This window comes from Callorhinchus milii, unplaced genomic scaffold, assembly GCF_018977255.1.
Source record: "Callorhinchus milii isolate IMCB2004 unplaced genomic scaffold, IMCB_Cmil_1.0 Scaffold3, whole genome shotgun sequence".
Lineage (NCBI taxonomy): Eukaryota > Metazoa > Chordata > Chondrichthyes > Chimaeriformes > Callorhinchidae > Callorhinchus > Callorhinchus milii.
Genome location: NW_024704744.1, coordinates 16,859,483 through 16,931,571, shown reverse-complemented (window position 1 = coordinate 16,931,571; position 72,089 = coordinate 16,859,483).

Genomic DNA, 72,089 nt, shown 5'->3' with positions numbered 1-72,089 from the left:
AATGCAGTTAAAGAGGTAGGTCCCGAGATGGATCTTGAGAGAAGTGAGGGAACAATTTTGAACAGGTCAGCATCTTGGGATGTACTTCTGACATGAAAGGCAATACAATTGTAATTTGTTGTTATTATTTGTTGATGAAAGCCATGTGGGCAGGTAAATAATATGAGAAAAATGGCATTCAAGAAAAGAGAAGAGCTGAAGAGGGTTGAGGAGTAAGGTGCATGTGCAGGATAACTGAAAGCTCTTCCGCTAATGGTGGTGGGGGAAATAAAGCAGGGCCAGTGTCTGCTAAGCCAAGGAGTAGAGTTGCAGGAGATAGCAGGGTAGGGTGGAGGGATTTTATTCCAATAGCATTAAAATGTTTGCACCACAAAATGTCCTACAGAATTTGATATGCATTTCAATTAAACATGTTTGACATTTTTCCTCCAACTCTTCTCCAACATTACATTATTTTCTAATTATTTTGTGACAGAGAATACCAAGGAGTTTCTAGCCATTATGCTTTAGACAGCAAACTTGATACATATAGCTTTTTGCCTTTTGAACCAAAGGTCTTGCTTTGAATACAGTCCTACTTTATATTGAAAGTTATTTTAAAAGAATGTAAATAGAAAAGCAGGGAAATGTAAAAATCAGTTAATCCATTACCAATTTTGATGGCAGTTCTCATTCAGCATAAGCATAGGTTTGACACAAGGTGACTACATGAAATTATAACCATCAACGTCAAACATTTATTGTTTATACAGTCAATTTGCCTTACAAGCCTTATATAGATATTAATTACAATTGCCCATGTTTAAACTGCAAACTACAACTTCTATTATGTAAGAGTATCAATGTAATCTCCTTTTCTGTATCTCATCTGTCCTGTAGTAATTTCAACTACATCACATGAGCAATTGTCGATGTCATGGGGTATTAAGCATACAACACGGCTGGTATTAGTTCTCCTTCTGCACAAAAGGATCCCTCCAAGGACGTAATGTCATCGCATGCAAAGCTAATGCCTACAAGTGGTGCTACAGATATGATCTTAAAAATGCATGTGAGAGGAAATCCATTGGGTTGTACCCATGTACTAGGAACATGGTTTGCATTACTTGCAAATATGGAATTGGTTAAACAGGTTTAGGGATTATTGACAATGTAAGAATGAATAATTGCAATAAGATAACAGTGACACCCATAATGGCCCATTGATGCACAGTGCTACAGAGGAGTGGAATTAAGTTGCTGCTCCCAGAGGATGCCTACTGCTGAGTGTAAGTTGTATAGGGATGTGCTGAGCAGAAGACAGGTGTTAATCCACAAGAAAGAAATGAAAATTAGAATGTCAAAGGATACTCAACACTAGCCCTTTGCTGGAGCTGGTTCAGAGTCACAATAACAGAAACCTAGCAAGTGTGCGATCTTCTTCTCTGAAGTGTGTCTGTGTTATCCGGAGACTAGAGAAGGGTTCAAAGAAACTTTGAAAAGAAAGATTTGTAGTATCACAAAAGAAATCAGCAGCAATATAATGGGAGGGATGGAAAAAGACAGTGCCAAAGAGACTGGGTTGGAATCTGTCATCCAATGTTTTCATCCACAGGCTGAACCTGTAGCCTCTTGTCCCGCTGCTTTGGCATATCTCTGGTTCACGTTCTCCATCTTTTAATAATAATAATAATAATAATCCTTGCATTTGATATAGCGCTTTTCACGTCGGGAGGACGTCCCAAAGCGCTTCACAGAACACACTGTAAAGTGAATTGCTGTATATTTGTGGGCGAACGCAGCAGCCAATTGCGCACAGCAATGTCCCACAAACAGTCATGGATTGAAAATGACCAATTTATTATTGTTTTGTTTTTTTGGAGGGATTATTATTAGGCGTGTGGAGTAAGGAAACTTGCCCAAGGTTTCGCCCTGCCTGGAATTGAACTCAGGTCTCTCGCTTGCAAAGCGAGTGCTCTAACCACTGAGCTACAGGACTCCGTTTTTGATGAAACGACACCCCCCCTCACTCCGTCACAATAATCTTGAGTCCTCTGAATTGTTTTACCTTTGGCCTTCTCTCGTCATGACCAGGGCCAATAGAAAATTGCAGATATTTTTGCCAAAAATTGCTGGGATATTTGAGAAGTTTTGTGGAACATTGTGGGTGGTCAATGGGTGCTATTGAGAGGTACATTTTGGAGTCTTGTAGCTCAGTGGTTAGAGCACTCACCTTGCAAGCGAGACACCTGGGTTCAATTCCAGGCAGGGCGAAACCTTGGGCAAGTTTCCTTACGCCACACGACTAATGATAATCCCTCCAAAACAAAACAATAATAAATTGGTCATTTTCAATCCACGACTGTTTGTGGGACACTGCTGTGCGCAATTGGCTGCCGCGTTTTGTCCACAAATATACAGTCAATTAATTTTACAGCATATTCTGTGAAGAGCTTTGAGACATCTAGAAGACATGAAAAGCGCTATATCAAATGCAAGGATTATTATTACTATTTTACTGCCAATCTGCATTGTGTCACTTTATTGATAAAAGCTAAACATGAAGAAATAATCCATAAAATATTAGATGCAGAAACATTTATTATTTATTAATGCTCTCTTTAACAAACCTGGGTAGCCCATGGGGTGGTGGTGGAGGGGGGATTAGTCCTGACTGAAGGGCTCTCCTGCACACAGTCACACACACACACTCACAAATACAGAGAGAGAGAGAGAGAGAGACACACACACACACACACATACAGATACACTCACAGACAGACACTGACACCCTAACAGAAAGAGAGAGAGAGACACACACACACACATACACTCACAGACAGAGAGAGAGGGACACACTCAGGGACGCTCTCACAAACGCAGAGAGAGACAGACACACACTCACAAACACACACAGACACATCCACACGGAGGAGAGAGAGACACACAGACACAACAACAAGATTCCATTTATAGAGCGCATTTCACGTCGGGAGGACGTCCCAAGGCGCTGTACAGTTGGGTCAGGATCTGAGCAGGGGGTAAATGGTCAGGGTGAGGGGAGGGAAGGGAGGGAGTGAGGAGGGGGTAGAGAGTTGAGAGGGGAGCTGAAGGCTCGGTCAAAGAGAAAGGTCTTGAGACCGGCCTTGAAGGAGGAAAGGGAGGAGGCGGCGAAGGCACTGGGGGATAGAGTTCCAGAGCCTCGGGGCTGAGAGGCTGAAAGCCCGGCCACCGATCGTAGGGCGGTTGGGGCGGGGGATGTGGAGCAGACCAGAGCCAGAGGAACGGAGGGTACGGGCGGGTAGGTAGGGGGATAGTAGGTCGGAGAGGTAGGAGGGAGCAAGGCCGTGAATGGCCTTGTAGGTGAGGATGAGGATCTTGAATTCGATCCTCTGGGGGATGGGGAGCCAGTGGAGGCGAGCGAGGGTGGGAGTGATGTGGTCGCGAAGCCTGGTGCGGGACAGTACACGAGCTGCAGAGTTCTGAATGACCTGCAGCTGTGGAGGGAGGTGCCGGGAAGGCCGGCGAGGAGAGAGTTCCCATAGTCCAGCCTTGAGGTGATAAAGGCATGGACCAGAGTTTCAGCAGCGTGAGGGGTGAGGTAGTGAGAGACACACAGACAATCACAACAGCGAAGACTCGGGGTGAGCGAAGCCCATTTCCTGCTCTCGCCACACTGTGCATGCTCGTCCAGAACTGCTCCACCCACAGTTACGGTGTCGAGTAAACAGCCGGCCCCAAGCACACTGTGTTATTACATGCTTGTAGTGGAGGGGGAGTGTTTGTAGTGGAGGGGAAGTGTGTGTATTGGGGGTGGTGGAGGGGACAGGGTGTAGTTCGCTCGGCGGTCACTTCCCCTCCAACATCCACCCACCCTCCACCCCCTCCCTCCCACATTCCGACTCCTACCCATCCTCCCCTACACACTTTTGTACCTGTTTCCCCACTCTCTGTCACCAAACTCATCCTATCCCTGAAACCCACCACCTGCTCCCTTGACCCCAACCCCACTCCACTCCTTATCTCCCAGTTCCACCTCCTTGCCCCACATATCACAGGCATCGTCAACCTGTCCCTCTCCTCTGGCTCTGTTCCCATTCCCTTAAAAACTGCCACCATCACTCCCACCTTGAAAAAACCCTCCCTTGATGCGTCGCAGCTATCAAGCTACCGGCCCATCTCCAACCTCCCGTTCCTGTCCAAGGACCTGGAACGAGTTGTTGCCTCCCATCTGTGACCAGGGCTCCCTCTGCCTCCTCGTCTTCCTTGACCTATCGGCGGCATTCGATACGGTTGACCATGCTATCCTCCTCCACCGCTTGTCCTCCCACCTCAACCTTCAAGGCCCTGTCCTTGAGTGGTTTAGGTCGTACCTCTCCCACTGTCTTCACTTTGTTTCCACGAATGGCTTTTCTTCCACCCCCCGCACTGTTTCGTGCGGTGTCCCTCAGGGCTCTATCCTCAGTCCCCTCCTCTTCACCCTCTATATGCTCCCCCTTGGTGACATCATCCGCAGACATGGGGTTAACTTCCACATGTATGCGGATGACACCCAACTCTACCTTTCCTCCTCTACCCTCAACTCCACGACCACCGATGTCCTGACAGCTGCCTGTCCGACATCGAGTCCTGGACGAGAGACAACTTTCTTCAGCTCAACGTGCGTAAAACTGAGGCCCTCCTGATTGGCTCACGTCAGCGCCTCCGCACCTCAGGCGCTGACAGCATCAGCATCCAAGGCTGCACTCTCCACCTCTCAAAGCCAGTCAGGACCCTCGGTGTTCTGTTCGACCCTGAGCTGTCCTTTCTCCCTCGTATCCGCGCCACAACTGGCACCGCCTTCCATCACCTCCGGAATATCGCCAGACTATGGTACTACCTCACCCCTCACGCTGCTGAAACTCTGGTCCACGCCTTTATCACCTCAAGGCTGGACTATGGGAACTCTCTCCTCGCCGGCCTTCCCGGCACCTCCCTCCACAAGCTGCAGGTCATTCAGAACTCTGCAGCTCGTGTACTGTCCCGCACCAGGCTTCGGGACCACATCACTCCCACCCTCGCTCGCCTCCACTGGCTCCCCATCCCCCAGAGGATCGAATTCAAGATCCTCATCCTCACCTACAAGGCCATTCACGCCCTTGCTCCCTCCTACCTCTCTGACCTACTATCCCCCTACCTACCTGCCCGTACCCTCCGTTCCTCTGGCTCCGGTCTGCTCCACATCCCCCGCCCCAACCGCCCTACCATCGGTGGTCGGGCTTTCAGCCTCTCAGCCCCCGAGGCTCTGGAACTCTATCCCCCAGTGCCTTCGCCGCCTCCTCCCTTTCCTCCTTCAAGGTCGGTCTCAAGACCTTTGTCTTTGACCGTGCCTTCAGCTCCCCTCTCGACTCTCTACCCCCTCCTCGCTCCCTCCCTTCCCTCCCCTCACCCTGACCATTTCCCCCCTGCTCGGGTCCTGACCCAACTGTACAGCGCCTTGGGACGTCCTCCCGACGTGAAAGGCGCTCTATAAATGGAATCTTGTTGTTATTTGTAGCAGGTGGGGGGGTTGGGGATGTAGTGGAGGGTGAATACTTGTAGCGGAGGGTTTGTTTGTAGCGGAGGGGGAATGTTTGTAGCGGAGGGGGTATTTGTAGCAGACAGGGGGTGTTTTTGTAGCAGATTCCGTGGAAAAACTTACATTAGGTTGCCTTACCTAATGTAAGTATGGTCACATACCATGTTCCTCAGCCTTCTATCCTCAGTCTTTCCTTTTCCTCATCTACATGCTCAGTGGTATTATTCACAGGTGTAGGACCCATTTCCATAGTTTGTCGATGATATCCAATTCTATCTTTCAGAGGCCCTACCCTCGATGCCAGGATCACTGTTGTCTGTAGGACATCATATCCTAGTTGAGACTTAATTTTCTCCAACTTAACATTGACAAAACGGAGGCTATCCTGCTCAGCTCCTGTGGGCACCACCTCACCTCCAGTGCTGACACTATCAAATTCCCTGGTTCCTCTCTCATTCCAATTTTTGGAGTCTTAGCATTTTGTTTGAGCCTCAGCTCTTCAACTCTTCCATAAATATTTCATTCTGTTTTCCTGCATCACCACAACATTGCCCATTTCTGCCACAACCTCAACACAAATGCAGCCGATAGTTTGTCAACCTCCAGTCTCAACTTTTCCAAAGGCTTTGCAGGTTCTTTGCAGAACTTGCATAAAGAACCTGTGGAGTCCTGTAGCTCAGTGGTTAGAGCACTCGCCTTGCAAGTGAGAAACCTGGGTTCTATCCTTGGCAGGGTGAAACATTGGGCAGGTTTCCTACCTCCACGTGCTTCTGTTTACCTAGCAGTGAGTAGGAACCCGGTTGTTAGTCGATTGGCAGATCACGTTTCTGGGGATAATAATCCCTCAAAAAAAAACAAGAATAATTTGGTCGCTCAATCAATGACTGTTTGTGGGACACTGCTGTGCGCAATTTGCCTCCGCCTTTTGCCCACAAATACACAGTCAATTCACTTTATAGTATATTCTGTGAAGTGCTTTGAGACGTCTAGAAGATGTGAAAAGCACTATATCAAATGCAAGAATTATTATTTATTGTTATAAAACAAAACTTGTCCTGGTTCGGGAAAGGAGAAAGAAGAAACTTATTAAATAAATCACCCTTTGGTCTCTGAAACAGTATGAAATTGTTGGAGCAAAACAACCATTTATGTTCAAATGAGAACAGCTATTTTACAACTGACTGATTTGAGAAGGTTAATAGTTATTTGATGATCTGAGACATAGGCAACTGGGAGAAGTTCAGATATCAAATTTGCAAAACGATTCAAAACTTGGGTGATTTTTGGCTTATCTGATATATTTTAAAAATAAATAACGTATAAGTCAAGTCTTGGCTCAGTGAGTGCCATTTTAAATTCAAACTATTCATCCAGAGTGATCTACATGAAGCATGATAGAGCCATTGAATGAAAGATTAACTTAATAGTCACCAAACATTCAGATTTCTCTGAGCACATTTCGAACAGAATTAATGGGTGTTACACAAAGAAATCTACATTGAGTCGATGAATAAAGGTCCAGATTTCAATCTTTTACACAACTCATTTATCTTGTTTGAAGCACTTCAGAATACAAAGCTAGTTGAGAATGTCTGGTTAATATAGTTATTCATTAATATTGCTGTCACTGGAAGGCTAAGGTATCTTCAAAGAAGAGCTGTATTTATTTGATGTGTCATATCCTGGAGATAAATCCCTTGCATTGTCCGTAGATTATCAAAAGGGTATCAAAACTTGGGAAGAGCTACATAGCTGACAGAACCTCTGGTCATTTGAAGCAAGGAATGGGATTAGAAGATCGATTAAGTGAAATAAGTTACCAAGAGAATGAGATAAAAGTGACATCTATGGATGGTAATAATGAAGAACCTAATAAGTTTTACACTATGAATCATGTGAAGCACAAAGCAGCTCAGTGTTGTTTACTATCTCAGTAAAGCTTGCTGAAACATTCGTCATTTCAATACAGAGAATCTGCATTAGGGATTGTTCTATGGTGAATAATAAAATAATATCAACTTCAAATGGGAATGGTTTGTCTGAACTATCGGAAGATTGTGGTACAGTCTTCTGGTGGAATGCCAGACATTTATGATTCTCTTTTTATTCCATTTCTTTGTTTTCTTTCTTTACATTTCCTCTCCGTAAGATAGAGATTTCTGTTGTGGTACAGTTCCATGAGTACTGGCAACCTTCCAGTAGCTAACTCGTATAACAATATATATCTAAAAAGGAATCATTTGCAGTGTTGTTGGGAAAAAAGCAGGTGCATGGGACTGAATAGATTGCTCTTTCAAAGAGACAGCATGCATACAATGAAACTGAATGCCTTGTGTGCTGCAATCACTACAATTTCTATTCTAGAGAATGAGCTAATTATTTGGCCAATGTGGGTATTGCAGCTAGCCAGATCCTGGCCTCTCCCAACTGTACTGGGGAGTGCTGCATTGTCAGAGCTTTGGATGAAATGTTAAACCAAGGCACAAGTTGGCAAGAGTCAAGGCTTAGGAACCCCAGAGTGTGCATTGGGAATTGAGTTGGAAACACAGAGCAATATCTGGCAAGCTTTCTACTGCTTGTCCAGCTAAAATCTTCCTTCCCATTAGGACTTTGACTTGCAGGGTTAACAAGAGCTGAGGGCGAAGAAGCCTTGCTCTCAGTGACTGGTCTGCACCCCTCATGTGATACCAACAAGCTATATGGCTGGGCTGTCACGAATGGTCCCCTGGCTTACTGCGAACCTACCTGGCTCAGGAACTGGACAACTGAGACCACAGAAGATTAACTTGATTCTGTTGCAAGGCACGGAATCAGCTCAGCTCCAAGGAAACCCTGGTTACTTCCCCCAAAGGACAATATACCAGTGGTGGCCAACCCATGGCCCGCTGGTCAGAAGTGATCCGTGGACTGTCAAGAAGTGGCAGCCACACATTTACACTAGTCTAGATCAGTCTGCTTTACATCAATGTTTTGTTTCTAGTAGCTGCTGGGTGGTGATCTTTATTGTGAGGCTATCAATCAAGAAATATTCAATCAAGAAAATGTAATTGGTTGGCTGACCAAAAAGGTTGACCATCACTGCTCTATAACACTGGTGGTCAGACGTGGGAACACATCTATAACAAATAAACAGGTTTTGCCAGTTTCTGAGAAACACACTTTTACATAGAATTACATAGAGTGATACTGCACCGAAGCAACAACAGCAAAATTACATTTGTATAGCACAGATCATTTGGCTCAATTAGTCCACGCTTGTGTTTATACTGCACCTCTCCTCTTCTCCTTTCCTTTATCCCTCTATTGATTTCTCCGATATGTCTGTCTCAAATTTCCTCTGAAATACTTGATTGTTTTTCGTTCAGTCAGAGCTTCCAGCAGTGAGTTCTCAATTCTCTGCTCTCGGCTTCCTGACTAAAGAGTTAACCATGTTTGAACCTTAGCTCCTAGGTTGATACTTCAGTGCAGTGTTGGGGGAGGTTGCATTGTCACGGGTGCCATCCTTCAGATTAGAAGTTAAACTGAGATCCTGTCTGCCTGTTCAGGTGGATGTTAAAAGATACCATGGCAGTATTCAAAAAGAAAAGGGAGTTTCTCCTGATAACCTAGCCAACAATCCCCAGGTAAAATTAGTCACTCACTTCAAGGCTGTTTGTGAGACATTGCTGTGTGTAAATTGGTTGCTGCATACACCTACAAATACCCAGCCGCTAGACTATACAGTAAATCTATGAAGCAGTTTGAGATGTGTTGACAGCATGATAAGGTACTGTATCAAATGCAAGGATTATTGTACCCTAAAGCAAATGGAGGGTGCAGAATAATCAAATATTTTTGTCAAAGAAAACTACATATTGCTTTGAAAAATATGATGAAAGTATATTTGTTACAATTGAAATGTAATACAATTTAGTTTATCATATTTGGTTCAAAATTTAATTCATAAATTTCCAAAAGTTTTCTTATCACATAACAGTTTTACAATGGAAAGGACATTTTCCCCAAGAAATTACAAACTGTTATACAGAGAAACCCCATTATACCGTATCTAATTGAAATAGGGTTTACTTAGAGTACAGGTCTACTGTGGAGCTACACTATACTAGCCTGGTCACCCGATGAGTCTCGTACATCCAGCTTCTGGCACTGATCAACAACAACAACAACAACAAGATTACATTTGTATAGCGCCTTTCACTTCGGGAGGACTGATCAGTCAAGTTCCTGCACTAAACGATAACCGACTTCCAGGTTATCAGGTCACCGTTGTTGTCACTTCCTGCGCACTGATTAGGCATAGAATGTACAGCGTGAAAACAGGCCATTGGATTCATCTCGTCCATGCCAGAAAGTCAAATAATTTACCATTAGTGAGCCCAGGATTTGAACCCAAACCTTGTTCATACCAGACAAGCTCTCTAACCACTGGGCTACCAATCAATTACAGGAAACAATGCTCACTGCATCCTGCGAACAGTAAATGTCACATCCCGTCACATAATGTCACATCCTGTGCATTGTGCGAGCGCAAACTTCCAGAAATTGAAATCAGGGGAGACCTGATGACATGGAAGTTGACCATGTTTTCATATTCACTTAAATCGTGGGCATAAGAGATTAAATCCATCTATAGGGATATATTATGCCCCAGCTTTTAGCAACTATAGTAAAGAGATGTATTGTTTTTATGCTCCTGTGAATGAAATAACTTTTACCAGTAATAAGAAGCAAGCAGAAAGTTAACAGTGTAGGAATCCTTCTATTTTACATAGCGACTGAACTCTTGAAACCTCTCAAACTGCTTTACAGGTAAATAGAGTCAAATGTATTAATAGTTTGTATAGGCAAATACAGCAGTTTGCGCACAGCAATGCCCCCACAGTCAACTGTAAAGTTAATGACGAATTAATCTGTAAAATTGCTTGCCAGGATATTGGGAGAAATTCCCTTCTCTATTCGAACAATATAATGGAATCTTTCATTTCCACCAAAACAGTTAGTCTGAATCCTAGCTTGAAGTCCCATCCGAAGATTGGTACCTCTGACAATGCAGAGCACCTCACCACTACAGTGGAGTATCAGCCTGAACCAGGTGATCCAACGTTTTGGCTGCTGAGGGCCAGATGCAGGATTTTAAAAACATCTATGGGCCACATAAGCAATATTTTTGTGTTTCCCTTCCCAAAACATGACCCATAAGAATCATATAGAAATCCTGTGTTTTAAATTGTGTAACTGTGTGACTTACAAATGCAAACTTTAAACAGGCAATGTAAAACTGTCAAATTTTAAAACAATAATATAACCGGCAACGAGCCATCTGTCTCTGTCTCTTTCTGTACCTGTGTGTCTCTCTTTCTGTACCTGTGTGTCTCTCTCTCTGTATCTGTGTGTCTCTGTATGTCTCTCTATGTACCTGTGTGATTCTGTGTGTCTCTCTCTCTCTGTGCCTGTGTCTCTCTCTCTCTCTCTCTGTACCCGTGTGTCTCTCTTTCTGTACCTGTGTGTTTCTGTGTGTGTCTCTCTTTGTACCTGTGTGTCTCTGAGTGTTTCTCTCTCTGTATCTGTGTGTTTCTGAATCTCTCTCTGTTTCTATGTGTCTCTAGCTCGTTCTCTCTCCTGTTACTATTTTGAAAGTGATTGAAAGGTTCTGCTACTAACCGAAGCCTCACAACACTGTTTTTCCTGCAAGGTCAGACCCAGCTTTAGCTCCGGAGACAGTGTAACTGTGGTTATGGGCCAGATGAAATCATCCCCCAGGCCGAATGCTGCCTGCCAGTTGGACCACCCTGAGCTCAAGGTGCTACAGCAGATACTGTCAGGCTGTGGGTGTCATTTTCTTGGCTACTGCACTTTGAATGTGTAGATATGGGATCCAGAAGTGACTCATAGGAATGAAGCTCGAAGGTGTGTGCCAAGGGGATTGAGAGGATAAGGGAGGGCAGATCAAAGAGATTTCCTTATGGTGAGGCAAATAGCGAGGATGAGGTCACCTCATTTGCAAAAATAAAATGTGTTATTTTACTTAGTGGACAGAATACTTATCTTTTCTCAGAGGGGTTTGGTCAACTGGCGACTTGGACCTGAACTGGCTCCACGATGACATGTTTGGCAACGGAATGTCTGAATCGAGTCAGCCCTCTGTGGTGGTCTTGGTAGTCCAGTTCCTGAACCAAGCGGGTCACTGCTGATGATAGGACTTGCAAGGGCAGACAAGTCACTGGGAGCAGGGAATCTTCTCACTCAGTTCCTGTTAATCCTGCAAGCCAAAGCCCTAATAGTAGGGTGGTCCTAGCTGGACAAGCAACAGGAAAGCTTGCCAGACAGTGCTATTGATGGCAAGTTATGCGATTTTAGTTGGTTGGACTCCAACAGTACTCTGAGGGCCCCAAGCCTTGGCTCTTGCCAACCTGTGCCTAATACTTTCCGGAATTAGGTAAGTGGGATGTGTCGTTTCAGGGAGAGAATGTGCATTCCATTTTAATAATCTATCTCTGGGATTTCCATGTGTAGGTGGGATGCGTGGAATTCTCAGTATGGTTTGAATACTCTTAAGCATGGTGATGAGTTTACGTATGTGTCAGATACCCAGCTGACCAAAACAATGCAAAGAAACAGAGGGATGGTCCTTCCTGGAGAAGGCTGCAGTCATGTTTTAGACCCAAAATGAAGAAGTAAATTTTGGTTACAGGTCGTGAATCAAGGAACTATAAAGGAACTAAATAAGTTTCTAGAAATGAAAAGGCTTCAGGGTGCTGAGAATGATGTGTTGAAAGAATCTTTTGGGAAGTTGGATGGAGCAAAGGCAAATGCTTGCCTGTAACTTGCTCTCATTCCTCTCCAAGGTCCTCGAACGAGTCATCGCGTTCCAGCTCCGCTCTTTTTTCTCTCGCCATTCCCTCTTTGAACCCCTCCAATCCGGCTTCTGCGCTGCCCACAGGATGGAAACAGCCCTGGTCAAAGTCACTAATGACATTCTGAACATCTGTGATCAAGGCTCCCTCTGACTCCTTGTCCTCCTCGACCTTAACCATTCACTATTCGAACCCCTTCAATTGGGTTTCCGTACTGCCCATAGCACAGAAACTGCCCTGGTCAAGGTCACCAATGACATCCTGACCATCTGTGACCAGGGCTCCCTCTGCCTCCTCGTCCTCCTCGACCTATCGACAGCATTCGATACGGTCGACCATGCTATCCTCCTCCACCGCTTGTCCTCCCACCTAAACCTTCAAGGCCCTGTCCTTGAGTGGTTTAGGTCGTACCTCTCCCACCGTCTTCACTTTGTCTCCACAAATGGCTTTTCCTCCGGCTCCCTCACTGTCTCGTGCGGTGTCCCTAAAGGCTCTGTCCTCGGTCCCCTCCTCTTCACCCTCTATATGCTCCCCCTTGGTGACATCATCCACAGACATGGGGTTCACTTCCACATGTATGCGGATGACACCCAACTCTACCTTTCCTCCTCTACCCTCAACTCCACGACCACCGATGTCCTGACAGCCTGCCTCTCCGACATCGAGTCCTGGACGAGAGACAACTTTCTTCAGCTCAACGTGCGCAAAACTGAGGCCCTCCTGATTGGCTCACGTCAGCACCTCCGCACCTCAGGCGCTGACACCATCAGCATCCAAGGCTGCACTCTCCACCTCTCAAAGCCAGTCAGGAACCTCGGGGTTCTGTTCGACCCTGAGCTGTCCTTTCTCCCCCATATCCGCGTCACAACTGGCACCGCCTTCCATCATCTCCGGAATGTCGCCAGACTACGGCACTACCTCACCCCTCACGCTGCTGAAACTCTGGTCCACGCCTTTATCACCTCAAGGCTGGACTATGGGAACTCTCTCCTCGCCGGCCTTCCCGGCACCTCCCTCCACAAGCTGCAGGTCATTCAGAACTCTGCAGCTCGTGTACTGTCCCGCACCAGGCTTCGCGACCACATCACTCCCACCCTCGCTCGCCTCCACTGGCTCCCCATCCCCCAGAGGATCGAATTCAAGATCCTCATCCTCACCTACAAGGCCATTCACGGCCTTGCTTCCCTCCTACTTCTCCGACCTACTATCCCCCTACCTACCCGCCCGTACCCTCCGTTCCTCAAGTCTGCTCCACATCCTCCCTTTCCTCCTTCAAGGCCGGTCTCAAGACCTTTCTCTTTGACCGTGCCTTCAGCTCTCCTCTCGACTCTCCTCGCTCCCTCCCTTCCCTCCCCTCACCCTGACCATTTCCCCCTTGCTCGGGTCCTGACCCAACTGTACAGCGCCTTGGGACGTCCTCCCGACGTGAAAGGCGCTCAATAAATGGAATCTTGTTGTTGTTGTTGTTGTTGTCTCTGCCGCCTTCGACAATGTCGACCACTCCATCCTCATACACCGCCTCTCCGCTATTCTCAATCTTCACGGATCTGCCCTTGCCTGGTTCGATTCCTATCTCTCTCACCATCTCCACTTCGTTGCCTCTAATGTTTTTTCCTCCAGCCCCCGTCTGGCGTCACCCAGGGCTCTGTCCTTGGCCCTCTCGCCTTTAATATCTCTTTCCCTTTCCTTTCCCTTTCCCTTTCCTCCTTCAAGGCCGGTCTCAAGACCTTTCGCTTCGACCTTGCCTTCAGCTCCCCTCTTGACTCTCTACCCCCTCCTCGCTCCCTCCCTTCCCTCCCCTCACCCTGACCATTTCCCCCCTGCTCGGATCCCGACCCAATTGTGGCACCGTGCCCCTTCTGTACTTAGTAAATTTTCTTTATCAGTTTCCTTTATGAAAACTGAGGCAAAGTATTAATTTAATATTTTCGCCATTCCCTTATTATCTGCTGTGAGTTTACCCCCTCTCCGCTTAATGGGTCTACCCCTACTTTAACCATTCTTTTATTGCTAATGTACCAATAGTACACCTTTCTGTTTGTATTTATATTTTTTGCTGTGTTCTCCTCATTGTTCCTCTTTGTCCTGCTAATGATCTTTTTAATGTCTTTCCTAAATTTGCTGTATTGCTGTTTTCCTCTCTATTATCTATTCTGTATTTTAAAAAAAAGTTTCCTTAGCTGCAGCTTTTTCTTCACCTCCTTATTCACCCAAAGCATCCCATTATTGGTTAATTTTCCTTTAATTCTTAATGGAATATACTGCATTTCTCCTGCATTTATTCTATCTTGTGTATTTCTCCTGCACCTTCTCTAATGTTACAAGACTATTTGTTTCAGATTTTCTCAACATTAATGCCAAATTTTGCAAAAGACAACCCCTTAACAATGTCATGCACATAGTAATAAGGTGACTGTACACCCACAAGTCATGCATTCAGTAAAACAAATGACTCATTCACAACCTGCAGTCACTGGAGAAAAATATTCATATCTTAATGTCCAACTATTAAATGTGGGAAGGTAAAGTGCCATCTTGTAATAGCACTCTCTGCTGCTAAGATCGTCCCAAAAGGAGTTTAAGCATATCATTTAGATTCAGTGCTCTTAATTAAGAAATTCTTTCCCTTCCACATCTAGAATGCACATGCCAGGTTAGGCTCAGGTGAATCTGGAGGTAATCTAGTGGTTACAGTTGACACTGCAGCTTTATTGTGCAGACTCTTAGGAGATATCAAGCTCTATGTTTGCTTAAGGACATATTAATCATAGACTCTGACACTTGAAGTGTAATGATCAGTGACACTGACCTTAATTGATAGAATAAGATAAAAGACATATAGAGGACTCCTACAACACATAAGAAAGTCTTGAAAGCAATGATATAAACATGTTGGACATTTTCCACTAATAATAATAAATAATTATGTGACAGTGAACAACAAATGACTACACAGAAACAGGGTTATAAATTAATGGACTCTTCTGTCTAGTGATTAATATTGGACGTGTTCAACTTCACGTCCTTGGGATTTGCTGTATAAAATGCAGAGTTACTGCTTAGGCTAGGAAGAAGTCTGTTTATCATTACTCAAAGAATGTTTTATTATTCATAAATGAAAGTCATATCACTCATACTGAGTAAATTGATATGATTTATTCCCCAGTGCAATTTATATGAGCAGTTAAACATTGTGTAATTGATTTTTTTTAATTATGCAATTGACTCTTAGTTAATTAGCCCACTGTCTTTCCACCTCCCGTTTTACTGTAAATATGGATACCATTAGTCTCACTCATCATTAGCAGATTGTCACGCCATTAGTTGGAGAAATTCCACTTTGTTTAACCTTACACTCCTGCCTGGTTCCAGGGAAAACATGCAACAGCAACAACAACTTGCACTTATATAGTGCCCTCCATGCAGGATAGCGTCTTAGAGCGCTTGGTTAGCAGAGGTGGAGCCTGACTCTGAGCCGGGGTGGGGGAGGGGTGTGGTAGGAGGTTGAAAGCACGGTCGAAGAGGAAGGTTTTCAGATGGGACTTAAAAAAGGGGAAAGAGGGGGCAAGTCGGAGGAATTGAGGGAGAGTGTTCCAGAATTTCAGGGTGTAGTAGCTGAAAGCGCGACCTCCAATGGTGGGGCGAAGGGTGCGAGGGGTGAGCAGGAGGCCGGTACCAGTCAAGCGGAGGAGCCGGGTGGTGGATTGGGGAGTGAGGAGGTCAGAGAGGTAGGGAGGTGCCAGAGAGCGAAGGGATTTGAACACGTGTGTGAGTATGTTGACGTCGATCCGTTTAGTGATGGGGAGCCAGCGGAGCCTGACCTGAACTGGTGAGATGTGGGTATGCAGTTTGGTTTCAGTCAGTATGTGGGTGGCAGAGTTCTGAGTGAGCTGGATCTTTTGAATAGTGGAGCTGGGGAGACCGGCGAGGAGTGCGTTTGAGTAATTCAGGTGGGAGGTGACAAATGCATGCACGAGGGTTTCGACTGCATTTGGGATACGGTTGCAGGCTGGCAATGTGGCGGAGGTGGAAGAAAGCAGTCCTGGTCAGGAATCGGATGTGGGGGAGGAAGGATGGCTGGGGGTCAAATCGGATGCCTAGATTGCGCACTGGTTCGATGAGTGTGAGGAGTGCCCTGGGAGGTTGAGGAGTTCAGATCTGCAGGATTGAAGACATTGACGGGACCCAAGGAGTATGGCTTCCGTCTTGTCCACATTCAGCTGCAGGAAGTTTACACTCATCCAGGCCTTGATGTCTCCCAGACAAGCTGATAGAACATCGGCGGACCCGGAGTTGGTGCTGGAGGAGGCAAAGTAGATCTGTGTGTTAACCGCATACATGTGGAAGTTTATCCCATGTCTGCGGATGACATCACCCAGAGGGAGCATACAGATAAGGAAAAGAAGAGGGCCAAGGATGGAGCTCTGGGGTACACTGCAGGTGACCGGGTGGGAGCGGGCGAAGATGCAGGATAATAGGAGCAATGGGAAGAATCCTTGCCACCACAGACGAGTCTCCTTTAAGTCTCTAATGAACCAGGCCTCCTGGACAATAATGGATTAACTCAATTCTGAACTTCCATTGCCAGACATATAACCTTGGCCCACTATCAACTGTGCCCCACAAAGTCCATGTGTTCAGCTGCCCCCAAACCCCACCCGCTGAGGATAGTGGTAAAAAAGTATTCCACATCAACACACAGGAATTCTGCTGTGACCTACTTCAAAAGTAGAATAAAGTTCTCGTGGGGTTGACAGGAATCTTTTATTGAATAAACCAAAGTGCAGCTCATGGAGTTCAAATATTTTTGTTGTAGGGTAATGGAAATCTGGAACTCTTGCCCCGAAAAGGCTGTGGATACTGGATAGATTAAAATTTTCAAAACTGAGGTAGATAGATTGTTAGGTAAGGGTATCAAAGGATATGGAGCAAAGGCGGGTAATTGAAGTTAAGGTACAGATCAGTCATGATCGTATAGAATGGTGGAACAAGCTTGAGGGGCTAAATGAACTACTCTTGTTCCTATGTTCCTATGTCATCTTATCTCAGTTGTAACACAAAATGGAATGACCCTCTAGGATTTACTAGATCAGTTATGAAGCAGTTAGCATTTTTTAAAATATTATCAACAACAAAAACAACAAATTCCATTTGTATAGTACTTTTCATATCAGGAGGATGTCCCAAGGTGCTGGACAGTCAAAGTTTTGGACCTGAGCAGAGGGTTGGGATCAGGAGGGGTGAAGGGCAGGGAGGATAAGAGTTGGAGGGTGTCCGAAGGCGCAGTCCAAGAGGAGGGTCTCGATGAAAGGAGGGGTGGTTGTAAGTTTCAGAGGTTTGTTGCAACAGAACAACTTGCACCTGTATGGTCCCTTTCACACAGCAACAACATCCTGAAATGCTTAAAATATAAAATAATAAAGAGCAAGGAAAGGGAAACTTTGAAAATGTTTGACCAAAAGTATGGTCAAAGAGATACATTTTGAAGAGGGATTTTTGGAAGAAAGGAGAGAGAATGAAAGGTGAGAAGGATTTTTAAAGAGAGTTCAAGAAAGCACGGGAATGGTTGCTGGAGGCCTGGTCGCTGCTGGTAGGACAGATGGAATGAGGAGCTATGAGGAATAAACAGAATTGGAAAAATAACAAGAGGCGAGACTGTGAAAGGATTTATAGGAATGGACAAGGAACTTGAAGATGATTTGTTGGTGCACTTAGTGTAACCTAGTGAAGATGGGAGTAATAGGAATAATATTGAATGCCTTACTGCAAATTGCTATTGAAGCCCAGCACAAACAACATTTAAAAAGGAATTAGATAAACAGCAACAACAACTTGCATTTATATAGCGACCTTCACACGGAGCGCTTCACAGTGGGGGAAGATAAATACGTGAAGGGATAAGGCAGTAGCAGAGATATCACAGAGATTCTATGTCAGTATTCTATGATCCCTTTAATAATTTAAGATAAGCAGAGTTTTATGGATGAGTATCCTAAATCAGTTTTTGACTTGATCGCTTTAACTTACAACAACAACTTGCGTTTATATTTACCTTCATCATTTACCTTTTACCTTCTATCAAGTTTACCTTCGATCATGCCTTCGGTCGCCCTCCCACCTCTCTGCCTTCCCGTACCCCTACACCACCTCTCCCCATGCTCAGACCCCAACACCTGACTGTTCAGCTCTTTGGGACGTCCTCCCAACGTGAAAGGCGCTCTATAAATGTAATTTTGTTGTTGTTGTTCATGCACAGTAGCATCCTAGAGCGCTTATAAAACCTACAAGCTTTATTCCGCTTACAGAACTTATAGCATAGTCCACGACTGATATACTTGATCGTGACAGGTACATGTCTACAGTCTGGGGATAGTTTCTCAAAAGGTTCCTGAACCACTGCTGTTTGTGCTTCACAGCAGGCACTGAAGCACTTCGTAACAGTCGCTCTGTTTGAGTTGAGAGATCCAGTATAAGTGAATCACGGATAAAGTGGTGAATGAAAGTTCTTAGGCATTCAACAAAAAAAAGACAAGAATTTGTTGCAAATTGCTTGAAAAATTGAATCACATTGGGATTTCTTTAGTAGATTCATAAAAGTTAGAACACAGAAGGAGGCCATTTGTCCCATCTAGGCTATACTGTTGCTAGCTCATCAACTGCATCTATCTAGTGCAATCAATGTCATCTCAATTTCCTGGTCTTTGCCCGTACACTTTTACAATAGAACAACAGAGGAACTGCGCCATATATTCTTGAGTAGACTGATAATATGACATTGTACAACAGGATCAAAGAATAAAATTCATACATAATTTTCTTTGTAATTTAAGGCCACTCCAAAGATGCTACTTTAATCTTCAATTATTCCCAGGATGTTTACACAAATGTTCATGAATTGTTTATCCCTGCAGGAAAATGCTTCTTTTTCTAACTGGAATATTTTAACCTTGTGTGTGACATCTTGTAGATTTAAATAATGAAATATGGCAGTCAGTTTTGTGCACAACAATGTCTCACACACAGCCGTGAAATGAATGACCAATTTTATTTGGGAGATTATTGACCAGGTCACCAGGAGGAACTCTGTTCTCTTTTCAATCGTCCTATGGAATCTTTAACATCCACCTGAACAGGTAGACTGAGCCTTGGGGCTTAATGTCATTTGAAGGAGTGTATCTGACAATACAGTATTCTGTTAGCACTGCTTTGGAAGGTCAGCCTAGACTGTCAACTCAAGATCCTGGGACTTGAACACAATCTTCTGTTGTAGAGGCTACAACAACAACAATAACAACTTGCATTTATATAGTGCTCTTCACTCGGGGTAGTATCCCGGAGCGCTACCAGTCAGGCTGACACTTAATTAATGTTCTACTGCTGTTTTTACTGCACAGTGAACATGTACTGGTCTGTTTTAGTGAGAGTGAGAATACACCATAGAATTGAACTCTCAGCAACACTGAAGGGAATAATATAACTATTCCATTGCTGAATGTAGTCCAGATATGGGAATGTAATAGGACTAAATCACGTGAAGTACAGAGTGTCTCGACAATGATAAGATTAGAGTTGTTTTTGAGCAACAGTGTAAATAATTAGAGCAGAACCAGTGTCCTTGTACTGTCTGCAAATGTATAATCAAGCTTGTGATGATTGAATGTTGCTTGTCAATCAACAGCAAGAATTGTTTGAGACATGAGTTAAGCATGAGGTGATCGCAAATAATCATGTATATAAACTAATGGGACTGCCCCATTGGGAGAGGGAGAGTACCGACTCTTCTGAGAGACGTGCTATTGTATTTCCTCTCGCTTTCCCTCTTCTTGCTGCAAGTATTTGAATAAACTATATTTCTGAGTTAACTCTGTTTGTGAGTTTTCGTTTAATTCTAGCTATAGCGACTACATCCTGGGTTCGACACAGGCACCTGCTGAAAAGTCCTCGTGTCCACATTTTGTTTAGTATAGGATTAGGCTTGACTGTGATGTCCCATTGATCGAATAACCTTACCCAGAACTTACCCAGAAATTGATGAACTGGTTTCTTAGTGTCAATAATTTCTATGCTGAATCACTGCCAATTGGATGGAAAGAATTTGGCTTAAATGCTTTCTCAATTTATGTTAATGCTAAACTGCATTTTCCAATATGGACTTAAAGCAAGTGAGTAGTGAGTAAGAACAGCATTTAAACTGTTCATTGAGATAGATCCAATCTGGTTAACCAAGCATTTCTTTTTCATTTCCTATAAAAGCTTAAAACCATCCCTCCGATAACGGTCAGCTTATACTGAGCTTTACATGGCAAAACTCAACCTAAACAGTCTAAATTGAATTCGAGACATGCTATTGCAAATTGATTTACACTGGAGTTTGTGGCTGAGAAAACTTTGAGGATGTGGTTTAGCTAGACCACTGAATCACACTACTGCAGTATAGATGCACGAAATGCAAATTGATTAAGCTTCATTACAATAGTCTGCTGAAGGACGTTTTTGGGATATGTTTTTAACACTGTTAAAGAGATGGTCAGGTTAGCATTACCTATTTGTGGTTTTAGTGGATTTACACAGAGCTCTCCTCAGCCCTCATTTGCTTTAAATCTCCTATGTTTACTGCCTTATCCATCCTCTCCCTATGTTTCTCTAGAATTAGAATCCTATAACCTTATTGCAATAGTGGAATTCCCAATATTGGACTTGACATTATCCTACTGGTGAAAATCTTTTGTTTTGAAATATATGGCAGCTGGTAGCTGAGAGTTTAATACAATCATGGATATGTTTTCTTATGGAGAGAGATTTAATTGGAAACTGGAGGAAGGGACATCGGATGCGCCTGTCCTAGACTTTGAAGTAAAGAAGAAATGTGGAACATATAGTTTCAGGTGACGTGTAAAATAGGAGGAAACAGCCGGAGGTAAGACCAGGTAAGATGACTAATAGGAGAAGACAGAGGAAGGAATCACAGAATTATACAGTAGGCCGTTCGGACCACCGTGTCTGTGCTGGCTCTTTGAAAAGAGCTATCCAAATCAATCCCACTCCCCCGCGCTCTCCCCATAACCCTGCAAACTTGTCTTCCCCAACCATCAGGTTAGCAACTTCCCTAAGGAAGTGTCCAACTCAGCTGATATGAAAGGAACCAGAACTAACTTGGAAAGATAGCATAAGGGAACTTTGTGTGTTCATATCATTTCTAGCAGCAATGATCAAGAAGCGGCTTGGCACAATTAGTGGCACTCTTGTCTCCCGGTCAGAAGGGGTCAGAGTAAAAAGACCTTGTTAGGGACTTTAAGATCACAGTGCAGGATAATATTTGTTCTCCAGTGCATCACTGAGGGTGTGCTGCAATGTTGAAGATGCCTTCCTTCAGATGAGTTGTTAAATCACAGTCTGTTTGCTGTTCAAGTGCATATTAATTTACCCTTCATACAAAACAAAAGGAGTAGAAAGTTTCCCCCAATGTTCTGGTTAACAACTCTCCAGTCACTAATCATCGTAGAGTCTTGTAGCTCAGTGGTTAGAGCACTCGCCTTGCAAGCGAGACACCTGGGTTCAATTCCAGGCAGGGCGAAACCTTGGGCAAGTTTCCTTACTCCACACGCCTAATAATAATCCCTCCAAAACAAAACAATAATAAATTGGTAATTTTCAATCCATGACTGTTTGTGGGACACTGCTGTGCGCAATTGGCTGCTGTGTTTCACCCACAAATATACGGTCAATTCACTTTACAGTATATTCTGTGAAGCGCTTTGAGACGTCTAGAAGACGTGAAAAGCACTATATCTAATGCAAGGATTATTATTATTATTATTATTATTATTCACCCCCTGGTTGTTTGTGGACATTGCTATACAATGATTATTTGCCTACAAAAATACATAGTCACTACACTTTATAGTGAATCCTGTGCAGCACTTTGAGATGTCTTCCCGAAGTGAAAGGTGCTTTATTGAAAGCCAAGATTATTATTATTACTACTAATAAATGTAACTACTATTTACTTAATAATACCCAGACACTTACAGGTTTACAGTACGCATTCAACACATCTACTTAATAAATGTTGTCAATATATACTTACTTATTTAGAAATGTCAATAAAGTATTTAAACTGCTCAAAATTATAAATAATTGTTAAAGTCAAGGTAATATTTTAATTAATTTGTAAATTCAGTCAGGAATTGATTAAATTATTTAAAGCAGTTATTATTTCCAAAAGCCAATACATTAACTATTTATTGAAAATGATATATACTCAATGTATTTTATAAAACAACGTCAATATTATTATTATATGTTAATTGTACAAAATGCAGCTTGATTCATTTACTTAAAGTGGTCCGAATCTCCATTGCTCATCCAATTAATTTGATATCATAACCAACAATTGAATGCAGTTAGTACTGTGACTTTTTATTTAATCGCTAGTTTTCTCCTCTAATGAAAATGGAGACTTAGGTTCCATGAGTTTCATTTGCCTTCTCGTAGCTTGACCGTGTAACTGTTATTCACACACGAGCCTTGACATGTCAACAGATTCTGTGACTACAAGAACAACACAATCAATCTTGTTTATGTCTTCACCTAACCCGACAAAGGTCCTCTTTGACCAAGGTTTAACTGGGTAACATTAAGGTGATGGGACAATTTCCCCATCTCCCCAATGCAGGGTCCCTGAGGTCAATTGTACAGCCTTAACGGATACTGAGCTGAATCACCAATTATTAAATAGAGACTTGCTTCCGCTTTGTTAAAATGTTATAAATGGAATTAAAATAATTACATATTCAGTTATCTTAAATGAGTAATGACCTCATTTAGCAATTACCAGACCCCCAGAGAAGTAAACAGTCTGGTATTGTAGCTGATAGACCGAACAAGAAGCTCAACTGAAATAACGAATTCTGAGTGATGCAATTCTTCTGCTTTTGATCAGGAACACCTGAATTGTTTTTCCACAGAGAAAGAAAATAAGCACAAGATCTTTTGACCCACCATTTTTAGGATGTCTTATTGCAGAAGAAAGCAATCCTGTTTCACCAGTAACATTTTTTCCAATTTCCACAGAAGATATCCTTGTGGTCACTCTTATCAGAAGTGCCAATTTGAGGCCAATTTTGTTTCATTAGTCTGCACCCATTAGAAACTAGCCAAAAAGTGTCCAGTGCAATTTCCCTCAATCCTCTTACAGCTAGCAGAGAGGTATGCACACCAAAAGAGACAATGATCCCAGCATTCTTGGCTGGATTCAAACTCAGATTCAATAAGCAAAAAGATAATGTGGTCATCTCCAACTCTTCCCAATTTCCCTAATATACTGCAAAATGAGGTAAGATGGGTGCATCTCGCTAGGGAGAGAATACATTGTGCATTCCATTCTAAGCCAGGGAATTTTCTAAGTATAAGTCACAGACATATATATGGATTTCTGTCTGGTTTGTATACTTTTAAGATGTTGATGGGTTTCTGCACATATCTGAGACCTGGCTAACCCCCCCAAAAATCCTTATAACCCTTCTTACTAGTCTTTAATGCATGTGTATCTCAGAAGCATGTTAATAAATAATAATCCTTGCTTTTGATATAGTGCCTTATCATTTCGAAAGAACATCGCAAAGCCTTTCACAGGATTTTTTTAGTTTGTATTTGTACATCGACCAACACAGCAATATCCTACAAACAGCCATGAAATTAATGATCAGTTTTTAATTTTTTTTACTGGGGGATTGTTGGCCAGGACACCAGGAGAAACTCGCTTCTCTTTTCGAATAGTGCCATTGGATCCTTAACGTCCACCTGAACAAGCAGGTGGTTTAATGTCTCATTCAAAGGATGACACCTCCAACAATGCATCACCCCCAGCACTGCATTTGAGTGTCAGCTTAAACCTTATTATTCCAAGTCCAGAAGTAGGACTTGAATCCACAACCTTCCGACTCAGAGGCGAGAGTGCTACCATTGACCAGGCTGACACACAAATTAACAGAAATTAATGTGATTTTATTTATACAGTACCACAATAGGATCCATCACAAAATAAAGCAATCTTTTTCTGTGTTTTTTATAATAGGATTTCACATTATATTCCAATGGATTTTCTATTGTAAACAAGCAATGAAAAGATCGAAATACTTAGCAATCACCATATGATGGGTGCCAGTTCGTATAAAAGGATGTCAAAGCAGGAGACGGAAGCATCATTTATTCAATCGATTCAAATTTTGCTCATCATCCATTCATGATCCAAACACAGTTTTGACATGAAGGTGAACCTCTCAATTAAACTGCAGCTTTATTACGTCCTCCCAGCTATTCATCATTTTGCATTTTAATACCTTTCATTTCTTCAAAGTAAATTGAAATTTATTATTTTTTTTATTGTCATTTTGTTTCACACTCTAAATTCCAAGGTTTTTCCAAGCCCCCCACAGATTGATGCTTTTAATACTTAGATTCAAACCCTTAAAGACTGCATGTCCATTTGCAACATCCCAACAAATTAACTGAGAGACGGATCTGAATCATTGAATTCTATGGATTTAACTTGGGCATTAAAACGATTTGAGAAATGCAAATGGTATAATAAAGAGCTAAGAGATCAGCACGTTGGGAACTGCCACATTGCGGAAATTCCCTCTCTATAGTGGTTCACAACCTCCTACTGGATTATTCAGTGTTTACTCAGTTGTAATTGAAGAAAAAGAAACAGGGGATTTTAAGCTCCTTTTACAGTCTGAGAGCACGTTCAGTTTCAATTAAATAGATCTAAACTGAATGCAATATTTCAGCTTTCACGCTCAGCCATGTACTGACCCAGTTCATTGTACACACATTCCCAGACTAATACACGCAGCGTGGGGTTTCCTTTCAGCATGGTATTTGTTCAGAGTTTACAACAGCCTGACTTATAATATAGGGGGTTTGAAAGGAGTTCTAAATCAGCATCAGTAGACTGGAGCCTGTGCCAGATAAAACAAGTCTCCAACTCCGTCCCATTTACATCAGAAATGCTATTGCAAATCAGCTGTATTTGAAGTTGGAGGAGAAAGAGGGCTTCAATATTTCATAGTGCAATCTCATACAAGTGGGTAGGCAGTCTACCACAAAATTATGTGTTGTATGAATTTTATGGGCTACTTATAACTCAGTGGAATGGGTTATTTGTACTTCATTTAATTACTCAGGCAGCAACTCATTCTAAAATTAACACTGCTTTATTGCTTAAAATAACATGATCATTTGCCTGCAAAAGATGACTGGCAATGTGCTGGGTTAACACAAATCACTGAACTGTGCAATCAAACTGCACTGTGCAATTTCTGGTGAAGTCAGCCATGCAAAAATTCCTTTTGCAACTAAAGACTTCTTTTATTGAGGAATCTAGGCGGAGACCCGAGGCCCCTAGTGCAGTCCACAACAAACGGTTCAAAAGAACTAGACTGGGTGGGGAGTTCATCTGCCAGCACAAGATATAAAAACAGCAATTGGGATGCATTTAAACTAGACATCGGAGAAAAAGGGAGAAATTCTCAGGTGGATAAAAATGAGATCAAGCCTGCTGCTTTTTAGGAAGAGAAGGGAAAGGTTGAAGTGCAGAGTAAAGGGGATAACAGAATAGGCTAAATGTGAAGTAAACTATCTAAATTAATAGCAAAATGATTAAAGAAAGTTCCAGTTAGCAAGACCAATTAGACAGAGAGGTGACAGGAGCAAAGACTAAAATTAGACATACTTTATAATACATGAATGCCAGAGGAATCCAAAAGTGATAGAACTATGGGTACTGGTGTCAATAATTATAAATTGCCTGCAAAATATAGACACTACACTTTCAAGACAATACAATTTACATTCATATATAACACCTTTCACATGGGGGAGGAAAGCTCACAGTGCTTTGCGAAGCACTTTGTTGCCTCCCGATATAAAGCATTATACCAAATGCAAGCATTATTATTATGGGGTTAGAAATTGCAGAGACATATCTAAACCAGAGTCATATAATTGAATATTAATTATAAGGGGACAGGGCATTTAGGAAAGATAGGAGAGGGCTGAACGATGGGGAAATATATATAAGGGCAATTGGGAGATTGTGGGAGAATTGTAGGATAGGCATATGTTTAACATTAAAAAACCCAGGACAATCTTAGGATTTTACAATAGAGCATTGGATCAAAGTAGGACAAACAACTGCTCAACATATATTATATTAGATGTGTGTGGTATTTCTACCCATATTTTAACCTTGTTCATCAAATAGGGAACATAATGTGTTCAGTTCTGCTGCAATTTTGACCTGAATTTTAAGAATGGAGTGGAGAGAAAAATTTTAATGACTGTCTCATGGAATGGATGGGCCTGGGGGGGCAGGAGGAGAAATTATTCACACACTGTAAGATGTACACTGTAAAATGTCAGAGTATGTCATTTAAATTAAATGAAAACAGATTTGATGCATGAGGCAAATATTTGTTTTTTTATTGTGTTATCTGGTTATCTTTTTGAGTCCTTTTGGGATCCAGTCTTAGGAAGAATATACTAGTTTAGAGGGTGTCCATCGATGGTTAACTAGGTGAGTAAATACTTGGGCTGAAGAATTTTGGGGTTGGGTAGATTGGGGTTACATTCATTAGAAAAGAAAAGGTTTGTGGTCGATTTGATTGTGGTCTCTAAAATAATGCAATAAATGGACAGGTTAAATAGGGGATGATTTTTCCTTGTGGTGGAGTGGAGAGAAAAAATTTAATGACCGTCTCATGGAATGGATGGGCCTGGGGGGGCATAGCTATAAAATCAGAACTAAGACAGATAGAACTGAGGTCAACAGCATTTCTTCACACAAAGAATTGTGAAGGTGTGGAATCCTCAACTCTAGAACATTATAGAGCTGGAATCAACCTGGACACCTATAGGTAGTAGAGGTTTTGAGGGGTGTGGGTGAAAGGACTGGGAAATTGAGTTAAAAGATCTAACAAGATCTAATAAACTGGTGGAACATGCTCAATGGTCTAGTCTTATTTTCCTTTGTTCCTTGTTCATTGCTTTTCCGATATGTTGAGGCATGTTTGTAGTCATATCATAGCCTGCTACTTTCAAAGTGCTTCATACGACTTAACAAGGTCAGTCTTTAAGTGCACATTTGCAATTTCCACACCAAGCTGTAGTGTCCTGTAGCTTAGTGGTTACAGCACTCACCTCACAAGTGAGTGTACCTGGGTTTGATTGCCGGGTAGGGCGAAACCTTAGGCAAATTTTCTTACTCCACACGTCCCTATTTACCTGGGCAGTAAGTAGAAATCCAGTTAGTCGATTGTCAGATCGCTTTTCTGGAGGTAATAATCCCTAAATAAAATAGTTTGGTCATTGACTCCACGATTGTCTATGGGACACTGCTGTGCGCAATTGTCTGCTGCATTTCATCCACAAAATATAGTCAATTTACTTCATAGTATATTCTGTGAAGCACTTTGAGACATAGCGAAGACGTGATAAGGCACTATATCAAATGCAAGGATTATTTTTAAGCTTCTGAAATGTGGATTTCACAATAAGCAGGTAAATAATACAGCATTAGGAATGCTGGCAACTACTTTATTGCTTGTTGTACAACAAGGTAACACTATGCAGTATTCATTCATGTGTCAGAGGGCAACAGAAGTCAATTGGTGGAAGTAGATGATCATGGTTGTGTGCAGAAACAAAATGATTTGGCTCCCAAGGACATGATTGATTCCATCATCTAATCACATTTTCCTAAATATCATTGACCATAAATTTTGCATTCTGGCAAGTGGTTGTACTTTATAATAGTCAAGGATGATAGGTCCACATGTGTATAACCTTTTTTACCCAGAGAGTTGTTACGGTCTGGAATGCACTGCCTGAAAGGGTGGTGGAAGCAGATTTGACAGCAGCTTTCAAAAAGGAATTGGTTAGGTACTTGAAAGGAAAAAAATGCAGGGCTGTGGGGTAAGAACAGGGGAGTGAGATTAGTTGGATAGCTCTTTCGCAGGCACAATGGGCCAAATGGCTTCCTTCTGTGCTGTAAGATTCTATGATTCTACCTTTATTCTTTTATGTCTTCTCAGGGCACAAATGCTGTCTGTGAGAATTTGGTTTCTTGAATAACTGAAAAGGACTGTGAGGGTTGAATTCAAGATTTTGAACAAGAGCAAAGATATTATGTTAACAAGAACTGAGCTGAGGTACTGATGCAGCAAAACGTCCATACAATTTTATTATAAAAGATAAAACATTTTATTGTGCACTTCTAATATTAAAAAGGGAAAAATTCAGGATTTAAGATGGCAAGCAATTAACAAGAACTGAGCTGAGGAATTATCATAAAAAAAGTGTTTGTATATTTTTATTGCAGAATATAAAACTTTTTATAACTGAGAACTATTAAAGCAGAATTAGTTATAAAATAAATATCCCTCTTTCATGATACAAATATAGATACACACTAAATATATTCTTTGTAAAAATAAGGGATTTTCTTAGAGTTGCAACAACACTTTTAGAGAAAGAATACAAGCCTCCTACAGTACCTCCTTACAACCCTAGAAACACCACCACTCTCTTTGCTCAGCAAATACTGGCCTGCTTCATGTCCCCCGCCTTATCTACTCCACCACTGGTGGGTGAGCTATAACTAAAAGCCATTCTGCCCCACTCTCTGGAACTCCAGCCTGGAGTCCCTCCAACTCACATCCTCCCCACTTTCAAAGTCTACAATAAGACTTACCTCTTTCTTAGTGTGTCAGTCAGCTTTCCACTCCCCCAACCCCTTTTCAGCTCCTATTCCATGACTTGGATACCCAGCCAGCAGTGTAAAATGCTTTGAGATATCCTCCTTACATGAAAGGCTCTGTATAAATGCAAATTATATTGATTTGTAAAGAATAAAAATGTGTTATGTGATAATTATCACTGGTAATAAGTCACATTACGCACCATATTTTTTCCTCATTATTCATTATTTATGGAGGATATCTACAATGACCTTATCACCTCTGTCTTACGACCATCAGCATAACATTATTAGTTCTTTCATCTTTTCTCCTAAGCTCCAAATGTACCCATCTTCCCCCCCTTTGCATCCTTGTGACATCTATGGTTATGAACCGACTCCCAGCACTCGATTGTTATGAAAATGTTTCAAATGCTCTTGGCATTATTCCTCGTTGTTCGGCATGTTTTAAACCCTAAAATTAATATATTCCTCTCAGAAAGATAAAATTTATTAATTCACCAGAAAGAAATTCTCATATTTATGAACGACTCTTTCTGTTCCAATGTATCTTGCTCTACATGTTGTAAAACTGCTGCAGGCCTGTGTCTCGCCTTTGACTTGTTCTTGCCATAGGCTTAATAATATTGACATATGTTTTAATATTCCAGACTTTCAACCACTACACGACCCAAGCATTTTCTAAACTGATTTGGTGTGTGTTATCGACAAAGTGACAAGTGTCTGTGTGGCATGTAACTGCACAATTAAATTAAGACCAATGTTAAAGTAGTAAGTGAACATTAGCATTTCTATGAAAGAAAACGTGCTGTAACATGAGCCTCTCAGTAAGTGAAGAACTGATTAGTACAGAATGAATCCCCCTCCCACCCACTAGCCTTTATATGGAGGAGGAAAGACAAAAGAGATCAAAACAAACCTCTTAAATAACCAGTTGCCTCATACAAGCACATATATGTTTCTTTTGTGTGTCAAGAAATGTATTACCAACTTCACTATTTGGGGTGAGATTCCACTGGTTGGGAAAATTATCATAATAATAATCTTTAGATTTGGTGTAGTGCCTTTCACATCCGGAGAACATCTCAAAGTGCTTCACAGGGTATACTATAACATGGAGTGCCTGTGTGTTTTGTAGACTAACTTAACAACCAATTTGCACACAATAACATCACGCCATGTTCCACAAACCACCATGAGGTGGATGACCAATTTTATCGGGGGAATGTTGACCAGAACACCGGGAGAAAGTGCCCAACACTATGAGATCTTTAACATCCTCCTCAACAAGCTTACAGGATCTCAGTTTAATGTATCATCCAATGGACGGCACCTTCGACATTTTAGCACACCCGAGGACTGCATTAAAATGTCAGCATAGATTGTGAGTTCAAAGTCTTAAACTTGGGCTTGTACTCAGAGACGATAGCTACCAAATGAGCCAGGCTGACACCTAGATGTATATATGTCATATAAACTTCTATATGTCAAAACATTAACAGTCCTTCAAAAGAAATAATTTTACTGCATAAAATGTGAAGGTTTTCTTAACTGCTGCAAAACCTTTGCAAAATTAATGAGGAAATAAATAATACATGCTGAAAAATTAATGGTGGAATAAATAAATAATGAAATGCTATGTGAATTTTGTGTTAAATCATACCTCGACTGTATATCGGAAAGCTATTTACATTTGTAGCATATACAGATTAATCAGAGGATCTGGCTGACAAGATCTTGGCAGATGCTTCAAAGGCTGATACTCTGGGTTTTTGTGGGTGCCTGTGGCTTCTCTCTGAAGTTTTCTATTGAGAATATCTGTAGCACTTGTAATAGGACTATTGTTCTTTGGTCATTACCTCTTCTGGATCCTATGGAAATCTTTATGCTGTATTTATACTGTGTATGGCATGAAAAAAATGCAGAATAAAAGCAGCTGTAATAACATTAATACATCTCTCTCCCAGTGTCCTGCCCAACAATCCCCCAGATAAAATTGATCATTGCATTGAGATGTTGCTGAGCACAAATTGGCTGCTGCACTTGTCTACAAAATGCACAGTCATTACAATTCACAACACAGTTCTCTGAAGCATTTACAGACATCTCAACACCATGATAAGCCAATATATTGATATATATTTGTATATCAAATACAAGGACTATTATATACCCATATCACCTTCCTTATGAACCCCTTCCCCTTCTTCTTTGCTCGGCACGCAACACACCACTGTGCAGTGGCAGATGTGTTGAAGGGCACTAAATAAACATGCATTGTTGTTGTTGAATGCTGAATCCCATATTTTGGTTTGTAAAACTTGTGTGATATGTCCTGTAGCTCAGTGGTTAGAGCACTCGCTTTGCAAGCGAGACACCTGGGTTCAATTCCAGGCAGGGCGAAACCTTGGGCAAGTTTCCTTATTCCACACGCCTAATAATAATCTCTCCAAAACCAAAACCAATAATAAATTGGTCATTTTCAATCTACGACTGTTTGTGGGACATTGCTGTGCTCAATTGGCTGCCGCGTTCGCCCACAAATATACAGTCAATTCACTTTACAGTGTGTTCTGTGAAGCGCTTTGGGACATCCTCCCGACGTGAAAAGCCCTATATCAAATGCAAGGATTATTGTTATTATTATGAAGACATAGCTTGCTGATATTGACACCCGCCCCTTGGATGGCACTCTCCTTATCACTACACTCACCTCCTGAACTAAGCATTGCATCATCCTTAACAACTAGCAGATGGCAATCCTTGTCTGAAGATATTCTGTGCAAATTAACAATCAGCACCCAATTCAGAAGCAGTAACCACAGGAATCAGGACCAAGTGCAAAGGGATGCGCATTATCTAATCAAGAACAAGCAGTCAAAAAATACCGTCAAAGTCATGTGTCTGACATGAACAACATGAACTCAGGAACTTAATGCACTAGGTGAGTCTAACTGGGATCAAATGATCAGTTTTATTGAAAATCAGCCACAATCTCTCGAAGACTTTAGGCAGAGAATCGAAACATCCTCAAAGTGTTTTGCTCTTTAAGAGCTTATCTGTCTCCATGCTTTTAGATGTGCTAAGGCAGAAACACCAGAAGGCATAGGTTCAGGGTTGTGAAGGCATAAGGCAGTGGGAAGAAAATTAGGAAAAACAATTGGACACACTAAATTTTTTTTAAAAAGGTAGCTTAATGCTGGAAAGACTGTATGGTGCGTATTGTGAAATGGTGAGATTGAACGAACCAAAGGGTAAGCTCATACAATGCCTCTTGTATATTTTAGTTGTATTCAGGTTTTCAGCTGATCTTGTTGGGAAGTATTAGCTGAAACTAAATAATATATACAATATAAAACACACAATATAATATCCTTGCATTTGATAGTGCCTTATCATGAACACTACAGACGATTTGTGCACAGCAGTATTCTACAAACAGGCATGGAGTGGGTGACCAATTTTATTTGTCAACTAGATTTATATTCCCTTATGGTAGTGGGTGAGACCTGCACGTCGTTTTCCTCCTACACATGTAATGATTGTGGGCAGTTTTCTAGGATCTTGAGCCTTGGGCCCAGGTTGTGGAAAGGGGGAGGTGGGGTAAGATAGACTGTGACAGCAACGTTCTCTACAGTCAAGTGGCCTGCGGACACCCATTGCCAGGGCTCACACATGAACAATGTGAACTACGACCACTCAGATGGGGGCCTGGAGGGCAACCAGCGTCTATGGATAGTGCTATTTGTGAAAGCACTGGTGAGAGCTGTCGAATTTGTGATTTTCGCAGAACAGTTAATTATAATTCCCAAACGCTGCAAAATGCAAATCTTGTCATAATGAGGTGTTTTTATTGGTATTACACTTTTTGGCTTTCACTTTACACTTTGCCAGCTTTTCGAAATTATGAATACCTGTTTGGTAGGCCTTGTAAATTCAATTTCGCCCCCACTGTTTGAGTTCTGTTACTCCTTATTATTAAGATGTTTTCATGGTGACCACTGTACTATTAGCCTGTTTTTCTTTTTGTTATCTTTGGGCCATCTTATTACTTAGTGGTCTGACCTGAAATGAAAACCTCACCTTGAGTGCTTTCCTTTATTGGATTTGAACACAAAAACACATGCAAAATGGCACAAGGAGGTTATTCACCTCTCTTTGATAAATATAGAGGATTTGTTAATATAATAATAAATTATAATCCTTGCATTTGATATAGTGCCTTATTATGCGCAATTGGCTGCCGCGTTTGCCCACAAATATACAGTCAATTCACTTTAGTGTGTTCTGTGAAGCGCTTTGGGACGTCCTCCCGACGTGAAAAGCGCTATATCAAATGCAAAGATTATTATTATTATTATTAAAGTGCTTCACAGGATTTTACTATAAAATGTAGTGATTGTGTATTTGTAAACAATTGATTTGCACATAGCAAAGTCTCTTAAACAACGAATAAGTGAATTTATTTTGGGGATTGATGACTAAGGCTTAGATGTCCTCCCAATGTAAAGGCACTCCATCAAATGCAAGGATTATTATCATGTACGTAAAGTCCTTAGGCTTAGTCTGGCATCCTGGTTGAGGACTCCTGTGAAACAACTGATTAAATAAGCATTTGAGAAATATTACAGTTATTATGCATGTGATGGAATAAACATTTTGAAAACTTAATTCGCAGTGACTGGAAGACATAATACATCATAAGAATTTCTCCCAAATAGGATTACAATTCTGGAACCTTTGTTTTCTTTGATGTAATATTTAAATGGAGAGAAAAGAAAATTCAATTTTCAGCAGCAATAGAAAGTGGTCACCAAAGGTTAATTGTGTGATTCATATGCAGGTAAATTAATAGCATTACCAAATGTTGACAACTTTTATATTGTTAATTTAAGCACTAACCATCATTCTGAATTGCACAAACCTGATAATTTCTTAAATTGTTGTTCAGATCAGATTCTTAATCAAGATATATTTGTTCAACCCCCCCATAGGGAGTTGAAATGTGTTTTTCGAGAATATGAATGATGTTCCCCACCAAAAATAGCTTTTTGACCCTGCTGTGAATTTGTCACATTCACAATAAAGATCCTTGTCTCTTTGATAAAATCTGTCCACAATATGAATGAAGCAACTGTTGTGAATACCAGATTCTATCAACCCCAATTGAATTGTATCAAAGTTAATAACTGACATCTAACCCACTGTCATTTTATAGCGCTGATACTTTAACTGCAAAGGTATTTTGCAACATAGCAGGTTACAGGCAAAAGTATTTGCCAAAATCCCTTACCCGCGGATCTGGATTAAATAGCTGGTGCTGGATAAACCTGATACTTGGAATTTGAGAATGTCAAGCTTACTAGCATGTCACAAGCTGTCCTGTAAAGGTGCCCCCACCACAATGAAGGCAGTTGTCCGTCCATGAGGAAACCTTGACACTTGGGGCAACAGCTGTTGGAAGGCTTTACCTGAAGTCTGACCGAGTTTATGAACATTTGCGTGTACATCCAGGGCTTGAAATCTATCTTGATTGGTTTGCAGAGATGTAAGCAGCTACTGCTCAAGCTCTGCACCTTCAACTGGTGGAACCATTGTTCAATGGGAAGGGACGTGTGTCCTAGCTGTAGGCAGGAAGATAGCTGAAGGCATAGCCACTGATGGTAGCAGGAGGGGTTGGAAGACAAGAAGTAGGCCTGTGTTAACTGAATGAAGGAGGCAGAGGAATAGAGTATGATCAGGTCTGCCCCCTTCGCTTAGTTAACCTAATGGAGTCCTTTGTATTTCAAGTCATTTATCCTGCATGAAAAGTGCTATATAAATGCAATTTGTCATTTAAGTTGTGTGTAAGAGCCTATATATTTTAGTACCTTCTAAGCAGAGAAGAATTGAGGGCTATGCAGACTCTCGATTATTCACTCCAGCTTACGCATTTTGCCTTTGAATACTAAATCTCCACCAGCCAGAGAATGATTGTCATTAATATTAAATAATGATACACTGTCACTCTATTCTGTGCAGCCCTGGTCCATTGATTATGCAAACATGTGGACCCCGTTCACAGCAATTGCATGCATTCACAATGAAACTGGCTAGGGTTGTGATTTTATGTATCCCAACTATCGTGTTATAATGAGGCCCCACTATAATAATCCTTGTATTTGAAATAGCACATTATTATGTTGAAATGTCTCAAAGTGTTTTACAGTAGTGACTGTATCTGTAAGTGAATGCGGCAATGTGCCACAAACAGCCATGAAGTAAATGATTGATTTTATCAAAGGAATTGTTGGTCAGGACACCGGGAGAAATGTCCTTCTTTACAAAAAGAGTAATGGAATCTTTAACGTCTATGTGGACAGGCAGATAGGATCTCTATTTAATGTCTCACTCGAAAGATGATTGTCTGATAAACCACAACAGAAAGAAATCAACAAATAGGAATCGTGACACCAACTCTGCAACAAAAGAATCAATCATCAAGATAAATGATGGCACTGGAAAGATTACAGCCAAGGTTATGACCATGTATCAAAGCCTCCAGGAAGAAGTTGTTCCATCAACAGACATGTTTATGTGTTTCACATGTCAATCAAATGATGCTCACAGAACTTGCTGACACTCACTCTCTGGGCTCAAGGAGGAAGAATGGCCACATGAGTGAGGTATCAGAGGCTGATCAGCGATTTTGGAAACAATGTCCCAGGGTGAGTCAGCATCTTTATATGAAGGGGAAAAATGTAAAAAATAACCTGCTGACCTTCACACATTCATCTGAAAATTGGCTCACACTGAAAACTACCACACAACATTATGCCTCATTAAACAAGACTATAAATGATGTTGAGGGGAGACTGAGCTCCACAGGTTTTGAAAGGTCTTATCACAAGAAAGGTGACTATGCCTACAGCTTTGGAATTGCGGGTATGAAAGTGTGCAGCGACACCAACAACAAATTACATTGTATAGCGCCTTTCACATCGGGAGGATGTGCCAAGATGCTGGACAGTCAGGGATTTCTGGTAGTAACATGAAATGTATAAGGCCAGCTTGCAGGAAAAAGTGGAACAAAATCGTTTCTATGACTGTTTTTTCTCAAACCACTCAATGGCTTAAATGGTCTCTTGCTGTGCTACAATTTCTACAATTGTGTGATTTCCGTCAGCAAAAATATCAGCTATCAAAATACCAACCGAATTCCATCTTTTTTAAACATACGATAAAATATGATCAATTTGAATTTCCAACACATTGAAAAATATTGATGGGGCCTTTGAAGATCAACTGTGATTTAATTTACGAACACATTTCTCTAGTATTAAAAAGTCATGAATTTTGAGAAGTCGGGAGCATTTTGAAAGATAAGATGATTGTGCAGTTTTGCAGTGTTAAGGACTGATGTTCATTGTGCGAGGCCCTCCATTTTATGACCTTGGTTTGCAGGGTTGATGACATGTCTACATGTTCATTTAATGAGCCAAACAGCTTCATTAATAATCAACAATGTTTGGATTACTGTGACATATCTCCACTGAGTCAGTTCAGGAAAACTCCCAGAATTCGAATTTTTTTTATCCTCCCACCACCAAAAAAACCCCACAAGCCTCTGTTTTTGTGTGTGCGGTGTGAATACTCCTGTTAAGTGCACCATGAATAGTGCACTTAACTCTTAACCCTGAGTAGCTCAGTAGTTAGAGCATTCGCCTTGCAAAAATAATAATGATAAATTGGTCACTCAATTCACAACTGTTTGTGGGACACTGCTGAGCGCAATTGGTGGCTGCGTTTTGCCCACAAAATATACAGTCAATTCACTTTACAGTATATTCTGTGAAGCGCTTTGAGACGTCTTGAAGACGTAATAAGACACTATATCGAATGCAATATTATTATTTGATAGATAATGGTCTTAAACGCTGTTAAAACGGATATTGTGACAGATTAATTTTAAAAATGCACAATGCATCAAAGATTATTAAGATCTTTGTGTTTAATAGGAATTGGACAGGTATTGCAGTGGTTACATAAAGTTACTTTAAAACAATACAATGTTAAATAAAGATACTAAAAAATGAAGTGCAGCGCCATATCTCTTATATATTAATGAGTTATATAGAGCTGAAGGTCTCACTTGTTAAAATACACAATCTTATAGTAAATGGTTTGCTATTAAATGCAGGATAACGCATGAATAGAATTATGTAACAAGGCCAGTAATACATCATAAGGCTGAGATAATGTAGTACACTGTGAATGTAAAACTTGAGTAGTTTATCAATGTCATCTGAAATGCTCAATTCCTTATTGCTTTGCAACGCACCTATTGTTTATCCATAATAAATTCATGTTTGACAACTTATTGGCAAATTCCCAATAATAATACTTGTGTTTGATTATAGCACCGTAACACATCACTGAACTGTCTCAGGATTTACTGTAAAGTGTAATGAATTTGTAATAATAATCCTTAAGATAATGTCTTTTATATTGGAAGGATGAAGTTACAGTGAATTTTGTATGCAATGACCTACAAACAATCAGGAAGTGAGTAAGCAATTTTATTTGGGGGATTGTTGGCCAGGGGGAGAAATTCTCTTCCGTTTCAAATAGTACCATGGGATCTTTAATGTCCACAGGAATAGGCAGAGGGGATTTCAGTTTACATCTCAAATGAAGGATGGCAACCCCAACAATGCAGCAACCCCCCATCACCTCATTGGAGTGTCAGCCTAGACTCATGAGTTCAAAGTACTGATTTTTGACTTGAACTTACAGCCTTCTGTCTCAGAGGCAAGACTGAAACATTACAACATGGTAATTTGAGTCCATAGGATCCATATATTCAGATCCTGTTTATAACATAGTGCGATAATTATTTGGGGAGGACAAGTTTGCAGGGCTATGGGCAGAGAGCAGGGGAATGGGATGGATTTGGGTAGATCTTTTCAAAGAGCCAGCACAGACAATGACCTCCTTCTGAGCTGTATAGTTCTATGATAAAACAAAATGGCTGTGGTCAGAACTTCTAGGTTATCAGGTCACTGCTAATGTCACTTACAGCCAGGAAGTGCTTTCTGCAACTGCTTTCATGTGCATTTCCATTATTTCCTGAGAACTCACAAGATGCCAGATGGTATTGCAGTGGAAAGAACTACTAGAGATCCCTCCTCATGATAAAATAATAAAATTATAATCCTTACATTTGATATATCACCTTTCACATCAGGAGGATGTCCCAAAGAGCTTCCCAGGCTATACTGTATACTTAACATCAACCTGAACAGGCAGACGTGCCTCACTTTATCTCATCCTCAGGACGGCCCCTCAACAACGCAGCACATCTGCAACACTGAATCTCTGATCTCCAGATTGGTAATTACGCCTTATCTATACTTTTGCTGTGCCAATAATATATAAGTTGAACTATATCATCAATGTGAGCTTGATAGTCTGATGTCTGAAGCTCCCAGACCAGTGATGGCCAACTCATGGCCCGTGGACCGAAAGTGGCCCGCGAGGTCGTCAAGAAGCAGTCCCTCAAACATTCCCAAGAGCTTAGATAAGTTGTAGTTGATCGGTGTTATGCGTTCAGTTTTTCTTGATTTAAATATTTCTTGATTTATGCCATAAATCAACTGAACCTTTGGTATCAACACACTACCTGCAGTATAAATGCAGATCGTACAAATTGGTTTAGTCTGTGGTGAAAATATTGTCCCTTAAATGGCCTTAAAGTCCTTAAGACTGCCCACTGGACTGCAGTTTAGTTTTTTTGTATGTTATTAAAGAGTCAGTGGCCTGTTATTGGAGCTTTGCATGCACATGCACACTATGTTGCACTTGCAAGAGCTCTCCTTAGCCTCTGGTGAATGCGCTTTTGGAGTAGAAAATTGCTTCTAGCAGTACTAATGGGGCATTATACCAATACATTCAATCTGTTTCAGATTATAGCTTTTCATTAGAAATTGAATATTTAAACCTTGTAATTGGATCAGGATTCATCTTGAATCGGTACAAATGATGCTTTCCAGAACTGCTGTGTGGCTTAACATGTACAGGGCAATAAACCTCTTAGCATGACATTATACACATGCATTAATTTGTAAGGACATGTAAAAAAACAAATTGCAATGCAAATTTTTTTTGTGGAAAAGGACATTTGTTTGTTTCAGCTCCTACATAGCAAAGTATTTTTGCTATGAATATGTAAGCTAAAGAGCAAAATGTGTCTTGTGTGACATAACGTTCCATGAACTGAGTGTGCTGTACACAGGGGAGTCGGCTTGTAATTTGTTACATTTATACAGTTATACTGTATATACAAGTGGGAGTTTAACATATTAATGGAAATATTGTATTACGTCAAGATAATATTAGGAGTGTATTTGTGAAAAAGAAGGTAATATTGATTGGGAACGTCAATCATCCTCACAAAAACTGGAAAGTGGGAAAAGCACTGAACTTCTAAATGTAGTGCATGACAGCTTCCTGATTTAGGGTATCAGGGAGCTCACAACGGACAGTGCCCTTCTTGGCTTTAGTTCTAGTCAGTGACCCAGATATTATTCAGGGAGTGGAAGTCGTTGATCCAAGAGTTGACAGTGACCACAGCTCAATACATTCAGTTTGACTTAGGAAACAGCATAAGCATGTAATCAAATTCTGTTGTACAACTTTATGGCGGGCAAACTTCAAGCATATAGGGCTGAGCTAAAAGACATAGACTGGGAGGTATTACTGAAGGACAAATTACTTGAGGTTAAGTGGACACCCTTAAGAAACATTATGCAGTACATGGAGAAGAAGTAGGGGGAAATAAACAAAAACACACAGAATGGATCAATAGGAAAATAAAGATGGAGATTACAAAGTACTAAATATAGAAAGTAAGAATAGAAAACACATGTACTCCAGAACTTAACCAAAGGGGAAGCTGAAAGAGATCTTGGGATGTCAGTTGACTCATTGCTCACTGTGTCAAAACTGTGTGAGACATCAATAAACAAGGCAAACAGTGTGCTGGGCTTTCTTGCTAAATCAGTGAGTTCAGATCCCCAGATGTCATACTGAAGCAATACAGTAATCTGGTCAGGCTGCACCTGTCCTATAGTACTGCATATACAGTTGTTCTAGTCACTGGGACGTAAGGGGGTTACCCAACCCTAGAGGCAACGCAGAGCAGAGCTATGAGGATGATCCCAGTGTGGACCGATGTGCTGTGAGCGATGATTAGACAAGTTTGGCTTTTTCAGTCTTGAGAGATGGGCAGCCAATTGCGCACAGCAATGTCCCACAAACCGTCGTAGATTGAAAATGACCAATTTATTATTGTTTTTGGTTTTGGAGGGATTTGGAGGGAGTAAACGTATACAAGAAACCTAAGCACTTCAAATGGAGACACAATGTATTAGAATAAATAATTAGGAATTATCTTGGTTGATGGTGAGCCAGGAAAAGGACAAGCTTTCTGAGTTTTAATGAATCAGTGGTAGTAACTAACGTAGAGACAGTAGAGAAACATAACAGGTTTGATATCAAGAAAAAAGCAAAATGTGAATACAACAAAAGACTCAAATAGGTACAAGAAAGTAGCAGAGGACAAGATGAAATGTTTGATGGTACGTAATTCATGTCCATTTGGACTTATGTGATGGATGAGAAATTGTAAATGAATATATAGTGGCCAAATAAAAATGAATGATTATTACAGTGAGAAACATGAAACCGATGGACACACTAAAAGGATATTCATTTCCAAAGGAGATAAATGAAAGTTTTTTGTAGTAACTGAAGATTTCCTGAAACTATCCAATTAATGGGAACCTTCTGTTCCACAGCTAATCAACACTAGGATACTTTTCAAGGACATTTAACCACAACTTGAAACATATTATTCAAACACTGATTAGACAATTGGCCAGTCCACATTTGGGACATTCAGTGTGCTGTTTTGGGCATGCTGCCTTCAAACTAGAATTGATCCATTGACTGGGTTTCAATGATTATTCTGGGATTTAGGGATTTAATTAATCAGAAAAGTCTCATAGAACAGAATTAGCTTTCATTAGAAAAGAGAAGATTAAGAGAAGACATGAACCATGTTTTTAAAATGCTGAATTGAATGCATAATGCAAATGCAAGGATATTATTAAACTTGGATTCTAAATGTGAAACTAGAGGTGTCTGTGGGCCATTATCTTGATTTTCTGGCTCCACAGCTTTTGGTTATTTATAATAATAATAGTGATAATAATCCTTATTTTTGGTATAGTGCTTTTCATGTCAGGAGACTGTCCCAAGTGCCTCTCAGGATATGCTGAAAATTGCAGTGATTGTGTGTTTTAACGTCAAACTGCTGTTGTTGAGGCAGAATTTGCACAATTTATTACAGTACCTAGTCATTTTCTTTGCTACATTTTTGAAATGCTGCCTTTAGGCCCAGAAATGGAATTTTAAACCAAGTTCTCCCCAGACTCTACATTTGTGCCAAGGCTGCAGGGTCAGTGAAATATCTGAACAAAAACAAGCCAAATTCTTGTATCTTTCTCTCCATGATCTGCTTCAATACAATACAAAATTACATTTGTATAGCATCTTTCACATCGGGAGGATGTCCAAAAGCACTGGACAGTCAGGGATTTGGACCCAAGCTGGGGTTGGGATCAGGAAGGAGGGAGGGGAAGGGTAGAAGGGTGACCAAAGACACAATCAAAGAAGAGGGTCTTGAGACGTGCCTTGAAGGAGTCAAGGGGGGGAGCAAGACAAAGGGACTGTGGGATGGAGTACCAGAAGGTGGGGTCAGAGAGGCTGATAGTGGGCCGGGCAAGGCAGGGGACATGAAGCAGTTTGGAGTCCGCTGAGCGGAGGAAACAGACAGTTTGGCAGGGGGTTAGGAAGTCACAGAGGTAGGGAGAAGAGAAGGTGGAGGAATTTGAAGGTGAGGACCAGGATCTTGAACTGTATCCTCTGAGTGATGGGAAACCAGTGGAGTCGGGCAAGGATGGGGGTAATAGGTTCGCGGAGCCTGGTGCAGGAGAGGACACGGGCTGCAGAGTTCTGGATGATCTGCAGCCTGTGGAGGGAGAAGTATGGGAGGATGACAAGCAGGGAGTTTGCGTAGTTGAGCCTGGATGTGATTAATGCGTGGATGAGGGTCTCAGCGGCCTGGGGTGAGAGACTGTGGTGGAGTCGGGAATTGTTGCGGAGGTGGGGAAAGATGGAGTGGGTCATGGCATGGGTTTGGGGGATGAAGGATGCCGAGGATCCATATTGGTTCTGTTAGGTATAGAGTGCATCTATGAAGGGTGATGCTGTTAATGCCCGAGGTATGCAGGTGCTGACAGGAGCCAAGCAGGAGGGCCTTGGTCTTGTCGACATACGCTTATCCAGTACATCACTGAAAGCTGTGGGTAATTAAACCACAAGGAATCAAAAGCCACAAAACTTTATCCCACTCTGCATTCAGGAATACCCCAATTTTGACTACAATATGCAGACCAGAAAGTAGCACCAGCAATGTTATCGGTTCCCTTTGGCTCTGTTAGTAGCACTCTTGCCTCTGGCCCTATTTCAGGAATTGAGCTAATAATTTGTCTGACACACCTAGTGGAGTGGGAATGCCATTCAGATGGACCATCTTTTGGATGAGACTTATTAAACCAAGGTCCCATCTACCTGTTTGAAATGAACATTAAAATTTCTATCCACCTGGATCAACAACAAAATTACATTTGTATAGCAGCTTCAGGTGAAATTTTCCTGGTGTCCTGGCCAACAGTCCTTTAACTTGGTTGTCTGTGAAATGTGGTTTTGTGTGGAATCATGCTGATACAAATGGCTGCATTTTTCTGTGACACTGAACTTGATTGAATTATTTGTGACTTGCTTTGAGATGTTCTAATTTGATAAAATGCAGCAATAGTAATAAAGACCGTCAGGTGAATGTCTCGAAGTGCTTCACAGGATTTGTTACAAAATGTAGTCACTGTATTTTATAGACAAATTCAACAGCCGATTTGCGCACACCAATGACCCACAATCAACCAAAAGCCAACAATCAATTTTATTTGGATGATCAGGACACTGGGAGAAACTTCCTTTTCTCTTCAATAATGATCTTCTACATTGACCTGAACAGACAGACAGGACCTCAGTTCGGACAACTTATTTGAAGGACAGCAGCTCCAACATTGCAGAGCTCCCCCAGTACTGTATGGGAGTGTCACCCGGGACTACATGAGTTCAAGGTCCTGATGTGGTGCTTCAATACCATTCATAACATCCAAGCCCGCCTGCTTGGCTCCTATCAGTGCCTCCATAACTCGGGTGCTGACAGCATCTCCCTCCATGGAAGCATTCTACATCTCATGGAGCCAATACAGAACCTTGGTGATCTGCTCAACCCTCAACTGTCCTTCATACCCCAAATCCATGCCATGACCCGCGCCGCCTTTCTACACCTCCGCAACATCGCTCGGCTCCACCACTGTTTCATACCGCAGGCCACTGAGATCCTCATACATCCATTCATAACATCCAGGCTCGACCAAACAAGCTCTCTGCTTGTCGGCCTTCCTGACCCCCTCCTCCATAGGCTGCAGATCATCTAAATCTCTACAGCCCATGTCCTTTCCTGTACCAGGCTCCGCGACCCTATCACCCCCATCCTTGCCTGACTTCCCATCACACAGAGGATACAGTTCATGATCCTGGTCCTCACTTTCAAAGCCCTTCATGGCCTTGCTCCCCCCACCCCCACATCTCGGACCTCCTAATCCCTACCAATCTGCTCACTCCCTCTGCTCAGTGGGCTCTGGCCTGCTTCACGTCCCTCCCCTTGCCCGCCCCACCATTGGCGGGCGGGCCTGCAGCCACTCTGCCCTCACCCTCTGGAACTCCAACCCGCAGTCCCTCCACCTCATCCCCTCCCTTGCCTCCTTCAAGACCCATCTCAAGACCCTCCTCTTCGACCGTGCTTTCGGTCACTCTCCATCCCCCCCTACCCTCCACCCTTTCCGATCCCGACCCCCAGCTCGGGTCCAAAACACTAATTGTCCAACGTCTTGGGATGTCCTCCCGACACGAAAGCGCTATACAAATGCAATTTTGTTGTTGTTGTTGATCAATACAACTCATTGACTCAGAGGTGAGAGTGCTACCAATGAGCCAGCTGACACCTAATAGTTATGCAAGTTCTTTCTTTGTTAGTATTTTGATTCTATTTCCAATTCTACATCAAATCATCAGATAACTCAACCTGTTTATGTATGTTTTGATCAAAGAACTACTATTTACCTTGATTATGTTGGGTTAAAGGATTACAAGTAACAATGGTTTGACCAGTCAGATTATTTTGTGTGAAAGTGTCTAACCATGTTGTGTCAGCAGTTTTGTTTCCCGCAGTCAACTGCAATTTAAGCACTGGCAGTGGGAGAGGTGACCGGCAAAAATGAGGGGCAAGAAAAAAACAAATGCTTCACTGCTTTCGCAGTCCTTCTGTTATCCTTTAGAGGCTAGTATCATTAAAGGCATTTAATGAATGGTTTGTTGCTTTGCTGTGCGCAATTGGCTGCCGCGTTTGCCCACAAATATACAGTCAATTCACTTTACAGTGTGTTCTGTGAAGCGCTTTGGGACGTCCTCCTGACGTGAAAAGCGCTATATCAAATGCAAGGATTATTATTATTATTATTTACCCATGTAAATAAATAACAATCATCCTGTAAAGTATGACTGTTAAGTAAAAACATAAATCGGATATTCTTGTGCATAGCAGCTGAACTATCTGGAGCTATGACCTCATTGCGTTCCTGCTCTGGGAGTCCCATTCTGGCTGATTTCAAGCAGAGATGCACGTAGACTAAAATATGCCTGATTCCTGCAATGTTAAGTCTCTGCCAATGTCACTACTTGTAGACTGCACGTGCGTAGGAAATGCCACAAAAAGGTGAAAGGGGCTTGAAATGTCAATTGTAAGCTTCCCAGTTTACATGAACTCTTCTTTCAAAACTGAAAGGTCCTGCTTTACTAAATCAGGACCGTACATCAAATTTGCATGCTGCAGCACATATTATTATATATTAGTACAAGATGCTAGTTTGCTTCAAATACAACAGCTATCAACTATATGTCCGATGCATGGAACTCTCAGTAATTTGGCTTCAATACTCTTAAACATGGTAATAGGTTTCTTTGTCGCCGAGCAACTACTGCCATCCTTTGGATGAGATACTAAATCAAAGTCCTGCCTAAGAAAATTGGTCACTCTCTCCACAGCTGATTGTGGGAGGAGAAAGGTAGTTGAGGGTGGGGGGAGAAGGCAACCAAAAGCGTGATTGAAAGCATGGGTCTTAAAGTGAGTATTGAAGCAGGGGATGGAGAGGGGAGAGCTCTTGGCAGAAGAATACCGGGTGAAGTTCCAGAGAGAGGGGGCAGAATGGCTGAAATCTTGCCCACCAAGGGTGGGAGAGATGACACAAGGGAATATGAAGCAGACCAGTAGTTGCTGAGCAGAGGGAGCGCCCAAGGCACTAGGGATGCAGGAGGTTGCAGAGGTAGGATAGTCTGAAGCATGTGCAGAGAGGAACTGACGAGTCTGTAATATTCCACTCTGGCAGTGATGACAGCTTGTGTGAGGGTCATAGCAGCCTCGGAAAGCGGAGGAGGGAGAGGTAGTGGTAGAGGGCATGAGAGAAAGCCGAGCGAGTAAGAGCCTGGATGGAAAAGAAGAATAAAATGTTTAAAACAATGAAAGAGAAAAAAACATAACGATGCATAAAAACGCAACTGGGTTCCTGACCCCCTGAAAGATGTGACTTGTGCAAGCACCAGGCACAGTTAATAAAAGATATGCAAAGTGTTCCTTCCACTTACTCACTACTGATTCAGAAAAGATACAGAACCAAACATGTGACCTTTGTTTCACCGAGCAGTCCACAATGGCACTAGTCCATCAAAACTAATATAGGTCCCATTGATCAATGTTTTGACTGGCAATTGATATGATTGATCGTGTGGTAATCATTGGACAATAAAATGTTAAGATTCCTGTGCTCTGGAGATCCAGGCCTGTATTCCTTACAGATTTATCGAATTCCATGTGAAATGATTGTGGGTTCTCTCTGGGCTGTTTTTGCAGTTTAGCTGTCAATCATTCATAAGGTTCTCTATGATGGAATCATTTCCGTGTACAGGATAGATTTTAGGCAGATTTCTTGTGTGTAAGCAGCAATATAATTAGTTTCTGTTCTTATTGTTTATTCATGTAATTATATGCTGTGTTTCTGGCTGTGATTTTGTTTTATTTTCTGCTTTCCATTTGAGTTTTGCTGTCTAAATTTCAGACATATTCCAGCACTTGTCTTACTTTAGTCATTATAATCCTCCCAGCAAAATTCAATGATCCATTCAGTCATGACGTTGAGCAAAATGCATGGTGGAAGTTCAAGGATGAAGAGTTTAATGCAAATTCATGAATATAATTTCCTTCCCCGTTCAGAGCTGACACAAGGCATTGAGAGATGTTTTAAATTTGAGTATGGTAAAAGAACAGAGATGACAGGACTGCAGAAAACTCCCTGCCTCTGAATGAGACATTACAAGCATAGTTCTGCTTCAAGACTAGGGCTTTCTTGTGTGACTAATAATTCTTGGGGTTTCAAAACATGGCAAACTGCGGAGTGGGTGGGGAATACCGTTGCCACTATTTTGGCATTGTTCTAAAATAGAAAGCAACCTCACAAAATGTTCTTGTTATTATATAAAAAAAATGTTAATAACAAGCTATACATACAGCATTCAAAACAATCAGGATCAGCTCAGCAGATGTGTCAATGAAGTGACAGATGGGTCTGAATGTGGATAAATGTAATGGTGACATTTACTGGAACAGGAAATGACAGTAAAGGTTGGAAGGAATGAAGCTACAATTTTACACAACAGTACAATTTTCAGGGCCTGAATTGAAATTTTAAATTGAAATTCTTCAATTTAAGCAACATTTTAAATACAAAATCACAAGGAATTTTGGAGCTGAGGTTTTCTGAATTTAAATTTTGAGATTATTCAAGTTGGATAATAAGTGTAGAACTAGAAGATGTGAACAATAGATTAACAAGCCTCAACCAAAGCTTGAAACAAGAATTTTCTTTCCCAGACTGTAGGGGATATATGGATCTCCCAGCTAATTCTATGTCAATTCACACCCTTTTTGACTTAAAAAGAGTTATATGAATATGTAGTTAGGAATGGAGTTGAGGATTTTAAGGATATTTACAGATGGAGATGATTGTATTCTGTATTATTTATGATATTCCTGAACTGTTGTGACAGTTGTTGCCAAGAAAGGCAACCAATTTGTGATGTTACAATAATAATAATCCTTGCATTTAAGATACAACAAGATTTCATTTATAGAGCGCCTTTCACGTCCAGAGGATGTCCCAAGGCGCTGGACAGTTGGGTCAGGACCCAAGCAGAGGGGAAATGGTCAGGGTGAGGGGAGGGAAGGGAGGGAGCGAGGAGGGGGTAGAGAGTCGAGAGGGGAGCTGAAGGCACGGTCGAGGAAAAAGGTCGTGAGACCGGCCTTGAAGGAGGAAAGGGAGGAGGCAAGGCGAAGGCACTGGGGGATGGAGTTCCAGAGCCTCGGGGCTGAGAGGCTGAAGGCCCGACCACCGATGGTAGCGCGGTTGGGGCGGAGGATGTGGAGCAGACCGGAGCCAGAGGAAGGGAGAGTACGGGCAGGTAAGTAGGGGGATAGTAGGTCGGAGAGGAGGAGGGAGCAAGGCCGTGAATGGCCTTGTAGGTGAGGATGAGGATCTTGAATTCGATCCTCTGGGGGATGGGGAGCCAGTGGAGGCGAGCGAGGGTGGGAGTGATGTGGTCCCGAAGTCTGGTGCGGGACAGTACACGAGCTGCAGAGTTCTGAATGACCTGCAGCTTGTGGAGGGAGGTGGCGGGAAGGCCGGCGAGGAGAGAGTTCCCATAGTCCAGCCTTGAGGTGACAAAGGCGTGGACCAGAGTTTCAGCAGCGTGAGGGGTGAGGTAGTGCTGTAGTCTGGTGATATTCCGGAGGTGATGGAAGGCAGTGCCAGCTGTGGCGCAGATATGAGGAAGAATGGACAGCTCAGGGTCGAACAGAACGCCGAGGTTCCTGACTGGCTTTGAGAGGTGGAGAGTGCAGCCTTGGATGCTGATGCTGTCAGCGCCTGACGTGCGGAGGCGCTGACGCGAGCCAATCGGGAGGGCCTCAGTTTTGTGCACGTTGAGCTGAAAAAAGTTGTCTCTCATCCAGGACTCGATGTCAGAGAGGCAGGCTGTCAGGACATCGGTGGTCGTGGAGTTGAAGGTAGAAGAGGAAAGGTAGAGTTGGTTGTTATCCGCATACATGTGGAAGTTAACCCCATGTCTGCGGATGATGTCACCAAGGGGGAGCATATAGAGGGTGAAGAGGAGGGGACCGAGGACAGAGCTCTGAGGGACCCCGCATGAGACAGTGCGGGGGCTGGAGGAAAAGCCATTTGTGGAAACAAAATGAAGACGGTGGGAGAGGTAGGACCTAAACCACTCAAGGACAGGGCCTTTAAGGTTGAGGTGTGAGGACAAGCGGTGGAGGAGGATAGCGTGGTCGACCGTATCGAATGTGGCCGATAGGTCGAGGAGGCAGAGGGAGCCCTGGTCGCAGATGGTCAAGATGTCATTAGTGGCCTTGACCAGGGCGGTTTCTGTACTGTGGGCAGCATGGAAACCCTGAAGGGGTTCGAATAATGAATGGGTGGAGAGGAAAGAGCGCAGCTGGGAGGCTGCTTTCAAGGACCTTGGACAGGAAGGGGAGGTTGGAGATGGGCCGGTAGCTTGATAGCTGCAACGCATCAAGGGAGTGTTTTTTCAAAGTGGGAGTGATGGTGGCAGTTTTTAGGGGAATGGGAACAGAGCCAGAGGAGAGGGACAGGTTGATGATGTCTGTGAGATGTGGGACAAGGAGGTGGAGCTGGGAGATAAGGAGTGGGGATGGGGTCAAGCAAGCAGGTGGTGGGTTTCAGGGACAGGAGGAGGTTGGTGACAGAGGGTGGGGAAACGGGTTCGAAGGTGTGTTGGGGAGGATGGGTAGGAGTCGGAGTGTGGGAGGGAAGGGGTAGGGGGTGGGTGGAAGTTGGAGGGGCAATGACCGCGGAGCGGATTCACTTGATTTTGAACTCAAGGAAATCCAGCATCTCCTCGCAGTGAAGGTTGGAGGAGATGACCTGCGCGGGGGGGACGGATATTGCGCCTTATCACATTGTCAAGATGTTTCAAATTGCTTCAAAGGATATACTGTAAAGTGAATTGACTGTATTTTTGTGGGCAAAACATGGCAACCAGTTTGCACAGAACAATGTCCCATAAACAGTAATGGAGTGAGTGACCAATTTTATTTGGGGGATTTGTTAACCAGGACACTGGAAAAAACTGCTCTCTCTTTTCAAATAGCGCCATGGGATCTTTAAAATTCACCTGTACAGGCAGAGAGGACTTTGGTTTAACATTTCATCCAAAGGACAACATCTCCAACAATGCAACACCCCCCACCACTGTGATACATCTGTAAGATCAGTCAGTTTACAGTGAGGTGTGCACCCCTGCCTAGTCAGACTGAACCACACACTATTTGTTCTGGATAGCCAAACAACTTTGATCCTTCCAGAAAGGAACGAGAAGCCATAAAGTGTTCTAAATCCTGGACCATTCTCAGCAGGTTCTTAATGAAAGCCTAGAATCTGAAAATTGGTGTAGTCACATGATAGACTTAAAATTTGCTTCAGAAATAGGAAATGCATTTTCCTATTTCCTAAATGTGTTTTCAGCACACAAACTCCACAGTGTCAAGCTGAGTAAATTCACCTACGATGCTTGAAGGGTTAATATTTGTGAGTATATTTTTAAAAAATGTATTCACCTGAATCTGAAGCATCGAAGGATGTGTTACTTTTCATATCCTGTAGTTTGTGGAGTTTACTAACCCATTTGTCAAGGACCATGTCGAACTCCTTTTGGGAAGCAAGCTTTTGTTTTCAGCCACCTGAACAATGGTCCTTTTTTTTTCTCCTTTCATTATATTCATTGTGTAAACATCTTACTTTTATCCCAATACGATGTTTAAGATCAACAATTTTTTATCTCCAGTTCTGTTCATCAAAGAATAGATTTGTAATTTTGTTATTTTACTGACTACAATAGTCTAGGTCTCTGGCAACCATCTGCTGTAGTCGGTGATACTCTTGTGATAGATCTGCATTTCTTTTGTTTAATGTCTTACTTGGTTGGAGCATGCTGTTCTCTCTTTCTGAAAGATGATCTGCCTTGTACTCAGTTACTATTTTTCACCTCCTACTGCTAGACTGCTATTAGTCACTCTCCTTTGTATAGGTCAAGAGTATCTTTTTAATTGTGGCCCCCCTGTTTGCAGATGATTTGTGCTCTTGGCAGACTTTCTAGGGATCTCGGGTACTGTATCATCTTGAATACTGGGCTTCTCAATGGGACTTAATGATGGATGCCCCCAAGTGCATCATTATTGACTCGGCAAGACTAAAGAGGGGACCTTGAAATTTTTGATTGGAAGATTCAAGAGGTATTAGTCCCAATTAATAACTCAGATCAATATCTAGGGGTTGTGGTGGATACCAACTTTTGCTTGGACACTGTCTTTCAGGACTTTGCTGAGAAGGGGTGAAGGACATTGGTTGTTCTTATCTCTCTTTGGTGGTAGCCAAGTTCCCAACACAAGTTAAGTTCGAGACATGTTAAACATGTGCCCAGATCAATTCTCTTTCATGATTCTGACCTCTTGGGCAGCGGCGGAAGAACTTACTTCAGCTCATTTGTGAAGTCCAGGATGAAGCAACAAGGGGGATTTGTTATAATAAAAGGGAGCAGCAGCAGAGAGGGAGTGCTCTAGCCAACACTGGCCCGTTGCTCAGCATTATAGAGGTGGAGTCGGAGGTGGTTTCAGGCAGGCACGTCTCTTTACCAACACCCTTGAATGAGGGACTGGATTAAGCATGTAATTCTGAGCAAATCTAGTACGCAGCCTTGGACTTGGATCTCTGGAATATCTCTGGAATAGAGTGCTACCACTGAGCTTAACTAACACTAGTTAATACTGTTCCTCCCCATATGCTTATCTAATTTCCTTTTAAATGTTGCCATTGATCCTGTTTCAATAGTCTCCCCAGGCAAAATAATTCTATATTCTGATCACCCTCTGGGGGGACAAGAATTCTTCCTTATGCCCCCATCATGCTTTGTCTCCAGTATCTCCTGGATGTTTGGTGCTGAAGTTCGTTTATGCACGCTTTTTATTGGGGGGGATGTGGGGAGTAATTTTTTAGGTGAAATCATTGATTTTATTTTTAAAAAATGATAATTTTGTATGGAAAATATATGGTTTTGCTTCCAGACACTCGAAATTCAATAAATTATTTATGGATTAAATCAGTGAGACGTGACTGATTGTGATGATATTTTCAGTGCGGTGAAAACAGTGAAGAGGATGGAGAATCCCATTTAGTGAGCAATGCCTGTGATAACCAGGGAAGGTGACACAGGAGAGAATTACAATGAAAAGTGTTCTGTAAAAGAAGAAAAATAATGACATTTATTGGCAGAAAATCTTTCTGCTATATGGTTACGGTGTATGAAATTGGTTCATAATAGTGCTTACAAGATAACAGATTTACATTTTCTCATGCAAACCGAATGGTCCCTCAAGTGAAACGCAAGGAGATGCTTGTTTACCTTTCTAGAAAGTTAATCATAGCTTTGTTTTCACAGAGATTAAACGAAAAATACAAATCGAGAAAGGCAACAGAAATTTGCAGAGAACATGAACAAAATGAAAAGCATGATTTTTGGCAAGTGCAGATCTGTGCTTGCAGGCTTTGTAAAGCATCTGAAGGATTATTATGTAAAATAAGACAATTTTTGAATAGAAGGAATCATCTGGTTGGATAAACTTATTAAGGTTTACGCCTTTCTTCTCTAGTTCTGGCAACTGTGGTATTTCCTTTGTGGCACGCATGACTCACAAATTCCTAAAGAGCTCTGCTATTTTCAAGGATAGCTAATCCTCACTACTTCTTGGTGTAATGAGTTCATGCTGAGACAAGCTACAGACCTCTCTCTGCTTTGATCAAGTGAAAAGATAACGCACCCTTTGGAAAATTAGCAGCTTCTTATTCAGATGCTGGGGCCTCACAACTTCTCACTAGAAAAGCAGCAAACTACCAAACGGCTTTACCATTGACACATGATTATAAGATGTACAGCAAGGGAGACACTGATAATGCACTACATATTCCAATGCTTTTTTACAGATGATGTGATAGTATACATTCCCTGGACACTTTTTAATTGGAATATTTTCAAGAAACTGCCCATCAGGTGAGTTTTAATTGAGTTGAAGAGCCTAAATTAGCAAGATATGACAGCGGGATTAAAAAAAAATGTATAGGAATTTCACCATAGAACATTTCACCACATGCAAAACACATCAGTAACTTAAAATGTGAACCCGTACTTAAAACATTGGTAACAGCACTGAGTATGCACATGCAAAAGGAGGGCAGCCAATTTTTAAACCATTTATGTGCAGCATTATAATTTATAAAGCAGTAATAAGCACTTCGATAGAGACCACACTGAAAACTTCAGGCCCAATCAGGCAGGCCTTGATAAACAACAACTTGCATTTATATAGTGCCTTTTACACGGATAGTATCTCAGAGGCCATTCAGTCCATTGAGACTGTGCTGCAGTACTATAGTGCTTTATACCTTCATTGGAACTGACTGCCAATACTAATCCCATATTCTTTCCCCATTCACTTTTATATTGTTAATCATCTTACACTATTGCCTCAAAAAAAAGTCACTACACTTGACAGTTTGACGTGATAAAGTGCTGTAGAATGCAAGTTCTTTTCTTTCTTGGAAGTTCTCATGGCTGTTGGAATATTCACACTGAGAATGTCTGTTTAGTATCCAAGCCATAATCCGCTCTGCCTTTCCTCACCTCTGTAACATCGCCCAACTCCGCCATTACCTCACCCCTCGGGCCGCTGAAACTCTTATTCATGCCTTCATCACCTCCAGGCTCGACTATGCAAACGCCTTGCTTGTCGGCTTTCCCAACTCCTCCCTCCACAGGCAATCCAGAACTCTGCAGCCCATGTTCTCTCCCGCACCAAACACCGTGACCCCACCTTTCCCATTCTCGCCTGACTCCATTGGCTCCCTATCCTTCAGAGGATCCAGTTCAAAACCATACAAAGCCCTCCATGGCCTCACCTCACCCTACCTCTGTGACCTCCTAACCCCCTACCAACCCGCCCACGCCCTTCGCTCAGCCGGCTCTGGCCTGCTCCTTGTTGCCCCAACCCACCCGCCCCACCATTGGCGGGAGAGCCTTCAGCCACTCTGCCCCCAACTTCTGGAATTCCAACCCCCAATCACTCAGGCTCGCCCCCTCCTTAATCTCCTTCAAGTCCCACCTCAAAACCCTCCTCATGCCATCGGCCAACCCCTCTTCCCCTCCCCTCCCTTCTCCCCCCCTTGACCCCAACTCAGGTCTGAAATGCTATACACTGTCCAGCACCTTGGGACGTCCTCTCGATGTGAAAGGCATTATACAAGTATAATCTTGTTGTTGTTGTACCAGCTGCAGAATCGCAAGATCACAAGATTGGTCGGGAAGAAAGCCCTTCTTGTCTGGCCCAATTGATTTCAACATTTCCAGAATACCCTTACATGTTCCTATCATAGCATCAAGCTGTTTCTTAAATGCATCTAGGGTCGTGATCTCAACTCCTCCTCTTGGTAAATGGTTTCAGTTGTCTATCCTCAGGATAAAGAAATACTTCCTGAAATACAATTACTTTCATCACTTTAATATTACAATTACATCCATTTTTCACTATGATTCAGAATAATGCACAGTTATAATACAATAAAAACAGAAGAAAACATGGAATGAGAGAAGGTAATTTGGCCCATTTTGGCTACTCCTTTCACTTCCATTCAGAACACCTTACAGTTTCATAACTGAAGAGAGGGATGATGACAACAATTTGCATTCATATAATGCATTTTACATAGTGTAACATCTTGGAGCATTTACAGGGATAAGGCTGGACGTTGAGCAAGGGAAGGGGAGAGGGGGAAGAGGCTGTAGGGTATTCGAAGAGCTGGAACTTAAATATAGAAAGAGATGGAGGGGGAGATGGAGTGGTAGAGGAAAGGAGTTCCAGATGTGGTAGAGGCACAACAATTTTGAAGCAGTGTTTTATTCCAATATTAGTTTACTTACCACTTGTTTCAGGAAGGTTTTGGAATTTATGCAGAAATATGTCAGGGTCACATTGCAGTATTTCATAATGGATTGCTTAATTAGAAAATCCAGGAGCCCATGACAACAGCTCATGGGAATGAATCCAAGTTAATCCAGTTTCAGAGTGGGATTCCCTCAAGTCAGAGTGACATGCATGGCTTACTTCCAGTATCTGGAACAAATCCCCACTCAGATTTCTTAATTAAGAATTTCATTAGTGAATAGCACATGTTGCCTCATTGTTAGCATCCTTTGTTTGCTTTGAACCTGGTGATATAGCAACAACAAGAACAAATTGCATTTATGTAGCCAACAGGACGTCCCAAAGTGATGAACAGTCAAGGGATTGCACCCGAGCTGCAGATGAGAGTCAAGACGGGTGGAGGGCAAGGGGGGTAGTGGTGGGAAGATATCCAAAGGTGCAGTCAAAGAGGGAGTTTTTTTTACAGAAATAAAAAGAGACACCTGTGCGAGACCACTCACTCATATGCCTGTGTGTTTGTGTCATATCCAAGCTCTGGTTTCCCAGGGCTGCCTGTCACTCAAACATGCAATCAAAGAATGTGAATTATAAACCGTGAAAGACCACTTGGCTCATCATGTCTGTGCTGGTGCTAGCTTCCCACTACTTTAATCCTGTTACGTTACTTGTCCATTATTCTACTTAATACAGAGGGACCCCGTTTATAAAATAAGAAATGATCCTAAATTTTTTTGAGTAAAGCCTTTGAACTCGGGAGGATGTCTCAAACCATCTCACAGCGTATACTGTAAAGTGACTGCGTGGTTGTGGGTGAACACCTCACAAGAGCTTGATTTTGTTTTAACGCTGGGAGGTTGTGAACCCGCTGTTACCAGCAATGCAGTACATCCAGCTTCTGACACAGACCGGGAGGCTTCCTGTGCATACATGAGAGAAGCCGACCAGCCAGCTGCAATCATCTCACAAGCGTTTCAAGCACTAGAATCTCCTATGAGAATAAGCAGAGCTTACCAGCCTCCTGTATGTTGTGTGCACAGACAGGAAACTGTCTGATCTACTCTAGAAGCTGGTGAAAACTGATTGGTGACATGTTGAACTTGGAAAATTTCATTTGTTTAATCACACACCCTAATTTTATAAAAGTAATAATCGTTGCATTTGATACAGCGCCTTTCATGTCATTGAGACGTCTCAAATCGCTCCACAGGACATACTGTGAGGTGGATTGACTGTGTATTTTATGAGCAAAGCACTTATAGACCAAAAAACATACACAAAAGGTACCTCCTCGAATGTTAATCTTTTTCAAAGGCTGATATTCACACATCTTTAATGAAAATTTATGATAAGGCAATCCTTGTACAAAACCTATATCTCTGCATTAAAAAAAAGCCTTCTCTCCTTTAGCTGCTACAGCTGTAAGACACTTCACCTTGGGCAGCCTGGTAAAACATGTTGGATCGCCGGCTCCTATGGTCATCAATGATGCATTAATCACAATTGTAGCTGCCCAGCTGCAGAGATTTTTCAATTGAAAGATCTGTAGAGTGGGAAATGGGTGGAATGTAGTAGCCAGGCCCATGAAAGGAGACAGCTTTGCTGTATTTCTTAATGAGAAACCCAAGTGTAAATTCCTTCAGGTAACAAGTTGCTTCACTTGAGGGAGTCCTCACTGGAAATACTTTCAATTGGAGCAAGGTTCCTCAGAGTTGGCCTTGCAGCTTTTCATAATTCAAATTTAAGAAATCTGGTAAGAAACACCGCAAAATCAACCCTGCAATTCCCAATTCTCCTTTGCTGATGCTCCTTTGCACTTTAGTACTACAAGTTTTCTTTAAAATTGCTCTTTAAAAGATCCAGCACAGACATGATGGGTCCAACGGCCTTGTGTACTGTAAATTTCTATGGTTCTAGTTGCTGTTTCCTGACACCAGACAAAGAATTGCTGTCTCTGAGCAGAATGTCAGAGTGCCAAAGAGCTATTGTACGGGAGAATAAGTAAATGTTCTATCTGTGGCATTCATCACCAGCACAGGAGAAACTATCCTGAAATGAGGTATATAAATATGTACACTATTTATTTTGCACATAAAATAAAAAATGGCTGGCAGTAGTTACAAAGCAGTAATTCAATCGAATTGTTGATGCTATAAACTACAAGAGCAGAGCTTGACTGGGTTATGAATGTCAGTATGAGTGTAAAATTGAATTACTGCCTTAAACTCCCTGCCTAGACATTTGTTTTTTGTATTATACAGTGCGTAGCTGTTAAAAAATATTTTCGACTTTTCTCATGGTGAAAAATGAAGTACTGAACAGATGCTGTGGGTGAAATGCTAAAAACAGTAATGTAGGAAGAGAAATGCCATCACTTGAGCAAGTTCAAGTAATTTAAGTTTTTTTTTGTCCAGCTATGAAGTGAAAATTCTTGCATTTGATATAGCGGCATTTATGTTGTGAGGACATCTCAAAGTTCTTCACAGGATTTTAGTGTAAAGTGTCGTGAATGTATTTTGCAGGCAAACTGAACTGTGCACTATTTACACCATGGAATGCATTCTTCAGCCTATAAAATATTAATGGCTGAACTAGTTTCATTCTGTACATCAGTGACAGACTTGAATATGTAAACTATTTTGGACACATCACCAAGCTTAAGAATATATAGGATCATAGAATTTTAATAATCCTTGCAATTGATATAGCACCTTATCACATTGTCGAGACATCCCAAAGCGCTTCACATGATATATTGTAAACTGGATTGACTATATTTTGTGGGTGAAACACGGCGGCCAATTTGCGCACAGCAATGTCCCACAAACAGAGCAGAAGAAGGCCTTTCATCCCATCGTGATTGTGCTAGCTCTCCAAATGAGCCATCTGTTTAGTCTTACTTCTGTGCCTTTCCCCCACAACCTTTTAAATTATTCTTTTCCAAATATTTGTTAAAATCCCTTTTAAAAGCTAAGCTATACAGTCACTACAATTAACAGTAAATCCAGTGAAGCCTTTTGAAACATCCTCCTGACATGAAAGGTGTTATATCAAAGACAACAATTATTTATTATAATTCATTTTGCTTGAATCACTGTTTTTGGTAGATCACTCCATGTCTAAATAATCCTCTGTGTTTAAGAAGAAAATCTGTGTTTCAATCGAGGTCCCATCTGCTTGTTTAACTAGACATTAAGGATCCCACAGCACTATTCAAAAAGAGAAGGGAGTTTCTGCTGGTGGCCAAAATCCCCTAATTAAAATTAGTTATTCATTGTATGGTTGTTTAGGGGAAATTGCTGTGCACAAATTGGTAGTTGTGTTTGCCTACACAATACATTAAACTACATTTCATTAAAAATCTGTGAAGCACTTTGAGAAGTTTCATCAATTTGATAAGGAGCTATATAAAATACAAGGATTATTATAATAATACACTGAGGGGAGAAAAATCTAGTTGAAGAATCCACTTAAAACTTTGTTGTTCATTGTAGTTTCTCAGTCAGATCAGGATGGATCAATGCAATAATGATCAGTTTTCCCTAAAACGTATTCTCCATTTAATGGAACTTATATTATTGCCCACAGGATAATTAATATATTTAATACCAGCCTTTTTGAGATTTCAAAATAAACGTGTTTAAAATAATCTATAATATGGTCTTTCAGATTGCAGAAAGCTCCTTGAGTGTTTGAGCTCCTTGAGCTTTCAACTATAACTATTATACTCATTTTGGTCACTCATACAATGTAATGTTGAGTGTCTCTAAATCTCGGTAAATTCAACTATGAGTCTTATCAGTATGTGGTGTGCATTACGTTTGTAGCATAAGAAGAAAGTGTTACGAAATCTCATTTAAGTATTGCACAATAAACAGTGAAGTTTGCATTAATCTGCCTCTTCCCCTTTTGCTTAGGATGCCTATGGATGTATACTGCATTCTGCAATTTTCTTGGTTGAAAGTTACTGAGGAAACTCTAACAAATGAATGAAAGTTGTTTGTGTCATTGCGAACGTCTCGGAGGACCTAAAGAAGGTAGTTCGTTTGGAAAGACTTCATTGTGAGTCTCTGGGTAGATGACAAGCCTCTGCAGTCAGATCCTGGCATGGAGCCCAATGCCTATGTCTTGGAGTTTGATGACAGATTTTCCCATGAGCTGCAAGAACTGGATCTGTCAGGCATCACTGAATGTTCTCAGCCTTTTAATGTTAGTCACAAGCATATGAAATATAGGAAACAGGAAAGTCATAAACAGCTTACTCTCTGCTTCAATCCGGTGGTTCAATATTCTGCCTAGTCGCTCGCTCTCTTACTCACAGAAGATTAAATCAACGTTCTGCTTAGCTTTCAATATAAACACGCTTAAACTAACCTATAATATAGTCCCTCGGGCTGCAAAACACTTAATGTATCTATGATTATCAGATGCCAACTTGCTGATTGCTTTTTTTTCAAAATATTCCTAACAGTTTAAACTTTCTTGCCTAGTTATTTTTGGTTTGAAGTGAGGCTTTTTTTCCCCAAAACATTTTGCCCCCTGTTATTTCTTGGCCTTCCAAGCCACACAGCATATGGCAGCGGAGGTGAGATGGTGGGAGATGCTATCAGGCCTAATTGGCTGCTACAAAATGCCTAAGAGTAACTTGGAGTGGGTTTGGTCTGAAATGCTCAGCCTCTCTGTGGGATTACCTGAGCTCTGCTCAGTGCCTTCCTCTGGTGGCATTCTCAAGACTAGCAACTCAGTTTGAGCCGAAATCACACCCCTCCATGGTGCGGAATATTGATTCAACAAAGCAATGTATCACTCTAACATTTCTTTCATCTTTTCTTTCTGTTCTGTATCCACTACTTTGGCTTTCAATTGCATTTGGCTTGTGTCCTGTGAAATCTCGGCTGTTACTTATGCTTCAGGCAGCTGCTTGGTTTTCTCGCCAGCTCCTTCCTCCTTCATCATCAATTAGCAAGAAATATTGGATACTATCAGGCTGAGGTCTGAGGCTTTCCACCAGTTCACTTGTGCTTTTTCCCTTTATCTTACACTTCTATCTTTTTCTCTTTAATACGATAAACATATTTATTCCCATTTAAACACAGACACCAGCCAACGCAGTATATCAGGAAAGTAATTACAGGAGTGAAAATGCGATGCTCAATGCTGTTCAATGCCATGCCGTCCTTCGGCTGTGACGTGAAACCGAGGTCCCGTCTGTCTGTTCTGGTGGATGTTAAGGATCCCATGGCACTATTTAAAAAGAAAAAGGAGTTTCTCCTGGTGTCCTGGCCAACAATTACCCAAATTAATTTGGTCATGTATGTTATAGCTGTTTATGGGACATTGCTGTGCGCATTTGTGTTGCTGCGTTTGTCTACAAATACACAGTCACTCAATTTCACAGTAAATCCTGTGAAGAGCTTTGAGACGTGCTTCCGACATGATGAGATGCTATATCAAATGCAAGGATTATTATTATTATAATTGTCATCGGTGATAGTTATCACACTGCAAATAACACTGAGACGTTCCTCTTCTGGTAATTTACCAGTCAATAACTGCACGTGGATTAAAGGCAGCCAGAGTTGTCATTTTCTAACCATCTGTTCAGGTCAGGTCACCAGGTGAATGTACAACAACATCACTTATATTGCACACTCCACGCAGAGCAGAGTCTCAGATCACTTAGCAGTGGCAGAGTCTGTGAGTTCATTGTGAGTCCTCTGAGCTCTCAAGCATTGCCCATCTCCTTCTGTCTCAGGGTATCTGGAAAGTGAACACCTCACTGAGGCAGATGTGTTTCTTTGTTTTTCCCAAGGAAAATCCAGTAAGAGAAGTGGTGGTGTCCAGTCAAAGCCTAGACTTGTATATTTTTAAGATAATAATCCATTCAAAAAGTAATAATAATAATAATAATTTGGTCAGTCAATCCACGACTGATTGTGGGAAATTGCTGTGCACAATTGGCTGCCACGTATTGCCCACAAAATACTGTATACAGCCAATTCACTTTACATATATTCTGTGAAGTGCTTTACGACGTCTCAACGATATGATGATGTCCTATATCAAATGCAAGGATTACTATTATTATTACTTATGTGGATCAGAATTTAAAAACTGAGTTACTGGAAGGAGACTATTTTCGTGCCCCAGAGTTGTTTTTAAGGAATCTCATTAGAAACCCACTAAATTAGATCTCAATGTGTCATACAGATAATCACTACCATATCTCATTCAAATCCTTCCAAGGCATCACCCTATCTACCTCTGTGACTTGCAACCCCACTGACCTGGCTGCTCCCTCTATTAGCGAACAGGGGTCTGCTTCATTCAATAATTGTACAGTATTGAATGCATCTCCTAATTTGGGGTGAATTTGTATTTGTTAACTAGATTGTAGAATTCCCTTTTCTGTTTCGTCTTTTATGTTTGGCTGAGCTGAATTTACTTATTGCTCCTGTATTGATCTCAGTTCTGGAATGATTCCTTCTCCAGCAAACAGCACTTCATGTTTTCATTAACAGCACTTCAAAAAAAAATACTCACTTTGTATCACTCTGGTACTCAGGGTAGGAAAAGAAGACTGTTCACAACTCTCTCTTTAATTCAAATAAAGCGGTAACGACATCCAAATGGCTGCAACAACCATCTGGTGTGTGACTTGTTAATCACATTGTAGTTACAGAGAGCACAGCTAAGAAGATTTAACCAAATAATGTAGAACCAACTGCAGCTAAAGCCATGATACAGTGCCTAATGTTAACACTGAAACCAGACTATTTATGTGAGCAGTCGGTATTTCAATTCACTGTTGTACCTGTCCCCATACTGTCTAAAATGGAAGATTATACTTAAGATAATTTAAGTGCCTGGTCTGCCATTCTATTAGATCATGGCTGATCTGTATCTCAATTCCAAATAGATCAACAAGACAGACACAGGTTAGGTTATGAGAGAGAGACCAACTTTGGGAGGGAGAGAGGGGGAGATAGAGTGAGGTAGCACAGAAATGATTGGAACATGCTCATAGAAAATGATTAAAATAACAATTTGGTCACTCAATCCACAACTGTTTGTGGGACATTCCTGTGTGCAATTGGCTGCCGTGTTTTACCCACAAATAATAATAATAATAATCCTTGCATTTGATACAGCGTTTTTCACGTCTTCTAGATGTCTCAAAGCGCTTCACAGAATAGACTGTAAAGTGAATTGACTGTATTTTTTTTGTGGATGAAATGCGGCAGCCAATTGCGCACAGCAGTGTCCCACAAACAGTCATGGATTGAAGTGACCAATTTATTATTGTTTCTTTTTCTTGAGGGATTATTATCAGGCGTGTGGAGTAACGAAACTTGCCCAAGGTTTCACCCTGCTGGGAATTAAACCAAGGTTCTCTTGCATGCAAAGCGAATACTCTAACCACTGAGCTATAGGACTCCACAAGTGTCTGTGTCTGTGTGTAGACAGTCAATTCGCTATACAGTATATTCTGTGAAGCGCTTTGAGAAGTCTAGAAGACGCGAAAAGCACTATATCAAATGCAAGGATTATTATTTATATTTAAGATAGTTAGCTATAATCCTAAACTTGGGACGTGCTCCTGATATGAAAATGTATATAATTCTAAATATGTTGTTTGTTGTATACTGTAAAATATACTTACGGTGAAAAATGTGATGCTTCATGATAGATTTGATAACTGTTATCTGTTATGAAACCATTGTATTTTTAATCCACAAAGTACATGGTATGGTGGTGACGATTTGTAGGATATGTTCTCATGTGTGGCATTTCTAACAGTGTCCATAATGATAGCTATACGTTGCACATATGTACCTCATTGGAGGAACAATGTGGTGTTTCGTTATGGATTCATTAATGTATTGAATAGTTATGAAATCTGTTTTGAAACACTGCATTTTTTACCCTAACATGTTATAGCAGAGCACAGCAAAAACAAGGCACCATCATGTATTTTGCGTCAAACAATGAGAAACCACCAATTAACTGAGGAGGAGCAGGGTCAAGTGACAGAGCCCAGGTTGTAAAAAAACCAAGACTTAACCTGAGTAAGCCTCTTTTTCTATGTCCAAGCATTAGGATGGATTAGGTCAGCTTTCAAAACTTATGGCAGGAATATGTGTAGCTCCATGCTGTGAGTCTGAGTTCTCTCGCTAGAAACTCGATACTAGTGAACACTCATAGAGGTATCTCTGACCAACACAAATAGGCTCTCGCTATGCAAATCCCTCATGGTACATCTAGGTGTCAGTTGGTGGCACGCTCACTTCTGAGTCAGCAGGTTGTCGATTCAAGCCCCACTTTGGGACTTTGAGCTCACATAGTCTGAGCTGACACTTTAATGCAGTGCTGGGGATGTGTTGCATTACTTGAGCTGCCATCCTTCTGCTGCGATGTTAAACTGAGACCCTGTCTGCCTGTTCAGAGGTGGATAATTGAAAATAACTTAAATATTTTACCCACAAAATACAGTCACTACACTTTACAGTATATTCTGTGAAACACTTCAAGATGTCTCAACAACGTGATAAGATGCTATGTCAAATGTAAGGATTATTATTGTAATTAACTAATTGAAAAGAGAACAGATGTTCTCCTTGTGTGCTGGCCAACAATCCCCCAAATAAAAATGCTTATTCATTTCATGACTGTTTGTGGGACATTGCCATGTGAAATTGTTTGCCTGTTTTGCTTAAAAATTATACAGTCATTCGACTATGTGGTAAATCCTGTGAAGAGTTTTGAGATGTCCTCTTCAAGTGAAAGGGATCATATAAATGCAATGATTGTATAATATAATTACAAAACCAGCATACCTAACTTTTGGTGTGGCAGAGAGCTTGGGATCAGTTCAATTCATGTTTGGTGTAAGTTAGAGAGACCTACTGCTCTTAGTTGTGTAGAGGTTGAGAAGATGTTATCAAGGGACAAGGATAGTTTGATCACATTTACCCTTTTCCCCAGCGCTACCTATCAGGCCTTTATTAATTTGCCCCTCAAGGGACCATGTAGCCACATGCATTGTGTTGTAATAAAACCTGCCCATCTTTCACTCTACGGGAACCTCTTTGTCTCTCTCAGTCATTATTGCAGGCAGTGGCAATATTCATTGGAGCTCAGTTTGCAAAGCTATATCTCTGAAATTACTGTCAGCCGTTGGTCGGAAGAGTTTAAACAAGTGTATTAGTAATGTTTACGAATATGGGACACCCTGAAAAACAAGTATTTAGAAACTCAGAAGAACAAGGGTGTTACCGAGTACAAAAGCATGATGGTATCACTAACTGTTGCTACCTATTAAGACTAGTTTATTTATAGTACAGATTCGGCTATAACACAATTGCAGTGTGAATCCCATTCGCTGTGCATGTGTGCAACCAGCCTACTCAGTTCCTACATGCTAAGTGGCTCTTGCACTAATATGGAAATTTCCTGAGTCTCGAAACGTGTTTGTCTATCATGTACAATTTTGATGGTTGTGTGGTAACTCAATGGTTAAGTAGACGTTAATGGGCCTCATGGGAGGATGATAGGGTGGGTGTTCTCAATGGATGAGATTGGATAGTCTTAAGGGCTTTCTTCATCTGAACTAATCTTGTGATCTTGTTAAAATATGAAATCACTTTATCCTGAAATACCCAAAACATTATTTGCAATGTTCATTTAATCCTTTGGGTTTATGTTGGAATTTACAAGGAATAGTGAAATTGTGTTTCATATATAAATAAAATTCAGTGAACTACATCAGTCACAAGAAGTGCAATAACTTCTTATTGAATCTGTATTTCAATGTGCTACAGTATAGAGAAATGCACTGTTAAAGGAATTCTTTTTTCCTATTTATCTGTATAAACGTTACAAAACTTCCTCAGATAAATCATGTTAGTTCTTAATCAAGCTTCAAATCATGTTATTCTCAATCCATCATATTAGGGCTTTTTAAATCATCCTAGTCACGAAAGTAAACTGTATGCCACAACACGAGTAGCAACAAACAACAACTTGCATTTATAAAGTGCACTTCACAAAAGATAATATTTTGCAGTGTTTCATAATGATGGGGTTGAACTCCAAGAAAGAGAGAGAAGGAAGGGGGGAGCTGACCATAGGCATGGTTAAATAGGTAGGATTGAAGGTGGGATTTAAAGACAGTTGGGGTGCGGTGGGGTGGGGGGTGATGAGACAGAGGAGTAAAGGGAGTGAGTTCCAGAGGATGGAGACATAACAGATGATCAGTCACAGATTGAATTTAATGTCTGTGAAATGTACAAAAAATTCTGTTTTTCATTATCAATCTGCTGAAATAAAATTGTATTTCATTTCAATAGTAAATTACTTTGTGTTCAACTGATCTGGGCTGATATTTGTAACACTCATAATTTTGCCCACTTACTTTAAAACGGAAAACTGAATTCTAGGGATTAAAGGCACTTTTTTAAACCAATGTTAATACTACTCTGGTGAATCAGATGTAACTTTAATTGGGAAGTAGCAACAGGAAGCTACAAATACAAATTTACTCAATTACATGTGGGCAAGTCCAATTGACTCAAGGGAAGACGAGGCACGTTGTTTCAGGATAAAGTAATCCCCCAACCACTTCTTTGCAAATTTTCTCTGCTCACCTGAAGGGGCTGACTCTTTTGAGGTATATTTCCAAAGAGATCTGCACTGCCTCAAACAGAGACTCTCCTTCATATGCGAGTATGTGTCACAAGCTTTTATACCAGGAGTCCATTATAACCACACCTCACAAGTTCCCAAGAAAGGTTAAGATGAAGAAAGTCTTTAGTTCCATTTGCTCTTATCCTTCCAGAATACCCATTCCATTATCCTCCCTTTTGCAGGATGGATAAGAGGATTCTTGAATGAGTCCAGCATCTTGGCCTTAGCCACTCTTCCTGGTAATCTGTTCCAATTGTCAATTACCTTCTGGATAAAGATATACTTCCTGGTGTCTGTCCTGAAATTACCCTTTCAACATAAACTTGTGATATCGTGTTTTACTGTCTCAGTATATCTGTTCTGGGTTTACTTTCTGAATCACTATTTGGAATTCTAAAGCTTTTTTTGATCAGCCGAGTGTCTGACATATGCAGAAACCCATCACTATGCTAAAAAAGTCTCCAAATTCCAAGTATTGCTTAAGAGTTGGATACTCATAAGCATAGTGATGGATTTTTGCATGTGTCAGATACCTGGCTGACCAAAAAGGAGATTTCTGCACAAGTCTATAATGTTCGCTCCAAGACATCTCTTTTCAAGGCTGAAAGATCATTGCTGCAATGAGCAATGCTTTCATGCAGTAGACCATTTCTACTGTATAGACTAACGTACAGCTGGTGGAGCAGGTGAATTAATAAAAATATTAGCTGGTGATAGTGGGAAAGCAGTGAACAGTTGTACAGATAGGAGAGGAACAAAATTCCTGTCCCAAACAATTGAATGCTTTGCACATTACATTTCTAAACAATATTGAGAAGAAAGCGAAAAAGTTACCTTTTAATTCTTGAAGAATGCCAGCTTTACTAAAGGTGGGGAGTGAAATATAGCAATGGGTTTTCAATTCCTTGTGAATTATTGTTAAAGTGGAACTGAATATGATTTTAAATTTTAATCTGTGACAAATTTCAATAGATTGCCTAACACCATTCTTCTGTGCAGTATCTGAATCAAGTACCACTGTGTATGGAGGAATCCCAGTCGTATCATTGCCATCTTTCTCTACACGGATGACGCATATTTAGTTTTGCTCAGTTTGCCTGCTGACAATATTGAGAGCTGGTTTTCCTAGTAAAATCAATTCTAAGCGGGTGCATTACTCAAGGTATTTGATTAGAACAGTATTTTGCAGCCTAGCTCGGTGGATAACGTTTGGCTCCTGGGACTCTTTTCACTGCACAACATGCCCACAATGAAATCAGCAAGCAAGCAGGAGGAAGGATTTATCTTCAATTTACAGATTAGAAGGTTGTGATCACTGTGAAGTCTATTCCTGGGTGTGTATGAATATTGGTGACATCAGTCTTCTATCTTCTGTGTTAGCATATAATCAGTCTTCTTTCCAGTATAGCCATCCAATGTTTCCCACCAGTAACTTATTTTTAATCTCTTAACATTCTTTACAAATGACTGATACCAATTCATATTGATTCATATTTTCAGGAAGCTCGTTTTTCTACCCAATGCCCAACAATGAATTACATTACCTGTACATTTGCTAAAAGAGCTAATGCATAGAAGGTGCTAAAAGAAAATGGTTCTGATTAACATACGAAAGGAATGCAGTTAACTGAAGTGAAGCTGGAGAAAGATAACAGTGGACTGTGATTAACTAAATTGTCACCACAATATGTGGCAGTAATTATCTCATGCAAATGGAAAAATATATAGATTCATGGAAGTAATACCTGGATTATTGGCATGTGACAGCAGTGCCCAGTAATAAAGAACGTGGAAACAGGTCCTTTGCCATTTGCAATACAGTTTCTATTAATGTAGCACCTTCACATTGGGAGGATTTCTCAAAGCACTGCTGGCTGAGCATCCGAGCTGTGGTGGGAGTGGGATGCAACAGGGGTGGAGAGGGGAAAGGTGACCGAAAGTCTGGTCAAAGAGGTACTTTTTCATATTTATACTCCACAAGAGCATAAAGCTGCAATAGCCTTGAAATTTCATCCAGTCTTATTTAGCCTTTATGATTATTTTGTCTTAAGATTTAAGGTGTTGCAAAATTGTGGAAAATTCGGTTCCAATTTAGAAGCTGTTTTTGTTTTAAGAACTGGCAGAAAACCAACTTCCATATTAGGTCTGAATTTGAGAATGTTCCTTAAGTTTTGAGGCAAAATGGTCAAAAAAGGTTGAGATAGAGTAGAATTTCAGACTTTGTATTTACATGTTGTTGGTAAATTTATATTTCAGAACACCTGGGAATTTACAAGGAACTAAGTGTAAGGAGTTGAGAAATTGATTTTGTTTCCCTTCCCTGCACTTCCTTCCTTCAACTCCCACAAACATGGATCTTAACATTAAATAAGCAGCAATAGCTAAAAGAAAAAAGGCTTGAGATTTGGTCTATAAATAGATTGTGAACATGATAAATACATTGATCCGAGTTCTGTGGAGCAGATGTGCTGCAGGGATGCTTTTTGCATCATCTGCCCTGCAGAGCCCTGTCAATAATTATAATAAGAACCAATGGATAGAACACAAATCCAATTCAACTTGATTTATGCACCAGTGAGGAAATGATATTGTTTGTCCTTTAAAATGTCTGGTACAAAGCACAAAGACTATGGAACCCGTTGTTATCAGGAATCTGTTTGTCCATTATTTGGCTGTTTCACCACAAAATATACAATCAATTCATTTTACAGTATATTCTGTAGAGACATCTCAATAATAATAATAATAATATTTGCATTTGATATAGCGCTTTTCACATCGGGAGGACGTCCCAAAACGCTTCACAGAACACTCTGTAAAGTGAATTGACTATATTTGTGGGCGAACGCGGCAGCCAATTGCACACAGCAATGTCCCACAAACAGTCGTAGATTGAAAATGACCAATTTTATTATTGTTTTTTTTTTGTTTTTTGGAAGGATTATTATTAGGCGTGTGGAGTAAGGAAACTTGCCCAAGGTTTTGCCCTGCCTGGAATTGAACTCAAAGACGTGATAAGGTGCCATATCAAATGCAAGAATTATTATGATTTAAGACCATAAGATCATAAGACATAGGAGCAGGAGCAGGCCATTCAGCCCCTCGAGCCTGCCTCGCCATTTAATAAGATCATGGCTGATCTTCTAACCTAATTCCATTTACCCGCCCTATCCCCATATCCATTAATCCCTCTATCCTTTAGAAAGCTATCAATCTCAGTCTTGAATATGTTCAAGGATTGAGTATCCACAGCCTTCTGGGGTAGAGAATTCCACAAATTCACTACCCTCAGAGTGAAGAAATGTTTCCTCAACTCAGTTTGAAAAGGCTGATACTTAATCTTGAGACTATAACCCCTAGTTTTAGATTCTCCAACAGGGGAAACAGTCTCATGGCATCTACCCTGTCAAGACCCTTAAGAATCTTATAGGTTTCTATAAGATCACCTCTAATTCTTCTATATTCTAAAGAATATAGGCCTCGTTTACTCAACCTATCCTCATAGATCAACTCCCTCATCCCAGGAACCAACCTAGTGAATCTGCGCTGCAACCCCTCTAAGGCGAGTTTGTCCTTTCTTAAATAAGGAGACCAAAACTGCACACAATATTCTCGGTCCGGTCTCACCAAGGCCCTATACAACTGAAGCAAGACTTCTCTATTTTTGAACTCTAACCCTTTCGCAACGCACGCCAACATGGCATTAGCCTTCTTAGTTGCTTGCTGTACCTGCATACTAACTTTATGTGAATGGTGTACAAGGACACCCAAATCCCTCTGTGCACTAACACTACCCCGTCTCTCCCACAATAATTTGCTTTATTAATATTATTAATATTAGCTAAATTAATATTATTATTTTAGCTCAGTGTTGTTGGGCTGAGCAACATTCACACTCCAATCAGAATATCCCCCAGAAATCCATAATTGGTATAAGATTATAAAGTCGTGCTTATATAATTCTCATGGTGGTTATGGAACAAATTTTGATTTGTTTTTAACAGTTAATCTACCACATTGGTCACTGCTCCTCCAGATGTTCCTGTCTTGTACCTTCTAAATGTTAAGAATCTTGTCCAAGTAGATCTTTCTCCACCCTGCAATGTCATTGCATGAATTCAAAACTCAGTTGTACTATCTTTTAGTATAACTCATCAATGATGGCGGCAATGCTCTCATGCATTTCATGCTGAGATGTGTTGCCCACTTGGAAGGGCAGACCAGTTACTGGGGGCAGGAATCATCCCACTCAGCTCTGGTTAACCCTGTAAGCCAAAGCCCTAATGGGTAGGGTAGTCCTAGGCCAGGCATGGCAACCTAGCCATTTGTTGGCTCTTTCCACTACTCTTTTCAACCTTCACTGCAATGTGACCTTCAACCTTTCACCTACCTCCTCAGTGAACGAAATGTAATTTTCATAGAAACTCCAATTGTAGAATTGTAATAATGGAGCTTAAGCCTTCTATTTCATAATGGTCTTTCTCTCTGTCAATAATGTAACTTTAAGATCATAAGAAAGTATAGAATGAAAAAAAAAGCAATTTTACCCATCATTTCCAATCTTTCCTCAGACCATGAAAATACTGCTGTGATGGACTTCATATAGCAAGCTTCACGTGGGATAATATCTTGGAGCGCTCAACAGTGGCGGAGTCAGGGAGAGAGGGAAGGTGATCATATGCAAAGTCAAAGAGGAAGATATTCAGGTGTGACCTAAGGATGAGTAAGAAGGAAATAATTGAGGCTAAGGAATTGAGGCAGGGAGTTCCAGATTTTCAGGGTTTAGTGGTGGAGAGGAGGGGATGAGAGACATACAGGAAGCCAGAGTCAGCTGAACAAAGGGGACAAGCAGAGGAGTGGGGTGAAAGCATGCTAGTGAGCAGACAGGATCTCAATTTAATTTCTCATCCAAAAAGACGGTAGTAATAATAATACAGCACACCACAGCACTAGAATGGAGTATCAATTCAGACTATGAGCTCCAATCCTGATGTGGTCTTGAAACCACAGCCTTCCGAATCAGATTAGTAAGAAAGTGAGAAGAATTAAAAGCTAAACTTAAAAAGTGCTAGGTTGTGTTGGACTTAATGGTCATTCTTATTCTTAATTCCAACCCCCAGGTCGAATGCTAACCCTTGACTGTCCAGCCCTTTGGGACATCCTCCCAATGTGAACAGTGCTGTATAAGTGTGTTGTTGTTATTGTTGAACATTCTAATGCATTTTTGCAAGAAAAAACCTGTGCAAAACTAACTGTTATGTACAGTACCTACATTACATTCAAGATTAATGATGCTTAGTCACCCTGCTACACTATTCTGATTCGTTCAATTACCCAGCAACCCTCTCTAAAAATCAAAGCTTAGGTCCTCCGTAAACATAGAAAGTGTTACATTTAATGAGAACATCAGTTCCGTTCAGTCATGTTGGCAGGTTAATTATTAAATCCTGCTATTCTACTCTGGTTTGTATTGTCAATTTGCCTGCCCACTTTAAAATGGCCGGAGACAATTTTCAATTTATGTAGAAATTCATAAAATCATTGCACTATTGATTTCAAAATAGCTTCCAAGAGTTGTTGCAAATTTTGACAATAAGAGGGACTATAAGAGCAGATTTTCTTTGAATTTACAGCTGCCTTTGAGTGATGAATTGTTCATTCTGGCTGGCTCTGTGAACTGTAGGGAAAGAGCAAAGAAAAACGATTGAAGAGAAGAGAAGAGAGGAAGAGGGCACACAAGCTGAAATGCAGAACAAGAACAAAATTACATTTATACAGAGTCTTTCACATTGGAGGATATCCTGAGGGGCTGGAAAGTCGGGGGTCAGGACCCGAGCCTGGGGGAGGGCGGAGTAGGGGTGAGGGAAGGCAGAGAGGTGGGAAGGCGACTGAAGGCACAATCGAAAAGGAGGGTCTTGAGACCGGCCTTGAAGGAGACAAGGGAGGAAGCGAGGGGAAGGGACTGTGGGATGGAGTTCCAGAGTGTGGGGGCAGAGGGTGGGTTGGGCGGGAGACGTGGAGTAGCCCGGAGCCTGTTGAACGGAGGGAGCAGGCAGATTGGTACGGAGTCAGCAGGTCAGAGAGCTAGGAGGAGGCAAGGCCATGGATGGCCTTGAAAGTGAGCACGAGGATCTTGAATTCAATCCTCTGAGGGATGGGGAATCAGTGGAGTCGGGCGAGGGTGGGAGTCTGGTGCATGAGAGTACACAAGCTGCAGAGTTTTGGATGATCTGCAGCTTGTGAAGGGAAGAGTTGGGAAGGCCGATGAGGAGGGAATTTCCATAATTGAGCCTTGAGGTGATGAATGCGTGAAGAAGAAAAACGAGCAAACTACAAAAAATGAAAAACATTCAGAATAAAGAAGAGGAAAAAAAGTTAAATAAAAGAAATTAAATAAGTAAAATGCATCACAGGTGTGAGAGAATATGGCACAGGGTAGACCTTTTCATCATTTTGTGAATAAAGTGGCTATGATCTTGCATTGATCTGCATGTAAAAAATGTGACACATCTATAATAATAATCTATACTAATCAAACAATAATCTGTCTGTGCTTCAAGAAGGACCTCAATAACCGATTGATATAAAGACATGATTTATACTTCACAGGAAAGTATTCATTTGGGAGTGATATGGGCATATTTGTTTTCGGGTATCATCTATGGTTCATGAGTTATTTTCAGTTTAGTGTGTTTCATTGCAGTTACACCTGCTGGTGGCATCTTGCGTCACAAAGTATGCACATAGCCAAGTGGCGGGAACAAAATAAGGAACACAGACAAAGGTAAGCCATGTCAAAAACAACAAAATTTAATTTTTAAAGCCCCGAGTCCTCCTACTGAATCCTCCCAAAAGGAATCCTCCCACAGGAGTCCTCCCAGCTGAGTATACAACAACAAGATTCCATTT